Source organism: Lygodium microphyllum, chromosome 29, assembly GCF_053477565.2.
Source record: "Lygodium microphyllum isolate KBCC chromosome 29, Lygodium_microphyllum_v1.1.10, whole genome shotgun sequence".
Classification (NCBI taxonomy): domain Eukaryota; kingdom Viridiplantae; phylum Streptophyta; class Polypodiopsida; order Schizaeales; family Lygodiaceae; genus Lygodium; species Lygodium microphyllum.
In genome coordinates this window covers 29373241-29445329 of record NC_141163.1, presented here as the reverse complement: position 1 = coordinate 29445329, position 72089 = coordinate 29373241, and the positions used below count along the sequence as shown (strand labels likewise).

At 39.4% G+C, this 72089-nt stretch overlaps 1 protein-coding gene and 1 pseudogene across 1 annotated transcript; one reads left to right on the top strand and one right to left on the bottom strand.

The window, feature by feature from the left end:
- Window positions 1-51395: 51395 nt before the first annotated feature.
- On the top strand, window positions 51396-53967 carry LOC148010486 (heavy metal-associated isoprenylated plant protein 8-like). Its single transcript, XM_087672108.1, has 5 exons — window positions 51396-51728; window positions 52039-52156; window positions 52478-52644; window positions 52748-52835; window positions 53236-53967. The coding sequence occupies exons 1-5, from the start codon at window positions 51720-51722 to the stop codon at window positions 53514-53516; spliced, it is 663 nt and encodes a 220-aa protein (XP_087528234.1). The 5' UTR covers window positions 51396-51719; the 3' UTR covers window positions 53517-53967.
- Window positions 53968-63306: 9339 nt separating this feature from the next.
- Window positions 63307-65083, bottom strand: LOC148010485 (uncharacterized; annotated as a pseudogene).
- Between the last annotated feature and the right edge of the window lie 7006 nt (window positions 65084-72089).

Genomic DNA, 72089 nt, shown 5'->3' with positions numbered 1-72089 from the left:
ATATCTCAACACTCCCCCTCGAGCTCAATCCCAATTCCTACACACCAAGTAGGTCTCTGAACTTGCCAGCTTCTCTGCGCCCAATGCCTTCATAAATATGTCAGCTACCTGATCCTCTGTGCTGACATAAACTAGATCAATAAGACCTAGTAAAACCCTCTCCCGCACGTAGCGATAATGCACCTCAATGTGCTTTGTTCTAGCATGATAGACTGGGTTATTTTCCAAGTGTATACTACTCATGTTGTCACAATAAATGGCAACTGGCCCATCTGTAGACTGATGCATATCATAAAGTAGCTTATGCAACCAAGCTACCTCACATGCAGCCATTGCTGCACCCCTGTACTCAGCCTTTGTGCTTGACAAGGCAACTGTAGGCTGTTTCTTACTGCTCCAAGTGACTGCAGCACTTCCAAAAGAGAACACATATCCACTGGTAGATCGTCTATCAGAAATACTACCAGCTCAATCAGCATCAGTGTATCCATGCAACTGTATCTGAACCCCAGTCTCATAAAATAGTCCATACTGCAATGTGGACTTCACATACCTGAGTATGCATTTAGCCGCATCCAAATGCGGTTTCCTTGGAGCCTGCATAAACTGACTTACCAATCCAACAACATAGCTCAAATCTAGCCTGGTAATAGTCATATAAATCAAACTTCCTACTATGCGTCTGTACATAGTAGGATCTTCAAGAAGCTCACCTGCATCTGCGCTTAGCTTCACATTCTGCTCCAAAGGAACTGAAATAGGCTTACAGCCTGTCATCCCATATTTGGACAGCATGTCCAATCCATACTGCCTCTGCAAGAGCCGTATCCCACTTGGTGATCTAATCACCTCAATGCCCAAGAAATAACACAGCTCTCCCAAATCCTTCATCTCAAACTTCTGCTTCTTCACATGAAGGATATTTTCATCACTATCACCTGTCATAATCAAATCATCAACATAAATGACAAGTAGCATAATATATTTCTCTGTTTTTCTCACATAAAGTGAGAAATCTGCCTTGGAAATCTGAAAGCCAATAGTGACAAGATAATGTCCTATCTTGTCAGACCATATTGTAGGTGCTTGCTTCAAACCATACAAGGCTTTCTTCAACCTGCAAACAAACTCAGGATGAACAGCATGCACATAACCTGGTGGCTACTCCTTATATACCTCTTCTTGCAAATCACCATGCAAGAAGGCATTCTTTACATCCATCTGATGTAAAGACCATCCCTTTGATGCAGCCATAGCAATGACTGCTCTTGCGGTTGCCATCCTTGCAACCAGACTGAATGTTTCTTCATAATCAATGCCATATGCTTGTGCATATCCCTTGACTACTAATCTTTCCTTGTATCTGTTCACAGAACCATCTGCATTGTGCTTCACCTTATAAACCCACTTACAACCAATTGCATTCTTATCTTTAGGCAAAGGTACCAATTCCCATGTAGCATTTGCTTCCAAGGCATCCATTTCTTCATCCATGGCTTTCTCCCATTTTTCTTTTCCCATGGCTTGCTCAAAAGAAGTGGGTTCTGGTTCCTATATCACTTTGACCATATAGGCATAGTGAATGGCTGTAAATCCATCATATTTCAGCCTATCCACAGGATACCTAGCTCTGGTAGACCTGTGCAAACTAGGTTCACTCCCAAGTGCTCTCAAAACATCCATGGTCTTCCTTACTCCAGGTGTAACAATAGAAGGAATACCCAACTCATCATCAATGCTCTGTTTTGAGCCACTGGATTCACCATCCACATAAGAGTGACCTACATTCACATCAAACATGGGCTGATCTACCTTCTCTTTTCCTTTTCGTGAAACTTGCATACCACTGTCTGCATCGTTTTGAGGAGATTCTCCTGATCTCAATCTGCCTGTCCATGGCAAAGAATGTGAACCACTGCTAGAGGACACTCCAGGTCCACTAATATTTTGTGACTGCTACTGTGAATTCTGTGCAGCATTACCATTTTGTGCATCTACATTATCAATCACATTTACTGGTTTATACCAGCTACTCATCTCATCAAAAACAATATCTCTGCTCACTGTAAACTTATGAGTAGAAGGATTATAGCATCTATACCCTTTTTGCTGCAGAGAGTAACCAATAAAGATGCACTTCTCAGCTTTTGGATCCAACTTGGATCTCGACTCATCTGGCACATGAACATAGGCAATGCAACCAAAAATCTTCAAATGAGAAATATCTAGTTTCCTACCAGTATACCTCTCCTCTGGAGTCATCCCATGTATTGCTGCAGTGGGAGTCCTATTCATTATATAGACTGCTGTAGCAACTGCTTCAGCCCAATAAAAATCTGGCAAGTCTTTTTCATTGAGCATGGCACGAGATACCTCTCCAATATGCCTGTTTTTTCTTTCTGCAATTCCATTTTGCTGTGGGGTATGACTGCATGAATATTGCTGCTTTATGCCATGCTCCTGCAAGAACCTTGCAAACTCATTTGAGAGGTACTCTCCCCCTCCATTTGACCTTAGGCATTTTATTTGCAGGCCTGTTTCTTTTTTAACCATAGCTTTAAGAGTTTTGAAATGCCCAAAAATTTCACTTTTCTTTTTCATAAAATACACCCAAACTTTTCTGCTATAGTCATCAATAAAAGTGATAAAATAATGATAGCCTCCAAGAGATGCAACTTTAGTAGTCCACACATCAGAGTGGATTAATTCCAATGGCTTCTTACTCTCTTCAACATGTCTAGGAAATGGTTTCCTTGCCTATTTTCCAAACTGACAGGCTTCACATACCTTATACATTTCTGCAACCTTGAATTTAGGCAACCTTGCAACAATATTTTGGGCTTGCATTGATTTAAGTCGCTGTACATTAACATGGCCAATGCGTTTATGCCAGATATCAATATCTGCAACTACACCGGTCCCATGTGCAAACATTGTTGCACTCAATTCAGGCATGTCTGCATCCAACGTAAACATTATGCCATTCTTTTTTCCTTTTGCTATCAAGCGACCTTTATTTTTCATATCCTCAACAAAGCATCCATGAGAATTAAATCTGACCTGCAAGCCTTGCTCAACCATTTGACCGACAAAAACCAGGTTCTTGGTGATATTCAGGACATGAAATACATCTGACAGGTATTTCTTTTTCCCATCCTGCATAAACAAATGAATTTTTCCAATCTGCACAATAGGATGTGTAATATCATCACCAGTCTCCACAAATCCTGGTTTTTCCATTTTCCTTGCATCCTGCATCCATTCTGCATGACCTGTCATGTGGTTTGATGCACCTGAGTCAACATACCACACATCATTGCTTTCTTCTGCACTTGTCACAGAATTGGTCATGTGCTGCACCATAAACAAATGCTCATTTCTGTCATCACCCTGTCTACTAGAAGATGCATAATTCCCTTGTTGCAATTTTCCATTCATGATGTCATTTTTCTTTTTGTAGCAGTCTTTAGCCATATGACCCATTTTACCACAGTAGTAGCATTCAACATTGTTGTTTGCATTTTGTCCTCTTTGCCATCTACCACGACCTCTTTGGCTCCCCCTGCCTCTAGAGTTACCACGTCCTCCTCCATAGGACTGGTTTTCTTCAGTTTGCTGCATATTCTGATTTCTACCACGGCCTCCAGATCGGCCTCCTCTACCTCTGCCTCTACCTCTTCCAGCATTTGAGTAGAAGACAGTTTCTTTTGAAGTTCCTCCTGAAGAAGATGCACCACCATTTCTCTGCTCCTCAGAAATTAGAAGAGCAATCAACTCCTCAAAATCAGGAAATCTTTCACGGACGGAAATGGATGTTCAGAACTGTGCATAATCCTTTCCTAGACCATTCAAGGTCACAGAAACTAAATCATCATCTTCCACTGGCGACCCAATGGAAGCAAGTGCATCTGCAATCTTCTTCACCTTCATGTGGTAGTCATTGATGCTCATACTTTCTCTTTGCACATTGTGCAACTCTTGCTTGAGTTGCATTTTCCTGGCTTGCGTATTTGTGCTGTACATTTTTCACAAAGTATCCCATGCCTCCTTTGGCGTACTTGCATCCTGAATATGCACAATCATCGAGTCTGAAATACTAATAGATAGCCAGTACATAACTTTTCTGGCTCTCTCATGCCATCCTTTAAATGCCTGCATTTGCTATTGATTGAGAACATCAGGAAGAACTGGTTCTTCTTCATTTCCTACAACAAATTTCCAATATCCTTTTCCCATAAGGAAATTCGTCATTCTAAATTTCCATGCTTGGAAGTTATTCTTGTCAAGCTTTTCAATGACAATCTGTGAAAGAGAATCAGACGCCATTACAGAACACTGCAAAAAATTCTGTCACTGTAAAAAACATAACTTTAGCTTCAGAAGGGCAAATCTACAAAACTGACGAAAGTGGTATTTGACCACACAGTCACTTCCTAGTGACGATTTTGCATCAACAGGCAACAGGGATGATTCTGCAACTCCCAATGTCTCTGCACACAGGCATACGATGCAATTTCTACGGTAACTTTTCACCGACATGTAGAATGGTGGTCGCACAGCATAAAATAGGGCCTTTTCCTGAGTGCGTGCATAAAACTTTCGCCTCCAAAATAGGCCCCGAAATGGCCTCAAATAAAAAAAACAGAGCAATCAAGGGCTAAAGCCTTTTCCCGCAGCATATACTGCCCTCTTGCTACACCGCGAGGGGCGTCTCAATCTGAGACAATGCACTCTTGCACTTTCCGGCTGTGCTACCTGTAGAGACTTGCTCCCAAAACAGAAAAATGAAAGCAACACTGGTCCTCTTACCAGAACACCGTGAACTTGGCTTGCTTTCTTGAGCTCCTTACCACGAACAAGGCTCTGATACCATGTCAAGATTGTGGGAGAGAAGGAAGGAGTCTCACTTGTAGCTTTCTTGCTTGCACAATGGGGGAATACACACACAGGTGGAGGCTGAAAAACAGCTTTCCTCTTCTTAGTTGTGTAAGCCAAAAGAACTCTAGTACAAAGAAATAGAAGAACCCTATATATGGGGTCTCAAACCAAACTCAACTAACTAAGGTGGCATACTAACTGAGCCATGAACTAGAGTAGATAAGGATAGCTGTCATCTAGCTATTATTCATGGGCGGTGTACCAACCGCATCTACAACTAACAAGTCGGTGACATAAATGCACAACGATCACCCTGGCATATCACGAGTGGAGCTCGATATCTCAACAGGTCATGCCTATGATAAGCTACTCTCGAGGAAATTTGCTTCCACAAGTAGAGAGTGTTAGTTATGGTTGGTGTGCCCAACTAGATTTTATCCAAGCTACTAAGTGCCCATCAGAGTACCTAGGAAATATTACTCAACCATGTGAGCAGCACGTACCATTGTCCTAGAGTGGCATGATTGTGTGGTGACTCGAGATGTTATCTCTTGGTGCAATGGCATCGGTGACTATGTTTGATTTTGCCTAAGGTGGGCTACTTGGAATGATAGATGTACCCTTGACTTGGTGTGAATAGCCACTTGGGCTTGTGAAACTTACACTCGAGGAAAGTGTGTCAACACACGCAAAGCAATGTGAATTTTGTGATGCTCAAGGTGGTGTGCTTGAAATTCTTGAGGTGGCATACGATGAGAATTACTCAAGGTGAGTGTTACTTGTTTAGATCGGTTGCTAATTGGTGATAGGATGTACTTGCCATGGGTTGATGGTAAAAGCATGTGGTGATGGATAGGATTCAATGAGATGACAATCCCTTGAAGAAAAAATCAAGCTATTTGGTTGGACAAATAATATCGGCCTTTTGGCCTTATCCTAAGGCTTGTCAATTGTAGACAGTGTTGGCGTACTCAGTTGTGGGCTAGTTGAGAGGCCTATCATGGCTATCTTGGATAGAGAGGTGGTCGCCCATTAATCAAACTGTCGGCCCATTCAAATAGTTATTCCACTAATCTAATGATCTGCCTTAATCACCCAAATTCGGCCCACCTCTCTCACCAACAAATCAGCCTCACAAAATCAATCAGCCCCATCATCTGTCAATTTGACACTTGAAATAGTTAGTCCAACATTAGATGATGGCCTTGGTAAATAGCTCACACATGGTGACTACTATAGCTACAAGCTTCAAAGAGACCGATTTGATGTTAATAAGGTCTATGCCTTTCAAAATCCCCTTTTGACCGTGTTCTAGTGATGAAGGCTAAAGGTCTTAAAGGCTAAAATCTTTTATTAAGGCCTTGTTGATCATGCTTCATGTATGGTCTTTAGGCCTTTAAGCCTTATGGCCTTTTCTCACATCCTTATATCAAGGCCTAAACCCTTTAATAGGCCAAATGAAGAGAGTAGCTCATTTTGTAGGACATAATCCTTGAAGTTGGCCTTCTCCTTTGGGTTCTTCTTTTCTAGATTGATAATCTTCTTTACTTCTAGGTACTATGGATCTTTAGGACCTTTGATATTAGCCACTGCCTCCAAAATGGGATTATTAGGCATTGAGATGAGGCTTGCAAGACTTTCTTGACTTGTAGAGTCTTCCATTAGTAGGGTATACTTCTATCTACCTTTTTTGCCTCATATTGAGATCTAGTTGGGTGAAGATCTATTTTAGGCTTTTGTGAATGGTGTTGAGGGTGAATTTGTGACAAAGTAGATAATGGTACCACAACTTAAGAGCATGAATGACTACCAAAAGCTCTAGTTGAGATGCATATCATGAGATTATATTAACCCCCAGGAATGAAGATGTAGTAAAGAGGCCCTACAAAAGTGTCAAGATTGTGGGAGAGAAGGAAGGAGTCTCACTTGTAGCTTTCTTGCTTGCACAATGGGGGAATACACACAGAGGTGGAGGCTGAAAATAGTTTTCCTCTTCTTAGTTGTGTAAGCCAAAAAGAACTCTAGTACAAAGAAATAGAAGAACCCTATATATGGGTCTCAAACCAAACTCAACTAACTAAGGTGGCATACTAACTGAGTCATGAACTAGAGTAGATAAGGATAGCTGTCATGTAGCTATTATTCATAGGCGGTGTACCAACCGCGTCTGCAACTGACAAGTCGGTGACATAAATACACAACGGTCACCCTGGCGTATCACGAGTGGAGCTCGATATCTCAACACTCCCCCTCGAGCTCAATCCCAATTCCTGCACACCAAGCAGGTCTTTGAACTTGCGCAGCTTCTCTGCGCCCAATGCCTTCGTGAATATGTCAGCTACCTTATCCTCTGTGCTGACATAAACTAGATCAATAAGACCTAGTAAAACCCTCTCTCGCACATAGTGATAATGCACCTCAATGTGCTTTGTTCTAGCATGATAGACTGGGTTATTTGCCAAGTGTATACTACTCATGTTGTCACAATAAATGACAACTGGCCCATCTGTAGACTGATGCATATCATAAAGTAGCTTATGCAACCAAGCTACCTCACATGCAGCCATTGCTGCACCCCTGTACTCAGTCTCTGTGCTCGACAAGGCAACTGTAGGCTGTTTCTTGCTGCTCCAAGTGACTGCAGCACTCCCAAAAGAGAACACATATCCACTGGTAGATCGTCTATCAGAAATACTACCAGCCCAATCAGCATCAGTGTATCCATGCAACTGTATCTGAACCCCAGTCTCATAAAATAGTCCATACTGCAATGTGGACTTCACATACCTGAGTATGCGTCTAGCCGCATCCAAATGTGGTTTCCTTGGAGCCTGCATAAACTGACTTACCAATCCAATAATATAGCTCAAATCTGGCCTGGTAATAGTCATATAAATCAAACTTCCTACTATGCGTCTATACATAGTAGGGTCTTCTAGAACCTCACCTGCATTTGTGCTCAGCTTCACATTCTGCTCCAAAGGAACTGAAATAGGCTTACAGCCTGTCATCCCATATTTGGACAGCATGTCCAATCCATACTGCCTCTGCAAGAGCTGTATCCCACTTGGTGATCTAATCACCTCAATGCCCAAGAAATAACAGTGCAGTTTCCACTGATGGGTTTCCCCAAGCTTGCAAGACTGTGTGACTAAGTACACTAACCCCCTGCTTATGTATCTACTATCCCCTTTTCCATAGTATCTCCTAGGGGAATGACACGGAAGACTGTGTGTATCTCAGTGCCTTCCCAAAAGGCATTCATTTGTGGGGACTTAGACATTAGATTCAGTGTTAGGCTCGGTATGTGTGTCATGGCATCATGATCTTGCAAGTCCTGCAATTCATGTTCATTATTGTGTTCTACCCATCACTTCAATTCTTGCCACCTCTACCTCTCCCTCCACCTAAGGCCATGACCAGCACATGTCTATATTCCATCAATATGGGATTACCCTCTTCGTCATAAGAAACATAAGGCTTCATGTATGAGTCTTCCTCTAGTGGTTCCTCCACAAAGTGCATTGAAGTATCACTTGGTGCATGAGTCATGATAGATCCTAGCAATCTAGGGATTCCCATTGGGTTGATGTCTATCCTCGGAGCAATCGGTTTTGAATCATTAGGTGCGGGTAGAGCCAAAGAGGCTCCTCTTTCAAAGTATGGTTACCCAACTCCTTGATAGTATGGATGAGTGTAACGTTACTGGTAAGGTAATCATCTTGGCAATTGGCAGTGCATGGTGTCATGCTCGAATCCTCCACAATTGGCACAAGGCCACGATGTGGGATTGGGACATTCAGATGGCAAGTGGTTTCCTCCACAGTGCACACACTACACATGAGGGCGTACTGGTAGATCTGATTTTAGAGCAGTTATAGCTTGGGTCTAGTCAGCACTCTTTCCTTTTTCTTGCTTGCTAGGGGCTGCTCATTTGCTAGTTACTGCAATTCTCTCAGCATTTCTAAATGTATTGCTTTCTTTTTGCATAGCCCGAGAGCTTCTCTCCCTGAGCAAGTCATCCACCCATATGGCCTCCTCAAAGACTATTGCAAGCACATCCCTTTGCATGTTTGAGTTGCTCGCTAGGACCTTATAGAGTTATTCGTTTGTAGATCCCGTTAATGAATATGGTAGAGATTGCTCCCTCATTAGGTCGTCAGCTCTACACAGGTTTCCTCTTGTAGGGACTCCTCACATATGTGACATAGTCTTGTATATCCTCTTTGTCTTTTTGGCTAAAATTCATAAGCTTAACAATGGGTTATCAAAGTATCCTCCCTCCTAGAATCTCTTGATAAAGAGATCCTTCAACTGAGTGAAGTTATTGCATTTGGCATTGTCTAGACTGGTAAACCAAGTCCATCCCTTGTCTCCCAAGCAAAGACCAAATGATTGTGCTTGTTGAGTGGGATCCATGAGATTTTTAGCCTTGCACACCTGCTCAAATTGCTCGATGAAGCTGTAGGGGTCATTGCATGCATGGTATTTATCAAGGTGCTTTGCAACTATGGGTATTTTCATTTGGCCCCTAGTATTTGGGGTAACTCCCAGACCGGGCCAGCTAGCAATGATGCCGCCAAGGCTGCCCCACTTTGCTCAGATGAGTATTGTCTAGCAATATTTTTGTGAGTATCTCGCTCACTATAAGGTCAGGCGCTAAGGCTCTCTCCCTACTGGCATTGCCTCCTATTCTATTCGTACCTGAGATGGCTAGGATCCTATGAACCTCATTGAGCTCTCTCTCATGGCGCAACCTCTAAGCCCTTTGCTCCTAGCTATAACTCACAATGTGATGCAATGCTATCCTTCCCAGTCTCCTCTCTTCCTCAAGGTTGGCTATGATATCGGTTGCTGGTCTTTCATGATGCACTATCCTTGTGTGTTGGTCAGTCATACTGTGTGACAAGTCATCGGATGTACTCTGCCATGTTAAGGTTAAGGTCAAGGTCATTCTCATTAGAGCTCATACCTACCATGATGGTTGTCTCCTCCTGACCCACTAGTGCCTCTATGAGGTCAATTAGGTTGGCTAAAGATGTATCCCTAATCTTGGATAGTCTTTCCTTCCCTCAACAGTCTGATAGTTCTATCTTCTCTAGGTCTTTGTTTCTGGTGTCTTGGGTCACTTGTTTGATTCTCGAGGTTGCACTCCTACTGGTGGGTTCACTTTTAGCTTAATCTGAGTGTGTTCCTTGTTAATCCAATTAGTCTACAAATGTACACACACTTATACACTTAAGCAGTGTGACTCAATGTGAATTTTGCAAAATCAAGCTTTCCAGGTTTCATGTGTGCTTAAATGTCTACAATGCAAAGTGTAACCTTTGATAAAGTCAATTGCATCTAATTAGTTGCATGCCATTGCTACTTTTCAGAGTGGGTTTTGATTACTCCTAACAGTTGAAATTGGTTCCTTCACGTGATGTGACATGCAGTAACCCAAGTGGATCAACTTAGGTCTCTATCCAAGGTAACAGCCCCAATGGTCAATTCTTTCAGTCACTCGGACTACTAGGTCAAGGTTTTTGAGCACCAACAGCTCTATGGTCTCACCTGTTGGTCTGGATTTCCAACCTAGTTGTTGGACCGTTGCTAGCAAAAGGCCCTAACATGTCTCAAAGTGGCAAAAAACAATAAAAAATAGGGTTCTAGACAACTTATCCAAGTCCCAAACTCAGTCGATCGAGTCCTAGATTCGGACGTCCTAGTGGGCTCTTAAAGGTAAATGGCTACCCAAGTGGTTAGACTTGGACTCTCAGACGAGGGGTGCCCATCCCAGCATTCGAGTGGCTGTCCGAGGCCCAAATTTGGTTTGAGTCCAAGTACTCAGCCGAGTCCGGATGTCTGATTGGGTCAACTTAACTGGCTCAAATGTTCTAGCCCGCCGACCAGAAACTCGACCGTCCATCGAGGCCTAGCATTGCCATCCGAGCGACACATGAAAACACACTAAATGGCATAAACATCCATTTTAATGTCTTGATAATCAACACCCAATGCACCCATGTTTTTAAAGGAATGCAATAATTAGCAATAAGGACTTACAGCATACTTGGACATGTCACTCCATGTCTCTCTCTCAATAGCTCTCTCTCAATTGCATAGAGTGCAAATGAGCTCTTTCTTTCCCTTTTTCACCTTTTGTATTCTCTCTTTCCCCCCTTACACTCTGTTTTCCTTCCTAGACATAAAAATCTCTTTCCTTTCTTCCCATGTTCCCTTGCTTCCTAGTTATACAGAGAGTTAACTTTTTCTTTTTTTTTCCTTATTTCCCAAACCTTAATGTCTCAAATCTGATCGAAATGCATTCTCATGCTCTAACCAATGCACAAAAAGCTTCCTAAACCTAAAGTAATCCACAAGAGAGATCAAATAGCCTTCAAATCCCTCAGTTCCTACCTAAAACCAAGTGTCATTTCAAAGACAGACTCTTACTTCGTCACTCGATTTGGAGCACCCAAGCACCCATATTTGTCTCAACAACAACTGAACCAAAATGTCACCGCTCTCGCAATCAAACCACTAAGATCCATGGACCGCTTATTGCTCCAAGCATTTCAAGCCAAGAGCTATGGCTACGTCTCACATAGCTATGCACACTCTTCCACACACAAATGTAGTGAGCTTATCTTTGAATCTAATCAAGTTGCCTCCTTCCATAAATCTATCGATAGATCCACGATCCAAGATGCACTTCAAGCAAGCTCCATCTCCAAGCTCCAAGATTCAACCTCCATAGCCATGCACGCAAGAAAGGGGAAGAGAAGAAGATGATGATGAAGAGAGTAGGAGAGAGCTTCTCCACAGTCCCTCACTCACACACACACTCTCTCTCCCTCTCTTACACTCCCTCTCTCCCTCTCTCATACACAAGAAGGAAGCAAGAGGAAGAAGCAAGAAGAGAATAAGTTTAGCCACACACAAGAATGAGCTTCTTCATTCATTTCTTGACTTTTATACATGCCCTTATCCCCTCCTTGGGTGGCCATTCCCTTTTTGGTCTGTCCTTCGTCCATTCATCTACTCTCTTTTCTTCCTATTAGCATAGGCCTCAGCCCACGCCTCTCACTCTTTACAATTTGCATAGGAGAGAGCTTGGCACTCTTTTATAAAATGAATTGCAATGCATCCGGCACTTTTATTACTAGCATATCAAGGTGCTCTGATTATTGTGTGCTTCCATTTACGTTTGAGACTTTTTCCTACACTTTGGGTCTTCAAATTTTTATGAGTGCACATTTCTCCTCCATCTTCCTCTTGCCTTGGGACTGTCTTCTATTTCTAAATTTTTGGCTTTTTTGTCTTGATCTTCTGAGGGTGTAACACATGTGTACATTTCCTAAAGAATATGAGTAATATCTAGGATATCCAGTAACTTGGGAGGAGCAAGAACATCTTGGTGATGAGCACTATGATGGGGTTCTAGACAATCTTCTATAGCACATCTCTAATGAGAAAGTCAAAGAGTACAATTTGATAATTATGTTCAATGAATTGATATCCCTTTCTTGACAAAATTCTAACAAAAGAGGAATTTCATGTTGTATACAAGGCACAATACTACTCAACACTACACAATATTTATCTTTCCAAATAAAGTTCACGCGACTCCTTGATGCTTGCATTGCACTAGAGTATAATCTTGAGTTCTACAATTGGCTTCTAACATTTTGGAGTGACACGGATTTATAAACATTTACATAAATTAAACATGGTTTTAATAATTGTGTACATATCAAATGTTTTTTAAAAAGTACACACCTTGCAAGCAATGATTGTCAAGCATAGGTAACTAGAATCAAAGTGAACATAACTAGACTCAAGTAAGTGGTACTTCTTCTAACAATGCCCCATTAATGAAGTTTGGAGTGTGTCAACTACATCTACTCTCATATTTCTATCAAGTGAATGTAGGAGAATACAAGTGCTTAGGTGGATTACTAGATCAAATATTTGAAACCACTAAGGACTACCATCCCCTAGAAGAATTACCAAAAGCATTGTCAAGCAATGAAGGCCTACCCATAATATATTACAAGAAGAGACTGCAAGACCCATCTACAAGGATCATGCTCCATATACAGGTGTGCCTCCATAGGCATCCTCTTAGCTATGCTCTCTGCCAAAAAATAAGACACAATGTTGATGAGAAGATGAGCTTCTATAATTGGCAAAAGCCCCTTCATCAATGAACCCATAATGTCAACAACACCGTGCCTGGAGTCCCATGAATAACTTCATCTTTACTTCTTTGACATATGGGCTAGGTTATCTGTTATAAGATCTGAGATACATGCTCGACCTTCTTATATACTTAAAAGATACACGGTGAATATTATGCTGGAGCAGAGAGAGAATAGATGTGAGAAAAGAAAGATATAGAGAGAAAGAGAGAGATAGAGAGATTGACAACACACTAGGGACTGGAAGATGGGCCACTCCCCCCTTTATGGAGTTATATGATTGACAAGGAGCAAGCTCCTCCATTACATATAAACTAGCTCTTAACTTGTAGATATTGGGAACAAGATCACGGTTCCTTGCACGGTATACAACCCGTTGATACTTGCACAACTTGGAAGTTGGCACCTTTTGATCCTTCTTGAGTCTCTCCTTCTCTCCTACACAATATGTGTAGGGCTCTCTTCTTGGTGCTTGATTTCAGCAGAGCTTCCGCAGCACTTCCACAACTCAAGGGTTGACGAGCTTGAGCTTACACAAATCCTTGCATGGTATACAATTGGCAAGCACTTGCACAACTCGAAAGTTGGCTCCTTTGATTTTCTTGATTTCTCTTCTTCTCTCTTACACAATATGTGTAGGGCTCTCTTCTTGGTGCTTGATTTCAGCAGAGCTTCCGCAGCACTTTGTGAGACTTGAACCGCCTTCTCTCCTCCTCTTGCATGCATGCAAAGTGATGCTTCCTTCACCTCTTCCACACCCAAGGAGAGCCTCCCTTTTGTAGGCTACAAGAGCTTCTCTTCTTGGAGAGAGACTTGAGTGCCAAGATTGGAAAGGTTGATCTTCATGCAAGATGTGGTTGTTTCAGTACCTACTCTGCATCACCAATTTTGGAATATCTCTTTGTTGCTCAGATGGAAAAACGCCCAACACAAAAGTTGTAGATCTCATTGTTTCTAATAACCTTTGGCCATTTTTAGAGATCGGATTTCTATCACGAGATATTTTAAAAATGGATTCACCATGTCTATTTTAAGAAAACTAGCTTTTTAAACTCTGTTCTTAACTTATAGTCCATGCAACCACCTTGAGCCATAGATAAGGAGAGTCTGTTAAATTGCCTTAGGCCTCAACCTTAAGATTGATTTGACCTTAGAAAGAGAAAATCACTTCTCTCCTCACTTCCACAGGATCGTGTCTTTCATCTTTCTTAGTGAGAGAATTACCTCTCTCATCTTTCTTAGTGAAAGAATTACTTCTCTCCTTAATTCATTAAGAGAGAAAAGACCTTAAACCTTGACTTGTAAGGGAGAGGATGATCCTGAATGAATGTAATGCTTATTATACACAAGTAAAAATTCCCAGGCATCTCTGAATGCACACATAAATACATATACACAATGCTAATGCACTTCCTCTTCTTAGAACTCAATCCATCTTCATTTATGTATAACTCCTTGGTCCTTGTGTACACTCTTACACTTGGCAAACACTTCCTTCCCCCTTCATAACTTATACTACCTGTACCAGATATCCCTGTCACAATGCTCTGATCATCCCATTAAGTGATGCACTAGGAATAATGGTCTCATGTCCATGCTAGATCATCATCAACACTTAAAGAAAAGTGAGTCATTAATTTATTGTCATAAATTTACTAAATAGAGAATGTGTATCAAGCAATCAATTTAGTAATATTATCCTTCCTTAAGGGTATCCTTAAGTCTCTTGATCTTTTTGTATTCTTGTCACCAAGGCTAGAAAGCCCTTTTGTATTGCATTATATTTCAAAATAAAGAAAATAAAATAAAATTCATACATACACAAACGTGATACTGCACCTAGGAGTCCATAAGTTAGGTATGCCCACTAGTGGCCTTGGTTGATTGGCTTTGTCAAGCCCCACTTCCTATTCCCCCATGTAAACTCAGAGCATATCAAGGATAGGTCACTTGCACAAGTTCTACTAATCTTTCCCAATCTCTCATGTCTATGGCAAAAATATAGGATTTTCAACTCTCTATTGATATCATGGCTTGCACAAATTCTATAAAGGAATGTGAGGTTGTGATAGCTTTCACAAGCTGAACCTCTGGACTTAACAGAATGCTTATTGTTTCAAGTGCTTCATCCGATTTAGCAATGGCTACCTCTCACATAGCCTATACATCATTTGCACTCATCAATCTATCCATTCTTCTCTCAAACCACATGAAAGAAATAGCAAATAAATTGTCATGGGTGTAGTAAACTCACCACCTTACCTTCTCCTCAACACTGCAAAAAAGTGAAGGCTTGATGGTGGCTCCATGATCCATGCAATGGTACTCAATCCACTATCTCTACTCCATGGATCCCAATCTAATCTACAAGTAGTCGATCTATGAGAGGAAATGCAAATAAGAAAAAGACATGCCAATCTCTCCTACAAAATTTCCTCTCACCCAAGAACAGGAAGAAGAGAAGAGCATGAACAAGGAAAGAGCTTCATCTCTCAAGTCCCTCACTATCTCACTTTCACTCTCCCTCACTCTCAAGTAGATAGAATAGAAGCAAGAAGAAGAAGCGTGTTCTCAAGTTTGCACACCATAAGAATGAGCTTATCCATTCACTTTCTAGTTATTATACATGGGGTTTTGAGTTTGGGCTTTCACTTCAGTTGGGTAACCATCTCTATTATTTGGCTCTTGGCCAGACTTTCCTGATTTATGTATACATATTAGAATATAATGATTGTCACAAAAATGAATGAAAGCTAGTATCCATGTAGCCTTATCGAGCTATAGGTTTTTCTTCCCACTAGAAAATATTACAACTTGTAGGGGTGCTATGACCAGGTTTTAAAATAATATAATAATTAACTATATGACCTTGGACTTTGGTTGAAAATTCCTATATGCCTTGCACCCTTCACTTAATTTACACTCCTTTTTACTTTTGTTGTTTTTGTTTATCTTTGCCAATTTACTCCACTATTCTGCTATCTTCCCTCTTACGGTTAACATTACCCCCCTCCTAGGCAAGTGCTAGCCCCATTGCACTCTTTATCAGAGCTAGCATACTTTAACTTGCACGGAAGACAAATAATGTCAGGGACAATTATGGGATCATTGCAAGGAGAGTGGTGGTTGTTGCTAGAGCTTGATTTCGATAATTAAAGTGTTTGGAATATTATTGTGGATATTAGAGTTTTTTAGTGCTGTGGATACCAAGTAAAAATTGATAATGTGGATTAGATACAACTCATGGAATTAGAGTCTCTTGGTAGGAGGCCATTTGGAATTAATTAGACTAGATGAAGCTGGGCACCACAATGGATGCTAGCTCAAGGTAGGAGTTCTAAGCTGCTACATTCACTTGTACCTAAAAGAGCAACCCTCTCGAGCTCTCTCCATAGGGGAATGCTAGTTTGATTATGTGCACAAGACATATGTATGGATTGGGAGATGGTCAAAGTAGCACTTCCTAGGGTAGTGCTAGTTTGATTGTGTACACATGACGTATGTATGGATTAGGAGATGGGTCAAAAAGCTAGAGTGTTATCCAGCACTTGAGGACCCAATCTATGTATAGGTTATGGTGCAATTACTATGTGAGTGCATGTGTTTACATAGGCTATTACATAGTTAGAAGACAACATGATGGCTTTTGTTTGTTGGATCATCAATGAAGTAGGGCACTAGTTGATGGTAGGTGATGGAAAGCATTATCGTTGTTGTTGACGTATGTATGGATTGGGAGATGGGTCAAAAAGCTAGAGTGTTACCCAACACTTAAGGACCCAATTTGTGTATAGGTTATGGTGCAATTACTATGTGAGTGCATGTGTTTACATAGGCTATTACATACTTAGAAGACAACATGATGGCTTTTGTTTGTTGGATCATCAATGAAGTAGGGCACTAGTCAATGGTAAGTGATGGAAAGAATTATCGTTGTTGTTGAGGGATAGAGGAGTCAATGGAACATCACGAGAAAAACCTCAAAGTATTGTGGGTCTTGCATTCATAGATATGATGATGGAGGTTTGTTTTAATGAATAGAGACTACAATGCTAAGTAGAATTGCATCATTGACTTATATCCAATTGACTTGCTAAAGTCATGTCATCTATGAATGAGCCTATCTCTACCCTAGAGTACCATTGAGAGATGTAGGAAAATGTACCTAACATGGTCCCCTACAGCATGTTAAATCGTACCCTATGTCAATAACATGAGATTCATCATTCTAATGAGAGGCATAATGACATGATCTCTAGAACAAATAAAATGATTGAGAAAATGGCCTTCTCCAACTCTCAGACTCAACAGACACTTGAGCAACTTAAGACTCTTGTCACTCAGCAGTTAGACACCACAAGGTGCAAGAGAAATCAGATGAGTCCAAGTATACGGCTAAGGTAATATTTACTCCACAGTTGATGGAATTTTCCCTATGAATCAAACAAGGGGAGGGAAAATATGAAAGATTAGCATGGACATCTAGAATCTCACAAAAATGGAGTAAACCTACCACCAATCAGGATGGACTCTTCTTTAGTGCCATTGCAGAGGAGAACTTGCATGTTTACATGTGAAAGCCCAAGAATTCCACCACATGTTCACATATAACAAGGCAACCTCTTCCACAACTAGGACTCTTAAGAGCCTTATGGAGGATGTTTTGATGGAGAAGATAGTTAATAAGAGCCTAAATGAATTGTGGTTAGAGGGACTCCATGAATCCATGATCAAAGCCTATAAAATTCTTATACAAGACCCTAAAATGAGCACCATTGAAATGAAAAAAAATGTAATCAACTTTGGGAGTGCCCTCATCAAGGTAATTAATGTAGCACTAGGGCTTCCTATAGAAGCTAACCTACACCCTCCTATAGCCATTCCCTAAAGAATGATAATTTCAAAAGAAGAAGAAGAAAATAAAACAAAACAAAAAAGAGAGCAAAAACTCCGCTCTAAATAGACATGCCACACATTCACTACACCTAGGGATCCTCAAGTTAGATGCACCTAGTGATTTTGATTGGCCAGCTCCATTTCTAGCCCCTTAAGCCACTTTTCCACCCACAACACAATCTCAAGCACACCAAGGATGCAACATCTCGAGCTTTCTTAGGCAACTTGTCGCCCTAGGAAATGCACTGCACAATAAAAATTACACCAAATAGGTCCTCAATTTGGGAGAACATTCTAGGCCTGCTTGGAATTCAATACATCTCCAAGTTGCACTTACATGAGTATCTCACACTACGTAGTAGGAAGTCACACACCCAATGAGTGCAAAATGATTTGTAGATAGACTAAAGACAGTGAAGATCATCCAATGATATGGATAGCCACACATTCTCCATTTCTCACACCCTTTACCTTTTCTTTAATGATCACATACTTAAGGAAATTTTCATATGCCTCTTTGAGCTAGCACCTAATAGATCCATAAAGATAGCCCCTACCTAGTTATCAAATACAACTATGACTCCTCCAATAGGAGAAGCACTATACCATGACCATCCCCAGCATGAAGCATTTACCCTCACTGCTAAGTTTTAAGGGATTGACACTTGTTTAGGATGGGGGTAATGTTAATTGCATTTTTCAAAGGACAAACAAAAGGAAGACAAAGTGTAAGTGCCAAAAGCCTACTCAAAGGACACATTAATTTTGATCTTCATCGAACTGAAATTTTGAGACACTTCTATTCTTCAAGAGGATATCATGTTGAAACTGTATTGCTTTGAGAGATGAGCTCACTCTTATGTAGATTGTAACACCTTTTTAAATTTAACATAAGACGTATGCATATATTAAAAAGAACTGGTAAAGAGCTCGAGAAAGGTAGGATGCCCCCAACCTTTGGAGGGAACCCTAAATTTTGAGTCCATGTATAAGATATAAAAATAAATAAAAGAGATCATTCTTGTGTGTGCATGTTGAGAGTGTTAGGACATAAAACAAGCTCAATATTGGGCTCACACAGCTCTAGATGGGCTCATAAACATGCCAAACACCCCCACAAATATGTATCTATTATTCAATTCCCCTCAAAACTCTATTTTTTGTACTTTTACTTAATTTTATGCATATGAATGCCTTTTAAAAACCAATTATTATTTGAAAAACTATGTTGATAAATCATTTAAAAAGATTTTTTAAATATTTCCTCAACAAGAATGCTTTATACGCACATGTACCATTCATATTTTTCCATTTTCAAATAAAACGAGACTTTTCGTAAGATATTCCATAAAACTGCTTTATTTTTTATGATTTCAAGATCGCTTAAGTAGCTCGATGATACTCTACACATATGCTAATAGCCACCTTCATGCTCCTTCACTCCATTGCTTACATCTGTATCACGTTCTGGCACCCCTTTCCCCTCTCCCTCTTAGTTTATATAACCAACTATTATAGTGAGAAAGAAAGAGAAGAGAGAAATACTAAAAACTAATCGTTTCATAGAATGCATTATTTTGCATGATTTCTCTAGTGATGGAGAGCAAAGAAATTCAAGAACTAATGGCAGAGAGCATTCATGTTGATTCCAACATTTGGAAAATGACAAATTCATGGGGATTCAAGAGGCTCCCAAATAAATGCACCCCCTCTCCCCAAATAGTGAAGAAATTTTGTATTTTAGCCCCCTTTAATCTTCTTAATCACTTAGTTATCAAATAACTGGTTCACTTTTATTGGAGGGGTAAGAGGTTCCGTTAAAATCGAAGGGGCAAACAAGCTCGAATTCGAGATTTGCAAATAGAGCCATGTTCATGGAATCCTTTTCTATTGACTTGACCTCTTGGATAATATATTAACCTATGTAATAGGAAGATGATTTGTAATATTAAAGTTACACCTCTTTAAATGGGCGGTCTAACGAACTATGATTGATGAAAAAATGCTTCCAATGCATTCTAAGTCACCCACTTTTTCTTAGTTAATTCTATCGCCTCTTTATTTTTACCACAAATGCTTCATTTTCTACTTTAGTTTTGGCACCTAGTTGCACCTCTCATTAGCGAGACCAGGGGATAGGGTGACTTAGGCCATTGAACCCACGAATGGATTTGCACACAAATAAAACATAGTGAGCATCAAGCTGCTTCAAATAAAATACACAAGATAACATAGAACATACCTCTCACCCTACCCCCTGTGACAAAGATCAAGGCATGAATTCTACAAGGGGGGATAGGCCAAGTATAATCTAACAAAGAGATCAAGTGCTAGGTGCTAACCAATGGCTCCAAGACAAACCAACTAAAAGATCTACCAAAGCAGTCATCCTACGTAGTGGTTTGACCCACCTATGTGACCTAGGATAATTGTACCAAGAACTTCTTCTAGGCAAGTACTCCTATAGCCTGGTCCACTTGAATTCATATAGATTTCCATTTTTCTCATTTTCTATTCTTCATTATATGATACTACTCAAATGTGTAAAAATGAGGGAGCTGAGAGTATTGTGACCCAAGGAGAATAGGGCATCGGTAGTCTCGGTGCTCAAGAACCTATCAAGCTCTCGCAAGGCGACACTAAATCCTTTTTTTCCATTCACTTTTATTTTCACTCCAACTATCCTTATTTTCTTTTGACTAGATGCTACCCCCAGGAGGGCCTAGTCTCAGTACCCAAGAACCTACCAAGCTCTTGCAAGGAGACACTAAATCCTTTTTTTCTACTCACTTTTATTTTCACTCCAACCATCCTTATTTTCTTTTACCTAGATACTACCCCCAGGAAGGCAAGGCATTGGCCTCAGGTCTATATGTATTGTATGCTCTTTTTTCAAGGGTAAGAATCCCTTTTTACACATCTCCATATTGTATGTATTTTAGACACATTTATCATTTTCTTCTTTTATTCATCTAACTGCCTCACAACTAACATGAATTTCTAGAACCAGCTTCCTAGCAGGCTAGGAGAACAAGATCACTAGGGCCACCTCTAAGACAAATCTTTGTATGCTCGATAATGTCTTCGCAGGAGGCAGACAACTACTCAAACCTTCCCAGACATACCTAACCTAATCCTTGGACTTTGTGCCTTGACTGTCGGTCCCCAACAAAGAAAGAAACATCCCCAAATACACATACACATTCTACTTAAGGGGAAAGAACTTGAAAAGCAAAGACACCACCTAGACTAGCCATAAGAAGCTTCCATGCATCAATGGGCTCCCTCTAGGTGCTTTTTCAAACGTGTCTAGTGCAACACTAAAACAAAGAACCATCAAACGCACTTGCACCAACCAGACACATGGCCCTCTTGGCCTAACAAAGTAAATCATTTCACTACAAAAGAAGTGGCTCTCTTGGCCTAACAAAATGCGACATTTATATCCAAAACAATCGGCCCTCTTAGCATAAAGAAATAAATCAATACAACTTATACCACATCCCCCCTTGCAGTGATATTGGACATGCAACAAAATGCTCCATTCCAAGGAGAAAATAGGGATCCTAACCCTAAACTAGGAGCATCAAATTATGACCCATACCTCCTGTATGTACATCAATTTCTTCGTGGAAAAGACCATCTCGAGGCACAATTTTTCCATATATGTGTAATTAATTTTGGACACACCTACAAAAATGCAATCAAGTGATACAATTTCTCATCCCATATCTGAGCTAAGTAGTAGTTGATAGTATATACATCATGGCTACCAAAAATACATAGAACATATCACCTCTTTTAGGTGCTTTCATGATTGGCACTTTAGACAAAATTTTTGGTTCACATCCTCAAAGGATATTTTGCACATATCATTCCAAACAAAAAAACAATTCAAGGACAATAAATTTGTCAATGGCATCATCCTTTCAACCAATGCATTAATGAATCATCAGCAATATCTAAGGGACAATAGAAAACTATGCACTTCCTTGGGGTTTTGTGGCAAACTCATAGCGACAATGACTTTAAATATTTTTTGGATTAGTAGCAATTCCGGCTAAACTAACTACATGGCCCAATAGTGATCGTAAGGCACTCCAAAGGCACATTTCCTTGGATTTAGAGCAATGCAAAATTTCCTGCAATGCTTAAAATATTTCCTCAAAATCATTAATTGTGTATCCCTAGTGGTAGTTGCCCCCAGACCATCAATGAAAACTTGTAGCTCTTCTAGGGAAATGTTGCCAAAGGTTTTGTTGGTTGTGCATTGCTAAGAACCTGATGCATTACATAATTTGAAGGCCATGACATGATGCACAAAGGTTCCAAACACAGTTATGAATGTCGTCTTTAACTTAGTCTTTCTTTGTGATGGCCATTTGATTGTAGCAACTGTCAAAACAGTCCATAAAGGAGTATGTATCCCTACCTACTAGTTGATCTAAGATTTGATCAATGAATGGCAATGGAAGATAATCCTTAATTATTTGTTTATTGAGCTCTCTAAAATCGATATAAAGTTGGATTTGATTATTCTTCTTCTTTCTTATAACCACCAAGTGAACACCACTCTGTGTGTTGCACAGGAAATATTAGCCAACCTTATGTAATTTTTGTAACTCTTCAAATAACCCATCCCTTAACTCTAAAGGCACACACCTCACACTTTTTACTCGATAGGATGACTTCCCTCTTTCAAGGGAATAGTATGCAGAACTAACTAACGGGAATACCCCTCAATTCATCATAACTCCAAGAAAATATATCACAAAATTCTTGGATTAAGGACACTAGTCCTTCCTTTCTTCCATGTTGAGCATAGACCCTAATTTGATCGATCGTGAATCATTCAATGAACCAAGGTCTATCTCTATCACACCTGCATCTCTAATTTTATATTGAGCTTCTATAGGCTTGTTTAAAGTTATTTGGTAAACGTCTTCTGTAGTAGATTCCTTTCTTGATTCCTCACTCGATGAAATCTCACTACTAGAAGGCCCCTCTAGCGCATCCAATTCTATTTAGAGCATGGGTGCTCTCTTGCTTTGAGGTGATTCTAAGTAAGCATCAATTATCACTCACCTTGCAACTCTATGAAGGATCAAACGACCATGTGATATGTCAACTTGATAGTCAGATTGCAAGATCCACTGCCTTTTTAATAGCACTTGGTAGTTTGGCTGCCCTGCAAACCTAATGATCCTAAATTCTAGGGTACGTTTGACATTAGCAATAATTACATGGACTTTAGTAATACAACCTTCCGATTATCTCAAACTATCATAAAAAATCCTTAGAATTGTGAAGGCATTGTTTTGGATCTCTAATCTCAACCCCTTCATCAATTCCAAGCTCATAATGTTAATGGAGGATCATGTATCCACAATGGCATGGCCCACCAATATATCGTCAACATAAGCTAGCACCCCTGGGCAATGTTTTTTAGCATGCTCAAACCAATCATCACTAACATATGCTATACCCAAGGGTTCAACCATATATCCACCCAATGTGAAGGATATTCATAAAATCCTTACACACTCGCAAGGATATTTTAATTAGCTATAGGAGGTTAACACCTCACAAAGAGAACTTGCTAAATCAAATTCCTAAAAGTTAGCAATAGCTCTCTTCTCTCGCCAAACCATCCGCTCTCTTGGTCACCTTACGTGCCTCTTTCTTGGCCTTCACTTTCTTCTTTGTCAACTCCTTATTTAGGTATGCTTTGCCATCAGTAGCCTTCAAAGGACCACCTTGTATATCAGGGCTAATAAGGATTTGTTTGCCCTTGTCATCATGTCTAAGGGTTGCCTCAATAGGTTGTGCATTATCTTTATCTCCTTCTTTGGCCTTCTTACCTCTTATAATTTCTCATAAATTAAAAGCATCAGCGGCATTAACACGCATTTCTTCAATCAAACTTATGCCACTGCCACTAGGAAATTCTTCCACAATAGCCTTTCCTCTCTTCAAAATTAGCTTTGGTCCCTCATCTTGTTGACGATTGTTTCCTTGCCCTCGATGATTAATAGGACATGGCTATCTACTTCCTTGTTGAAGGGAACTAGTCTTGCTCCAACAAGTGTTGGCTAAATGGTGGGACTTCCCACATATGTCACATTTAACATTGGGATAGTTTTGAGGGAAGTGTTGACCACCACACCACTTACAGCTAATCTTGATGGACCCACATCATTAGACTTCCTAGTGTCCATCAAATTTTGTTGATGCTTTAGAAAATTGGCATCCACAACAATCTACCAATATTGTTCAGTAATCATGTTGATGTAATGTTTCATCATGTCCTTAATCTCCTCAACAATATTTGATGTAGAGGATTTGTAACCAGTGGCATCAAGAGCCACCCCCACACTAGATTTTACAATCTATAAAGGGGTTGGTGGTTGCACAGATTTTAGCTTATGGTTGGACCTTTCTCATTTCTCATAGACACCATGGGTCTTGATTGTTCAGCCCTATAGGTGCAGGTAGTTGAAGTAACCCTTAATTCAAAGTCCCTTGACTTTGATCCATTATATTATTGGGCGGTGGTGATATTGAGTTATATCCTATTAAAACTACATTTGGCACCATCCCAGTCATTAAGAGGGCTTGCTCTCTTGTTGCGCATAGGCAGCCTACATTCTTGACTTCTCCCTCTTCTACTATTATAGCTACATCTAGATCATTTAGTGCAATGTTAATTAAGTGCAATTGGATCATAAAATCCAACCCTCTGAAGAAGAATTGCAATTGAGTGGCACGGGGTAATTGGATAGTATTACCCAAACATCGAAAGACTTCGCATAGCTTTTGAGCATACATTTTTACACTCTTATTGAATTCTTACTGAGTCTCATTTAGGACACGTGGCCAATATTGGCTCCCCTTTTTAGGATATAATTCTCGATAAAATGTAGTGTAGAACACTTGCATAGTGACAATCCAATGTGCCACAAGTCAATAGGACCACTCGGTTGTTGCATTTCCCTTCAAAGTCGTGTTGAAATACATCAAATGATGTGCTTCCTCATCAACTTGACAATTAAACATAAGTTTTTAGAAGTCTTTGATATGTAATTTAGCATCTTTGTTTGTACTTCCATTAAAGATAGGCAAACGGATACCCTAAAGTGCATAGAGCCGGTGTGGCCACTGGGACTCATATTGCTTAAGGGGATATTAAGGGTGGTTGTGCCATCCCTATGGATATAGAAATAGGCTTAAGAGAGACAACTATGGTGCTACTAATGGCACTAGATGGTGGTGTTGATCCACCACTTCAGTTGGTCCTAGAAGGAGTTGACCACCCAACTTTAGGTGTTAAGGGTAAACTACCACTTTTGTGTGTATTGGGACTACTCCTACTACGAGGAGTTGTAAGCCCCTAATTTTAAGGGATACTGGACTGGTATGGTCCAAGGAGTATTTACAAAAAAAACTTGTGTGTTTCCTTAGTTATTCTTCACGTTGCTCTCATTGAATTCAAGAGATCTCTAGCATGTGCTCATGTTCTTACCTTAATAGCTCTTTCTCCGCTTTTGAGGAAAGATTCATACACTCAAGACCCGAGTCTTAGGCCCTTACAGGAATCCTAAAGACTCTCGATAAATGCACACCTATCGGGACCTAAAATAGACCCGACACTGGCTCTAATAACTCTAGTTGGGCTCCTAAACATGCCAAATGACCCCACACAACCTCGCAACCAGGAGCATTTGGATATTAAAAATAACTCTTCTAGCTACTACATTTGTAGATATAATTTTAGATTGTAGTCCAACTAATTATCCTTCCCAACTCCAAGCAAAGGAGTTTTCCACACATAGGTGACTATCTCACCTTGAATCACATACATAAAGGCATTCCCCAACCGACTGCTGTTGCGGCCCCTATGGCTCTCCTATACCCCAAGGATTAGATGCACCATTTGAAACATATAAAACATTGTAATAGACTCCCCTCTTGATATTTATCATTCCAGGAGACTTTTCATAACCTCACATAATCTTTTCCCCAAGAATAAACGCATTAGCCTATGGTTAGGGATCCTCTTCCATGTGGGTCAATGGAAATTTTCAAAAGTTGCCTTGCATCCAAGAGGTTTATTCCAATACCATGCTCTTATGATCTTTCCATGCAATGTGAAATGCTCTAAAGAGCACAAACAAAAGAAAAACAACATCATGTTCCATGTTCACAATCATGTATTTTCATACTTTTCACCATACGTACTATGACAATGTAGAAGATAGCACCGAGAAAACCCGTGCTACTATCTTCCTTATACTAAAAAATTGACCTATATGCATATTTAATATCACTTTTCCTTCTCACCACCCCCTATCGACAAATTTTGCAAGCATTGTCATATTTTTTTGTATATAGTGAAATGAGAAAAATCGCATAGGAATGTATCTTAACACGTAATATGAGGCCACATTAAAGCAATCTCCATGGCATGGAGCCCATACAAACATTACACAAACATACATTTATTATTCCACAACATTAAGATCCATCTAATCATTCAATTCCCCTCAAAACCCCGTTTTTCATAATTTTACTCAATTTTACGCACATGAATACCTTTTAAAAACCAATTATTATTTTAAAAACCATTTTGATCAAGTATTTAGAAAATAATTTTTTGCTTTTTCCTTAGCAAGAATGCTTTATATGCACATATACCATTCTCTTTTTTTTTTCCAAATAAAACGAGACTTACCATAAGATATTTCATAAAACCACTTTATTTTTTATGATTTCAGGATCACTTAAGCAGCTCGATGATGCTCAACATAGTTGTTAATAGCCTCCTTTACACTCCTTTGCTCCATTGTTTGCATTGTATCATGTTTCGGCACCCCTTTTCCCTCTCCATCTCAGCTTGTGAATAGCCACTATGGTGGGAGAGAAAGAGGAGAGAGAAAGAATACAAATTAATCTTTTGATAAAATGCATGTGTTTTGGTCACCTTTAAGCTTCTTAATCACTTAGTTATCAAATAACCGGTTCACTTCCTTCGCGTTTGCACTGCCAATAAGTGGTTCCACTAAAATCGGAGGGGCAAATAAACTTGGATTCAAGATTTGAAAGGAGAGCCACATTCTTGGTATCGTTTTCTACTGACTTGGCCTCCTAGACACTATTTTCGGCCTCTAGATCAGGTAATTGCTTTGTAATGCTAAAGTTATGCCTTCTTAAATGGGTTGTCTAATGAACTCTGATTGATGGATGGATAAGTCCAACGTGTTCTAAGCCACCCGCTTTTGCTTAGGAAACTCTGGCACCTCTTTATTTTACTGCAAATGCTTCATTTTCTGCTTCAGTTTTGGTGCCTCGTAGCACCTCTCAGAGAGCTCCCTTCTCTTGCTTCTACCTTATCTACTATTGTATCTTGTTGTGTGTGTGTATGTGTGTGTGAGAGAGTGGGAGAGAGACCATCAAGAGAATCTCTTATCCACCTCTTGTGTTTTCTTCTCCTTCCTTTGTTCATCTACTACCTCATGGAGCATTCGTGGATCAAATGGGAATGATGGAGTAGTAGATTGAATTAGGAAGCACCACTTGGATTGTGGAGCCATTTGCAAACCCATCAAGCATCAACTACAATATGATAAGTAAGTAGTTGAGCTCACAATAGCTTGAGTTTAGTCTTGAATTTTTTTTTCTTGGATAGAGAGGAGAGACACAATTTAATTGAGGAGTGTAAGGAAGCTAGATGAGAGATACTATAGTGGACATGGTTGAACCTCTTGAAATAATGAGCGTTTAGTCCAAAGTCCCATTGTTGAGCATAAAGACCAAAAAAACCCAACACATATGAGCCCTCTCCTATTTTTTGGATAAGGAAATATAAATCTAGACTAACATGAATAAGACATCACTACTAAGCTCAACAAAGATTGTCTCAGAAGTAAGCTAAGACTTATCAATATATGAGGCACCTTTACTCTCATTTTATAATGCACTTCAATGTATTTCATTTAACTCACTTAGGCTCCATTACGTTGTTTCCATTTTACTCTCCCAATTCTACTTATTTGCACATCATTTATACCATGACTATATTTGCATTCATTCCTCCTTAACTTGATATCATGCATATGTCAGTGGTCACATGAAAATTCCAATTATTAAAAATAATATTGTTGCAAGAAGCCACGCTAGATAATTTATGTTGCAATTAGGTTGGCAGTTTGAAATGATGTTTTTCTTGCTATCATCTTGTTGCAAAAAGGTTTTTTTCCATCCTAAAGGACTATTTTCATGGTTAGAGAAAAAAAATGCATTGGATGGTAAACAGAATGTTAATCAAACTATTAATTGAGTGAATATTGTGGGTGTGAGCTACATGATATCTTACTCCACCCTAATGTGTGAAACCCCTAGGAGGTGTGGAAAGGTTGACTATTACGTGTAGGGCAAACAACCATCTTAATGTCTTATTGGTTGCCAAGACAAGACATGTGATCCCTTAAGGCATACCCAACTAGTGGAACTAGAAGGACAAATCCTAGTTATTAATAAAGTAATGGCAATGGACTTGGTGGATTAAATATTTGTATTGATTTTCTAATACAATATTATTTGCACATTGTTTTGTTTCCTTAATACATTGTCTTAACAAGATTGTGATAAGAGAGAGATCAAGGAACATTTGTATTAAATACAATGTGGTAATATTTAAACAATGAAGATGATGGGTGGATCGAGTGGAAAGCAAGTTGATGGAGGCATTGATGGCCCCATTTTATAGGAGCATATACCTAATTAGTTGGGTGGCCTTTCCAGAACTAGAAATCGTAGGTTACAAATAGGTTAGGATTTGAGAAACTAGAATCAATCTTATTTTAGGGGCAGAAAGTGATGGTTGTGCCTTTCTAGCCAAGGACTACAAGCTTGATTAATTGAGAAGACACACCAAATGGCCTCAAAGGTACCAAGTGGAGCAAACTAGAGAGCCTATAAGAACAATAATCATGCTTTCCCTATAAGTTAGAGCTAGACCCTTTATTTATTTGAAGCCTTTGATCCATAATGGTTTAGGAAAAGCATTGATTTGGACCCCTAACAAGTCACCTACAAGAGATTACCCAATGTGTCACGGGTCAAAGTTATGAATAGATCCTTGCAAAAATATCTATAAAGAGGATCCACATTTTCAAATGTGAAATATTTGAATCTTAACCAACAAATGATTTGCAAATAAACATTAAGAGTCTTGTTCTTTAACATTTCACTTGATTAGAAGTACGTGGGGGACTATATCTTTCTTTTTGCATCCAAACCTAGCATAGATAAAACTAAAGATTACATTGTATATGAAAGTATTAAGTATATACACCTAAAAATCAACATCAAATAGAATTTTAAGAATCAAGCATAAGATCAAACCTTGTCATTATGGAATCAAAACATTCAAAGTAATTTACATTAAGTGTAGATATATATTTCATTATGTTTGAAATAAAAACTTATTATATCCAAAGAAAGGAAAAAATATAAATCATGGCTTACTAGTCCACTTTAAGTATTGCTTGCAAAAACAAGCCAAACATATATGTAATAAAAGGATAAACCATGCTTACCATAAACCAATTAAAGTGCTCATTTCAAGGACATTTTACAACCACACACATATTCTCTCTCTCTCTCTCTCTCTCTCTCTCTCTCTCTCTCTCTCTCTCTCTCTCTCTCTCTCTCTCTCTCTCTCTCTCTCTCTCTCTCTCTCTCTCTCTCTCTCTCTCTCTCTCTCTCTCTCTCTCTCTCTCTCTCTCTCTCTCTCTCTCTCTCTCTCTCCGTGTGTGTGTGCACGCTCGCCCAATAATGTGCTTTTTGTGTGCACAAAAGGTATAGATTATATGTGATTGTAATGAGCATCTGAGTTTTTCTTTACTAAATGTGTGCTTAAACTTTATCACACGTGTGCACATGTGCATGTGTGTAAGGTCAAGAAGATTGTGCCTCATTACTCAAATCATTTGAAGCTTGGAATTTGACATGAAGAGTATTGTAATTCATGATTTATGGGGCATGCTACTAATTTGGGATACTCCCATCAATGTGTGAAAAACATACATGCACATCTACACATGCCTAGACACATAGAATTATGAACATATTACACTTGAATAGGAGATAAATAGATGGATGGATGAGAGATTGATGTAAAGTGGTTCACCCAATATGGGCTACACCCATAGAGAAACTTGCCATAGTAACTATCTTTCAGCTTCAAACTCACAACCACAAGTCCCAAAATGATAATACAAAGGTGTACACTCCATCGACCATGCAATGTACATCCATCAATTTTGGGTGGAAAAAATATATTAAACCAAAATACAATGGCCTCGTGGACCTGCTCTTTAGCAACAATATTATATCATGGAGACTAAAGAAGCATAGGGTAGAAATGAGGTTAGGCGTCATAGCCTAACATTATGAAGAGAGATATCCATTGTCACAAGAATGGATGACATGAGAATATCATTGAGGGATGGTTTATGAGGACCTAAATCAATGAACATTGTTGCAAGACTAGCCACCCTATAGTGGATGATCATAAATCTGAAAGGGAAGTGGAACCCAGGAGGAAGAAGCTTGGCAATGAGAGCTATGGCGGATGGAGAGCAAGAGCCAAGAGAGAGAGAGACTCAAAGTAACTCCAACAAGAACCACAATGTGTGGTTGGGTCTTCCTTTATTCAAATTGTCACTAAAAGAATAAAGAATAAGTGACTATGATGGGCGCCCGCCACCTGCAGTGTACAGTGGCGGATACTGTCAGTGTAGTAATACATGGGTGGCTAGGGGGAGGTGCCTTTACCCCCAACAACCTCCCACTTAAAGGAGAATCTGCACCAGTGAGAGAGAAAAAAGAAAAGATAGTACAACATGTACACATGTACAACAGGATGAGGAAAAAGGCGTCATCTCACCCAATGTCCATGAATCTCCTGAGGAAGGCAAAGCGCTCGATAGTGAGGCTCTTCGTGAGCAAGTCTGTAGGATTCTGCTCAGTCGAAATCTTGACAAGGTCAACAGACCTGTCCTCAATGACCTCACGAATGAAGTGATACCTCACTTCAATATGCTTTGTCTTCGCATGGAAGGCCAGATTCTTGGCCAACTGAATGGTACTCATAGAATCCGAATGCAGTGTAGGCATAGCATCTGTCATACCAAGGTCTACAATCAAATGGCCTAACCAGATAGCCTCTTTGCAAGCCTCTGTGGCTACAATATACTCGGTCTCTGTAGTAGAAAGGGCCGTACACTTCTGCGCTCTGGACATCCAAGAGATAGCCCCTCCAACATAAGTGAACACATAGCCAAAAGTGGACTTCCTACAATCTGCATGTCCTACATAATCAGAGTCAATGTACCCCACACTTCTTGTATCCTGGCTGCCATAACAAAGACACATATCTACTGTGCCCTTCAAGTATCTCATGATACCCTTCACGGCATTCCAATGTTTCTTGCCAGGTGTAGCCATATAACGTGCCACAACCCCAACTGCAAATGCAATATCTGGACGGGTGGCTATAATGGCATACATAAGACTGCCCACGGCTGATGCATAGGGAATCTTGGCCATCTCGGTCCTCTGCTCATCTATCTGTGGACAATCGGCCTGTGAAACCTTCACATGAGAAGGTAATGGATAGCCAATAGGCTTAACATTCTGCATGCAGAAGCGCTCAAGGACTTTATGAATGTACTCCCTTTCTAACAGATAGAGTAGTCCCTGAGATCGATCGCGCGTAATGCGCATCATGCACATACCAAGTATATGAGAGGCCTATCCTAGATCTTTCATCTCAAAGATCTTCTTGAGCTGAGCCTTAAGAGCATCTAACTCCTCATGAGCTGTCCCTGCTAAAAGCATGTCATCCACATAGAGTACCCAAATCAATAAAGAACCAATGCGGTCTTTTTTTGTGTACAAGCACGGATCCATAGCATTGCGGCTGTAGCCCTATGACTACATGAATGCATCAAACTTATGGTACCATTCCCTAGGTGCTTGCTTCAAGTCATATAGACTCTTCTTTATCTTGCACACTAGGTGTTCCTTGCCAGGGTCTGCAAGGCCCTTAGGCTGCTCCATGTAAATCTCATCATGCAAGTCCCCATGTAAAAAAGTCATCTTGACATCCATCTGGTATAGGTCCAGGTCAAGCTGTGCAACCAAGGCCAAGACTAAGCGTAGGATGGTCATCTTGACAACAGGAGAAAAGACTTACAAGAATCAAAAGGTGGAAGATATTGCAAAGCACTGAGCATTTTCATTCCTTTAAGAGACATATGTCCCAAACGAGCATGCCAAAGGGATACATGGGGAATAGAACCCACAGACAAAATATGATCCAATGTAGCTCCAGATACAAGTAAGGGATAGAGGCTACCAGACTTGGCACCTCTTGCAAGCACAAGCTAGCCATGAGTGATCTTCCATGCATAGTCTCCAAAAGACACAAAAAACCCTGCATCATCAAGCTGTCCAGCTGACATAAGGCTGCAAGTCAATGCAGGTATATGGCGTACATCATGCAAAACAAAAGAACTACTAGAAGGAAACTACAGCCTAACATCTCCAATGCCCACAATGTCAAGAGACCTGTCATCACCAAGACGCACAGAACCAGACATGGTACGATAGGTATGAAACCAATCTCTACAAGGTGTCACATGAAAGGATGCACCTGAATCCAAGAGCCAGCATTGCGCATACAGAGAGTGTATTTCAGAAGCTTGTAAGGCATTACAGGAAGAAGCTTGTAAGGCATTGCAAGAAGAAGCTCCTGAATCTTCTCCCATAAATCCCATGCACTCTGATTTTCATCTTTAACAACATTATGATGGACCTCTTCTGAGAGTGAAAAAATAATGGTAGACTTGCATAGCTCATCAACTTCCATCCAAATATCATCATCCATATCCTCAAGTTTAACACCCTTGAAATGCAAGGGTTTAATCTGCAACTTCTGCACCAAAACCTGCCATATTTGGAACTTCCAATACCCATAGTTGGTACGATACAACTTGGCAATGTTAAAGAGAGTGTTAAAGAGAGTTGTGTCTTTCAGATGACCAGCCATACTGTCATAAATCAAAGCAAAAAGGCAAAATTGCATATTGTTATAATTAGCAAAAAATGCACTAAAACAATTGTTAAAACTGGCTGAAAGAGTGGATATCACCAAGAGAAGCACATGTCCACCAAATATGACCAAGATAACATCAAATAGTAAGCATTACCCTCATAGAAGTGCTCAAAATCTGCAGATTTCAGCTTGTTGTACTAAATGACAACAGTATGTAAAACTGTCTCAAAATGAAGTAATCACTGATACATATGTCACTGCAACTGCCAGGTAGCAAGATGCATCCAATAGTGAGTGTCCAGGGGTAACAAGGTACCAAGAATTGTCAAACTAATCAGTTGTCAGGCAAGAGACATCTCATAGGTCTAGAAGTTATGCATGTTGTGAGGTGCCCGCCCATCGACTTTCCAGGCACCCTTTTAGCGGTCTATCGAGAAACGAATCTAAGCGTCGCTGCCCGGCACTCCCAGGAAATGTTTCGAGTTTTTGTCGCCTAGGGTTTCCCGAATCCACCTCGCAACGGAACGTTCATGATCGAACCCACTAGGATCGACCTGAAATTCGGGTTCCTAGGTGTCAAGGTCTCCTGTTAGCATTCTAGCGTCGGATCTTGGACATCCTACTTTACGCAGAGATACCCAATCCGAAGCAGACCCATGCCGCACTTGGTTCAAAGAGAATGGAAAACGAGAGGGATACGCTGCTCAACCTCTCTGCCCATAGGGCATAGTCCCATTCCGGTCCCCTAAAACGGCATGAATCGGGTTCTAACCTATCAATACCTAAAGGTCGAATGACGATAAAAACTTATGAGAAGCCTCCCAGTTCTCTGGGACCACCCTGCCATAGGACGAACCCATCGGGGGTTTCGCCCACCCGCTTCCCTTAGTAGCTTTAGTTTTCTAATTAGGTCCTACCACATTTATGTGTGACACTTAAAGTCAGCTTCATTAATTAAGCCTTTTAGGGAACAGGGTTCGTTCGCATAACTATAGCACAGACACGAAAACAGAGCAAAGCAATCTATTGACAAACAAGTTCAAACAAGTTCCTTAACTTATCTTCAAGTTAATCTTTGTCTCCCGCCCATACAGGAGAAATTATGTTTCGCTTCTGTCCAACAGAAGTATCCCTTCTGCCCTGCAGAAGTAACTGGTCCAATTCACATGGCACCACAAACTCAATCCTTTATCTAGAATAGGATCTCCCAACATGCCCTGATGTTGGGGGCCACGGAGGTCTTCAACTCCATTCTAGACCTAGCAAGGGGTGTCCAGAGCTCCAACTGACCCGCAAGTTGTCTAGGAGCGAAACATCATTCCCGTGGTTGGCCTTTTCACCACTCGACCTTCGGCCCATGAATCGAGCAGTGCCCTCTCGGGTTAATACGCGGTGGGACCATGGAGGTGATCCACCCGTATAATATATCCTTCCTTAATTAAATCCTTTAAGAATCAAGCACAAACAAGGCATTCAGCCTAATATCATTTTCCAAGAAAACATTCCTTTATTCCCATGGCGACTTGTCATCACAGACCCTTGCCATGCATTTACCATAAATCACAAACACTTGGAATAATCATCCAAACAACAACTAACAACCAGTTGAATGTAAAAACATTTAGGATGCTATTCGATCAATCAACAAAACCAATCGCATTCTTTCCACAACAATGCAAGAGTAGATGAAATAATATTTTCCATTGCATAATTGCTCTCCCCCTTGGGATCTAAGAGCAATAATATGCAAAAATGTTCTTAGGACTTCCTTCCTTCGGCTAGGGCATATGTTAAGGGTTCAAACACTATTCATTATGTAAGTTCTATAGGTCACTTACCTTGATTGGTAACCCAACCCTGGATTTGGATTGGCAAAAGTCATCGTTATCGAACGGATCTCAAGATATATTAGTTTTAACCCTTATGATTGATTTCTTGTACTAGGTCCTAGTCAAGTCATGAGGCAACTAGAAAATTGTCCTCATATATCAACAAGTTATAGGCATAACGTGTGAATACTTAATAAGATAAGTGCGAGATGATCTCAAGTAATTAGACTCCAATAGGCATTGCATTGAGCTAGAATCTAGTTTTCTTAATATTTAGGCTCTTAGGCTAAGTACTTTTGAAGTATCTAAACTTTAAACTAGTACTTTCTATTAATGATTCTCAATATCAAATTCTTTAAGTAATTGTGCTATTTGTAACCCTTGACCATACTTTAATCTAGCACTTGTGTGTACAATCTTTTAATGTCGTTCTTTTGACGACTATGGCATTCATAACGCTTGACTAATTCTTCATTGTAATTCTTCCTTGTAATTGCTCTACTAGCAAATAAGTCATATGTAACTAGGTGCGATTATCTTCCCTTGATATATGCACTTCACAAACTCCATCTTTCGATTAGGTGAGATGAAATTTATCCATTCCCCTGACCTATACTCGTGCAATAGTATGGGTCCTAATGTATCTCATACAAAAATCAAAGCAAGCATCTATCAATTTGAAAATACATTACTTACGACTGGAACCGCAGTTGGATAGAGAGTGATGCCTTTGCTCGAAGCCTTATTGCTGGTTGCAGGATTGTCATCCGCACATGACATTCTTCTCTTGAGGCCATCGTCCACAAATAGACTCAAGAGATTAAGAAGGTGGAATAGATTCAAGATGGGGGAGCGTAAGAGAAGATGGTTAAGTCGAGGATCAAGATAGAGGGAATTGAGCTAATTCTCTTCCTTGCAGCCTCTCGGGGTGACTCTTCTCTCTCTCTCTCTCTCTCTCTCTCTCTCTCTCTCTCTCTCTCTCTCTCTCTCTCTCTCTCTCTCTCTCTCTCTCTCTCTCTCTCTCTCTCTCTCTCTCTCTCTCTTTCAAGCTCTTCCTCACAATCTCTTGGAGGGGTATCCTTCTCTCTACCTCTCTCTCGCAGCCTCTCGGGGTCTCCTTATGCCGCTTATGCCTCTCCCATGCCTCATATTTATAGTGGATTAGAGAAGAAGGCTTGTGGTTGAGAAGTGGAGCTCCTTGTGGAGTGGGATCTTGGAAAAATCAGTGATCAGATGCTCAGATCATAAATCTGATGGTTCCATTGGCTCCGAAAGGGGGGTAAAAGCTCTTAGTTCACTCCTTCTTCTTTTCTGTGTTCAAAGTGCTGTCCACTGCATGTGTACTGCGATCGCAACGCGCGCGATTTCGCAAATCCTCTCTTTATTTTTTTCTTTTTATAAAATCTCCAAACTAACTAAAATATCACTTGTCTTTTCTTTTAAATGACATCCAGTTCTAAAAATCTCCATATCTTTTTTTCGGATAATATCTAAAATATCTAAAATATACTAGCTTTGCCCAAAATCTAATATTTTTAGACCATCCAAACTATACACATTATCCTAATGATTAATATAACTCTTAAGTTTCGTTCACGTTGTAATTTACGTGAAGGGTGGCTACGATCCTTGCCAATTCGAGAAAGAAATCAAATTTACGACTCTTGATTTTTCTAAATAAAATATTTTAAATTAAATAAATATTATTATTAATTAATATTAGTTAGTTTTTACCTTAGTTAGTCTTTAGTTAGTAATCTTACTAACTTATTAATTGACTAACTAACTTTTAAACTAACCAACTAACTTTTATTGTGTGGAAATATTACATCCTCCTCCCCTTAGAGAAATCGAGATGTCCTCATCTCGAGAGAAACGGGGGGTATCATCTTGGAACCTGTGGGGTATGGACCACCATGCTTTCGCTGTGCTACACTGATCTCTCACAGACATACGGTCTTTTGAAACAACAACCTATGGTATTTGATATATCCGAGTCTTTTGGTTATAATAGAAAATTTATTGTAGTTACATCTCATGGATATCTTCTAGGTTTTTCCTAAGCACTTGGTATATTCTAGATCACTGGAGCTTGTACGGCTTATGTCTTGTAAGCTCAAGTTCTCTTCGAGTTCCATTGGGACAATTGATATAGTTATTCCCAATGTTGTGGCACTCAGAGCATCGCTGTTTAGGGTGCTTTGGACATTCCCTTTTGAAATGACCTAACTCCTTGCAATAGAAACATCGCGGAGATTTATCACTTGCGGTCACAAGGTTTTTGGTTGTCTTTGGTAGGATTTTCTTCTTTAGGCCAAAGTGTCCTAGGATTCTTTTAGCAGATTGAAGTGGTCCTTTATCTTGGAAACTACATTTCCTGATTGTCCTGTCCTTTGTTCGGGACTGAGCTCCATGGAAAATTGGCTTTGCTTGTAATACTAAAGAATACTTCCAAGCTTCGACATTCTGGTAAGACCCAATCTATATTAGTTGAGAAGAAATGACTTAAGAGAAATTCATTGCACATTATAACTATCATTCCTTGCCAGAGTATCTCTAATCATTTGCAAGTTCTAGGCTCAAAATAGATGCAACTCATGTTACGCAAGTTAACTGTAGTTACAAGAATAAAGTTTATTCCAATACAAGTTGTATTTCATGTCGATAAAATTTCTAGGGTTTCTAATAATCCTGAAGTGGTGTAGTAGGTTCTAAGTCTTCGCCTTCATCTGATTCCTCTATATATCCGAAGACTGTACTTGTGTAGCTTCGTTTTCTTGGAGGCTCCGTATCTTTTGGACTTAAGTCAGGGTAGTCTGCTTGGACATGTCCTAGTTCATTGCAATGGAAACATTGACGGTAGGGACATCTCCTACGAATGTGCCCTATCTCTCCACATGTATGGCATCTTTTACCTAGATCTCGAGAGTCATCTTTACTACAATTTTCCGATTTAAATTCTTGGACGATTGGATTCGCTCGGAGTAACATGTCTTGCAAGTCTGTTGGACGCATTGCTTCAAGACGGTGGTTCAGAGGAGAGTTTAGGCCATGGCAAAACTTGGATACTTGCTGCGCAATATCCATAGGTGGTGCGTATTTTAGTAGGGTTACAAACTTTGAGTAGTAAGCTTCCAAAGTTAATTCTAGTTGCTTTAGCTTGAAGAATTCATTCATCTTCAAAGTCTGGTAGGTTGGCGGAAGGTATCGTCTGCGTATAGCATCTTTCAGCTGAACCCAAGTAACATCGGCTTCAGAAAAACCTTCATCTTTGCACCATTGCTTCCACCATAATCGAGCCTGGCCAACTAACTTAAGTTTGGCTATCATTGCTTGATTGGTAGAGGCAGTTCCGAAAGCAAAGAAATAGTCATCCAACGACTCAATCCATATCTCTGTCTCTGCTGCAATGTCTATCCCTTCTCCATCAAACTCGAGTGCCTTAATTTGCTTGAGAAGGAATTTCTTCTCTTACATGTCAACATTCGTGGGTGCAGAAGGTGCCTAACAATCAAGCCATACTGCTTAGATTATTTTGTTTAGGATATGTCTACAAACCATACATTAATCAATTCATGTATCATTACAAAATTTCTCTCTGATACCAACTGTGAGGTGCCTGCCCATCGACTTTCCAGGCACCCTTTTAGCGGTCTATCGAGAAACGAATCTAAGCGTCGCTGCCCGGCACTCCCAGGAAATGTTTCGAGTTTTTGTCGCCTAGGGTTTCCCGAATCCGCCTCGCAACGGAACGTTCACGACCGAACCCACTAGGATCGACCTGAAATTCGGGTTCCTAGTTGTCAAGGTCTCCTGTTAGCATTCTAGCGTCGGATCTTGGACATCCTACTTTACGCAGAGATACCCAATCCGAAGCAGACCCATGCCGCACTTGGTTCAAAGAGAATGGGAAACGAGAGGGATACGCTGCTCAACCTCTCTGCCCATAGGGCATAGTCCCATTCCGGTCCCCTAAAACGGCACGAATCGGGTTCTAACCTATCAATACCTAAAGGTCGAATGACGATAAAAACTTGTGAGAAGCCTCCCAGTTCTCTGGGACCACCCTGCCATAGGACGGACCCATCGGGGGTTTCGGCCACCCGCTTCCCTTAATAGCTTTAGTTTTCTAATTAGGTCCTACCACATTTATGTGTGACACTTAAAGTCAGCTTCATTAATTAAGCCTTTTAGGGAACAGGGTTCGTTCGCATAACTTATAGCACAAACACGAAAACAGAGCAAAGCAATCTATTGACAAACAAGTTCCTTAACTTATCTTCTTTGTCTCCCGCCCATACAGGAGAAATTATGTTTCGGTTCTGTCCAACAGAAGTATCCCTTCTGCCCTGCAGAAGTAACTGGTCCAATTCACATGGCACCACAAACTCAATCCTTTATCTAGAATAGGATCTCCCAACATGCCGTGATGTTGGGGGCCACGGAGGTCTTGAACTCCATTCTAGACCTAGCAAGGGGTGTCCAGAGCTCCAACTGACCCGCAAGCTGTCTAGGAGCGAAACATCATTCCTGTGTGGTTGGCCTTTTCACCACTCGACCTTTGGCCCATGAATCGAGCAGTGCCCTCTTGGGTTAATACGCGGTGCGACCATGGAGGTGATCCACCCGTATAAAACATTCCTTTATTCCCATGGCGACTTGTCATCACAGACCCTTGCCATGCATTTACCATAAATCACAAGCACTTGGAATAATCATCCAAACAACAACTAACAACCAGTTGAATGTAAAAACATTTAGGATGTTGTTCGATCAATCAACAAAACCAATCGCATTCTTTCCAAAACAATGCAAGAGTAGATGAAATAATATTTTCCATTGCATAATTGCTCTCCCCCTTGGGATCTAAGAGCAATACTATGCAAAAATGTTCTTAGCACTTCCTTCCTTCGGCTAGGGCATATGTTAAGGGTTCAAACACTATTCATTATGTAAGTTCTATGGGTCACTTACCTTGATTGGTAACCCAACCCTGGATTTGGATTGGCAAAAGTCATCATTATCGAACGGATCTCAAGATATCTTAGTTTTAACCCTTATGATTGATTTCTTGTACTAGGTCCTAGTCAAGTCATGAGGCAACTAGAAAATTGTCCTCATATATCAACAGGTTATAGGCATAACGTGTGAATACTTAATAAGATAAGTGCGAGATGATCTCAAGTAATTAGACTCCAATAGGCCTTGCATTGAGCTAGAATCTAGTTTTCTTAATATTTAGGCTCTTAGGCTAAGTACTTTTGAAGTATCTAAACTTTAAACTAGTACTTTCTATTCATGATTCTCAATATCAAATTCTTTAAGTAATTGTGCTATTTGTAACCCTTGACCATACTTTAATCTAGCACTTGTGTGTACAATCTTTTAATGTCATTCTTTTGACGACTATGGCATTCATAACGCTTGACTAATTCTTCCTTGTAATTGCTCTACTAGCAAATAAGTCATATGTAACTAGGTGCGATTATCTTCCCTTGATATATGCACTTCACAAACTCCATCTTCCGAGTAGGTGAGATGAAATTTATCCATTCCCCTGACCTATACTCGTACAATAGTATGGGTCCTAACGTATCTCATACGAAAATCAAAGCAAGCATCTATCAATTTGAAAATACATTACTTACGACTGGAACCGCAGTTGGATAGACAGTGATGCCTTTGCTCGAAGCCTTGTTGCTGGTTGCAGGATTGTCATCCGCACGTGACATTCTTCTCTTGGAGGCCATCGTCCACAAATAGACTCAAGAGATTAAGAAGGTGGAATAGATTCAAGATGGGGGAGCGTAAGAGAAGATGGTTAAGTCGAGGATCAAGATAGAGGGAATTGAGCTAATTCTCTTCCTTGCAGCCTCTCGGGGTGACTCTTCTCTCTCTCTCTCTCTCTCTCAAGCTCTCTTTCAAAGCTCTTCCTCACAATCTCTTGGAGGGGTATCCTTCTCTCTACCTCTCTCTCGCAGCCTCTCGGGGTCTCCTTATGCCGATAATGCCTCTCCCATGCCTCATATTTATAGTGAATTAGAGAAGAGGGCTTGTGGTTGAGAAGTGGAGCTCCTTGTGGAGGGGGATCTTGGAAAAATCAGTGATCAGATGCTCAGATCATAAATCTGATGGTTCCATTGGCTCCGAAAGGGGGGTAAAAGCTCTTAGTTCACTCCTTCTTTTCTGTGTTCAAAGTGCTGTCCACTGCCTGTGTACTGCGATCGCGGCGCGCGCGATTTTGCAAATCCTCTCTTTATTTTTTTCTTTTTATAAAATCTCCAAACTAACTAAAATATCACTTGTCTTTTCTTTTAAATGACATCCAGTTTTAAAAATCTCCATATCTTTTTTTCGGATAATATCTAAAATATCTAAAATATACTAGCTTTGCCCAAAATCTAATATTTTTAGACCATCCAAACTATACACATTATCCTAGTGATTAATATAACTCATAAGTTTCGTTCACGTTGTAATTTACGTGAAGGGTGGCTACGATCCTTGCCAATTCGAGAAAAAAATCAAATTTACGACTCTTGATTTTTCTAAATAAAATATTTTAAATTAAATAAATATTATTAATAATTAATATTAGTTAGTTTTTACCTTAGTTAGTCTTTAGTTAGTAATCTTACTAACTTATTAATTGACTAACTAACTTTTAAACTAACCAACTAACTTTTATTGTGTGGAAATATTACATCCTCCTCCCCTTAGAGAAATCGAGATGTCCTCATCTCAAGAGAAACGGGGGGTATCATCTTGGAACCTGTGGGGTATGGACCACCATGCTTTCGCTGTGCTACACTGATCTCTCACAGACATACGGTCTTTTGAAACAACAACCTATGGTATTTGATATATCCGAGTCTTTTGGTTATAATAGAAAATTTATTGTAGTTACATCTCATGGATATCTTCTAGGTTTTTCCTAAGCACTTGGTATATTCTAGATCACTGGAGCTTGTACGGCTTATTTCTTGTAAGCTCAAGTTCTCTTCGAGTTCCATTGGGACAATTGATATAGTTATGCCCAATGTTGTGGCACTCGGAGCATCGTTGTTTAGGGTGCTTTGGACATTCCCTTTTGAAATGACCTAACTCCTTGCAATAGAAACAGCGCGGATATTTATCACGTGCGGTCACAAGGTTTTTGGTTGTCCTTGGTAGGATTTTCTTCTTTAGGCCAAAGTGTCCTAGGATTCTTTTAGCAGATTGAAGTGGTCCTTTATCTTGGAAACTACATTTCCTGATTGTCCTGTCCTTTGTTCGGGACTGAGCTCCATGGAAAATTGGCTTTGCTTGTAATACTAAAGAATACTTCCAAGCTTCGACATTCTGGTAAGACCCAATCTATATTAGTTGAGAAGAAATGACTTAAGAGAAATTCATTGCACATTATAACTATCATTCCTTGCCAGAGTATCTCTAATCATTTGCAAGTTCTAGGCTCAAAATAGATGCAACTCATGTTACTCAAGTTAACTGTAGTTACAAGAGTAAAGTTTATTCCAATACAAGTTGTATTTCATGTCGATAAAATTTCTAAGGTTTCTAATAATCCTGAAGTGGTGTAATAGGTTCTAAGTCTTCGCCTTCATCTGATTCCTCTATATATCTGAAGACTGTACTTGTGTAGCTTCGTTTTCTTGGAGGCTCCGTATCTTTTGGACTTAAGTCAGGGTAGTTTGCTTGGACATGTCCTAGTTCATTGCAATGGAAACATTGACGGTAGGGACATCTCCTACGAATGTGCCCTATCTCTCCACATGTATGGCATCTTTTACCTAGATCTCGAGAGTCATCTTTACTACAATTTTTCGATTTAAATTCTTGGACGATTGGATTCGCTCGGAGTAACATGTCTTGCAAGTCCGTTGGACGCATTGCTTCAAGACGGTGGTTCAGAGGAGAGTTTAGGCCATGGCAAAACTTGGATACTTGCTGCGCAATATCCATAGGTGGTGCGTATTTTAGTAGGGTTACAAACTTTGAGTAGTAAGCTTCCAAAGTTAATTGTAGTTGATTTAGCTTGAAGAATTCATTCATCTTCAAAGTCTGGTAGGTTGGCGGAAGGTATCGTCCGCATATAGCATCTTTCAGCTGAACCCAAGTAACAGCGGCTTCAGAAACACCTTCATCTTTGCACCATTGCTTCCACCATAATCGAGCCTGGCCAACTAACTTAAGTTTGGTTATCATTGCTTGATTGGTAGAGGCAGTTCCGAAAGCAAAGAAATAGTCATCCAACGACTCAATCCATATCTCTGTCTCTGCTGCAATGTCTATCCCTTCTCCATCAAACTCGGGTGCCTTAATTTGCTTGAGAAGGAATTTCTTCTCTTGCATGTCAACATTCGTGGGTGCAGAAGGTGCCTAACAATCAAGCCATACTGCTTAGATTATTTTGTTTAGGATATGTCTACAAACCATACATTAATCAATTCACGTATCATTACAAAATTTCTCTCTGATACCAACTGTGAGGTGCCCGCCCATCGGCTTTCCAGGCACCCTTTTAGCGGTCTATCGAGAAACGAATCTAAGCGTTGCTGCCCGGCACTCCCAGGAAATGTTCCGAGTTTTTGTCGCCTAGGGTTTCCCGAATCCGCCTCGCAACGGAACGTTCACGACCGAACCCACTAGGATCGACCTGAAATTCGAGTTCCTAGTTGTCAAGGTCTCCTGTTAGCATTCTAGTGTCGGATCTTGGACATCCTACTTTACGCAGAGATACCCAATCCGAAGCAGACCCATGCCGCACTTGGTTCAAAGAGAATGGGAAACGAGAGGGATACGCTGCTCAACCTCTCTGCCCATAGGGCATAGTCCCATTCCGGTCCCCTAAAACGGCATGAATCAGGTTCTAACCTATCAATACCTAAAGGTCGAATGACGATAAAAACTTGTGAGAAGCCTCCCAGTTCTCTGGGACCACCCTGCCATAGGACGGACCCATCGGGGGTTTCGGCCACCCACTTCCCTTAATAGCTTTAGTTTTCTAATTAGGTCCTACCACATTTATGTGTGACACTTAAAGTCAGCTTCATTAATTAAGCCTTTTAGGGAACAGGGTTCGTTCGCATAACTTATAGCACAGACACGAAAACAGAGCAAAGCAATCTATTGACAAACAAGTTCCTTAACTTATCTTCTTTGTCTCCTGCCCATACAGGAGAAATTATGTTTCGGTTCTGTCCAACAGAAGTATCCCTTCTGCCCTGCAGAAGTAACTGGTCCAATTCACATGGCACCACAAACTGAATCCTTTATCTAGGATAGGATCTCCCAACATGCCCTGATGTTGGGGGCCACGGAGGTCTTGAACTCCATTCTAGACCTAGCAAGCGGTGTCCAGAGCTCCAACTGACCCGCAAGCTGTCTAGGAGCGAAACATCATTCCCGTGTGGTTGGCCTTTTCACCACTCGACCTTTGGCCCATGAATCGAGCAGTGCCCTCTCGGGTTAATACGCGGTGGGACCATGGAGGTGATCCACCCGTATAATATATCCTTCCTTAATTAAATCCTTTAAGAATCAAGCACAAACAAGGCATTCAGCCTAATATCATTTTCCAAGAAAACATTCCTTTATTCCCATGGTGACTTGTCATCACAGACCCTTGCCATGCATTTACCATAAATCACAAGCACTTGGAATAATCATCCAAACAACAACTAACAACCAGTTGAATGTAAAAACATTTAGGATGCTGTTCGATCAATCAACAAAACCAATCGCATTCTTTCCAAAACAATGCAAGAGTAGATGGAATAATATTTTCCATTGCATAATTGCTCTTCCCCTTGGGATCTAAGAGCAATACTATGCAAAAATGTTCTTAGCACTTCCTTCCTTCGGCTAGGGCATATGTTAAGGGTTCAAACACTATTCATTATGTAAGTTCTATAGGTTACTTACCTTGATTGGTAACCCAACCCTGGATTTGGATTGGCAAAAGTCATCGTTATCGAACGGATCTCAAGATATCTTAGTTTTAACCCTTATGATTGATTTCTTGTACTAGGTCCTAGTCAAGTCATGAGGCAACTAGAAAATTGTCCTCATATATCAACAGGTTATAGGCATAACGTGTGAATACTTAATAAGATAAGTGCGAGATGATCTCAAGTAATTAGACTCCAATAGGCCTTGCATTGAGCTAGAATCTAGTTTTCTTAATATTTAGGCTCTTAGGCTAAGTACTTTTGAAGTATCTAAACTTTAAACTAGTACTTTCTATTCATGATTCTCAATATCAAATTCTTTAAGTAATTGTGCTATTTGTAACCCTTGACCATACTTTAATCTAGCACTTGTGTGTACAATCTTTTAATGTCGTTCTTTTGACGACTATGGCATTCATAACGCTTGACTAATTCTTCCTTGTAATTGCTCTACTAGCAAATAAGTCATATGTAACTAGGTGCGATTATCTTCCCTTGATATATGCACTTCACAAACTCCATCTTTCGAGTAGGTGAGATGAAATTTATCCATTCCCCTGACCTATACTCGTGCAATAGTATGGGTCCTAACGTATCTCATACGAAAATCAAAGCAAGCATCTATCAATTTGAAAATACATTACTTACGACTGGAATCGCAGTTGGATAGACAGTGATGCCTTTGCTCGAAGCCTTATTGCTGGTTGCAGGATTGTCATCCGCACATGACATTCTTCTCTTGGAGGCCATCGTCCACAAATAGACTTAAGAGATTAAGAAGGTGGAATAGATTCAAGATGGGGGAGCATAAGAGAAGATGGTTAAGTCGAGGATCAAGATAGAGGGAATTGAGCTAATTCTCTTCCTTGCAGCCTCTTGGGGTGACTCTTCTCTCTCTCTCTCTCTCTCTCTCTCTCTCTCTCTCTCTCTCTCTCTTTCAAGCTCTTCCTCACAATCTCTTGGAGGGGTATCCTTCTCTCTACCTCTCTCTCGCAACCTCTCGGGGTCTCCTTATGCCGCTTATGCCTCTCCCATGCCTCATATTTATAGTGGATTAGAGAAGAAGGCTTGTGGTTGAGAAGTGGAGCTCCTTGTGGAGCGGGATCTTGGAAAAATCAGTGATCAGATGCTCAGATCATAAATCTGATGGTTCCATTCGCTCCGAAAGGGGGGTAAAAGCTCTTAGTTTACTCCTTCTTCTTTTCTGTGTTCAAAGTGTTGTCCACTGCCTGTGTACTGCGATCGCAACGCGCGCGATTTCGCAAATCCTCTCTTTATTTTTTTCTTTTTATAAAATCTCCAAACTAACTAAAATATCACTTGTCTTTTCTTTTAAATGACTTCCAGTTCTAAAAATCTCCATATCTTTTTTTAGGATAATATCTAAAATATCTAAAATATACTAGCTTTGCCCAAAATCTAATATTTTTAGACCATCCAAACTATACACATTATCCTAGTGATTAATATAACTCATAAGTTTCGTTCACGTTGTAATTTACGTGAAGGGTGGCTACACTCCTTGCCAATTCGAGAAAAAAATCAAATTTACGACTCTTGATTTTTCTAAATAAAATATTTTAAATTAAATAAATATTATTAATAATTAATATTAGTTAGTTTTTACCTTAGTTAGTCTTTAGTTAGTAATCTTACTAACTTATTAATTGACTAACTAACTTTTAAACTAATCAACTAACTTTTATTGTGTGGAAATATTACACATGTAATGGGTCTCGTGGTAAGAGAAGAGGCCAAGCACAAGCACAAATGATAGAGCAAGAAGCTCAATACATAACCATCTAAGATGCATACAAAACTGACAAACCTGTGACAGAGATAGGTGTCGGCCCCAATCGGCGTATCAAATCAGCCCAGTACAGACTAACTATAGACATAAAGCTCTCAAGAGAGCAAATGCATGTAATTGTCCCACAAGCTCAAGTTCAAGTGTAAATAAGACTCTATGTACATCTGCATATACCAAGAGGCTCCCACTGGAAATAAAGTCAGAGGCAAAGAGAGCAAGCGATGCTCTAATACATCGAATACATAGCATCAGGCATGCCAAATCCCAGTAGGATACATCCAGAGCATAAATCCCAAGCTATCTCAGACCCATAAAGCATAAGCCTGAAAGCATACAAAGAATATGTAACTAACAACCAAATGTAATGCCTAGTAGATCCAAAATGCTCAAATACATCTAAAGATGTAGCTCCAAGTAACTGTCAAGCACGGGCAAACCAAGTGGCATCCCTAAATGTCAAGCAGTGACAATAGGCATAAATTAGTCCAACGCATGCCAACTGAAGCCAAATGCCAGTGATGATGACCAATGCAGAGCCTATTCCAAGCTCAAAAGCATTCCGGAACCAAGAAGAAGCATTTGACAACCTCCAAATACATCGGTATGATCATTCAAACCTCCAACAAACACCACATATCCATGAACCAATGCATACACCAAGTAAATGAGCTTCAGCCCACTATATTACAGCAAGCAATTTACTATTAAATGAAGCTCAAACAGTGCTCAAATCTTCTCCAAATCAGTCCCAAAGCATAGACATAGCATCCCATAACATACGGGCATCACCGAGCATCAAGAGGCATCAAACGGGCAATGCCAAGAAGCATTAAATAGTAAATGTCAAGTGTTGCCCTGTTTTGACAATCCCAGGACTGTGTATACAGCAAGGGCTGAAGGGGGAAGCACTCGAATCAATCACCGGGAGCCAAGCACTAACCGGGGAGTCCAATAATGATCAAGAAGGTTGCTAAGAGTGTCGGGAAGCCGAGGAAGAGCAAGAAAATGCCAGGAGCAGGTCAGCCCAGCCCCCTAAAAATGTGCTAAAATTTGTGCCGCATGTTCCTAGGGGCTGGGGGGTCTTCAAGAGCCCTCAATGGTACTTGGTAATGTCAAGGGGGCTCTAATGCAGCCCGGGAAAAAGCCAATGAAGGTCCGGAAGCTCGAGGAGGAGGAGGGAGATCAAAACGTACCTACAAATGAAGGTACCATGGCTGCCATTGAAGCTCGGGTTGAAGCTCTTCAAATCCGGGCTGAAGAGAATGTCGGGAAAGCTCCAATTCCTTTGCTCTGAAACTAGTTGAAAGGGAAGTGGAACCCAAGAGGAAGAAGCTTGGCGCTGAGAGCTATGGCGGATGGAGAGCAAGAGCCAAGAGAGAGAGAGACTCAAAAGTGGGAACTCCAACAACCACAATGTGTGGCCAGGCCTTCCTTATTCAAATTGTCACTAAAAGAATAAAGAATAAGTGATTGTGACGGGCGCCCGCCACCTGCAATGTGTAGTGGCAGGTACTGTCAGTGTAGTAATACACAGGCGGTTAGGTGGAGGCGCCTTTACCCCCAACAAAACCATCTAAAACTAGCCCACATTAAGGGACAGTCATTGTTCTCCCTTTTGTATTAGCTTAGAAAAGACACAAATGATACGAATGTAACATACAAAAGTTCACACACACACACACACACACACACACACACACACACACATAGAGCATATAGTTTAGGTTAGAAAGAAGAAGAAAAGAATAAGAATAAGAAAATAATAAAAGAGGGAGAAGGAAAAAAAATGAGTGAAGAAGAAGAAGAAGAAGAAGAAGAAGAAGAAGAGGTAGGATAGAAAACAAGAAGGAAATAAAAAGGAGAGGAAGGAGAGAAAGAATAAGGAGAAGAAAAACTTAAGAGGATGAAGAAGAGGGAGAAGAAAAGGAAAAAGGAGAAGAAAAAGAAGAAGGAGAAGAAAAAGAAAAAGAAGAAGAAGAGAAGGAAGGAGAAGAAAAAGGGAGCCCCTTGTCATTTACCAACGTCCCTGAGAGAGAGAGAGAGAGAGAGAGAGAGAGAGAGAGAGAGAGAGAGAGAGAGAGAGAGAGAGAGAGAGAGAGAGAGAGAGAGTGCATCCACTTCCTTCCTATTGTAGGCATGCTAGAGTCCTAGTGCATGAATGTGAAAATGAGAACACATATACACAAATAGGTGAATTAATTGCCTTTCTTCTTTAGTGGGTTTTGGGGGGAATTAAAAAATAAAATTTTCTCATCACTTGATTTGATTAAGTAATAGAAGCATGGTGAATATAAAGAAAAAAACAAAATGTTAATGATTGACTAAATCCAAAGAAAACACATGTCGATTTCCCAAGTCCAAGTCATGCAAAAGGTGGGATGTAGGGACTCATTTAAAGAAGGCATGATTCACTTGGAACAATATAAAGTTTTAACATATAGAAAGCCATGCATCGAAGGTTTTAAGTTTGAAGGCAACTTGTAGTGGAATTCACTGAAGTTGTGACATAAATAATCTTCTATGTATACTAGAAGATTTTGTAACTCTTGACCTACTGTGACATGTTGACATCAGCCATGTGGTTAGAAAGGGCATGCCATTAGTAAAGAAAAGTTGAAATCTCTATTAAAAAAAGACACAAAGTTTCCCTATGAAAGATGATCTAATGTAACATGAACGAGGATTGATGATACGTTTGTTGTTTTGCGAAGTCAAATAGATCCTTGGGAAAAGATCAACATAAAGTTAAAAAGAAGTATTTGCAAATTGCTAGTGAGTGGTTTATCCAATAGTTTAGTTCACAAACAAGATATTGTTGAATAAATATTTCTTGCTTCAATCTTCATGGAAGCATGGTATTGTTCTAAGAGCCATGCAAAAATCAAATTTCAAGCTTGTACATGCATGCACACATGTGCAGAGACACATACACGTAAGCACACATGCATGTGTACACGCACGCCTACATGCACATGCACGTGCACACACACACGCACACGCACACGCGCGCACACACACGCACACACCTACTACAAGCTAACAATTGTGGTTGAGATATGCAAATTTGATAAGTAATCTTCCTTGTGTAGTAGTTCACAAGGTGATCGTTTAAGCTTTTAATAGAGCTACATTTCAATGGCAAGGTTAGGGGAGTTCCTTTAATGACAAAATACAATGTTAGGTACACCATCCTAAAATGTCAATGGTATAAATATGTGATCCAATTGAAATTCATTTCGAAGGTTACAAATTGATTACAACTTTATGTGTAAAATGTTTATACCTCCAACTTGCTTGTTAAAATCTCTATGAAGAGCAAAGTTTTGAGGAATACGTATTCACAAGAGGAGCATATCAAGAGAAAATGTTGCACTTGCCATACATTTTGTCATAAAAACCCAAGTTGTGTGGGCCATAGTAATGAGGGAGAGTGCCACAACACAATTGTTGAATGTCTTGAGAGATCACACTATATTAGTCCTTAGCAAAATTTGAAAGACCTTGTTGAGCGATATTGTATAGATTGCAACACAAGGTGACCAAGAGTGGACTCATGTAGTGCTTGCATATCACTAAATTTGCCTACTAGTGGATTGCATAAAAAGCATGATTCAATGATTGCACCACTTGGTATTGCAAAATGTAGAAGATTGCTTATGAGATGGAAGAACTATCCCATGGCCTTTAAGATGGATGCTTTAAACCCTATCATGTAGGTTGATAAAAGTGTCCATCCCACTTTGAACATAGAGCCTTGTCATCTTGGTTAGAGAATGGTAGTCAAAATAGTGATAGTCAAATATGTGATGCTATGGACCATGGTCAAATATGTGATGCTATGGACCATGGTATCCATGGATTGATTAACGAATGTAAATCTACACATGTATGCCATGTAAATTTTGTGTGTGTGTGGATGTGTGAGTTTGAGTGTGAGTGTCAGTATGAGTTTGACTGTGTGATTGTATATGTACATACGTGTGAATGGATATTTACCAATATGTGTGTGTTGGATTTGGGGGGGGATAATGGATGGATGTTTATATTATAAGTATGTGAATACATGGGATGTGTGTTTTGAGAGAGAGAGAGAGAGAGAGAGAGAGAGAGAGAGAGAGAGAGAGAGAGAGAGAGAGAGAGAGAGAGAGAGAGCATGTGTGTGTGTGTGTGTGTGCATGCGTGCGTGCGTGCGTGAGTGGGGGGGGACATGATGTCATATGCTATTAATAACCTAGGGATCACATCATGGGTTTGTTATCAAGGTGTGCCCCAGACCCTTGACAATCGACACAACATCGGTCCTATGAAAAGGATCCATGATGGCGAGGTGGTTTTGATTGCAACGCATGTCCTTACAGCTCACTATTGTTGCCTGAGAGCGACGGATCTATGACATTGGGTGCTTGAGAAATTTCTAGGTATGGGTATGTGTGTGTGTGTACACTTGTGTATGCATGTATGCGAGAGACCTATGTATAGAGATATGTATGCACATGTGGGGTATGTGTGTGTGTGTGTGTGACTTGAGTCTTTCGTGTAAGGGGACGTGCAGGCAGGCCATTTGGTGGGTCCTTTGTGTATCAAATACAAACACGCACATAACACAAAAGAGGGGGGAGCCTGGAGGAGGAGAAGAAGAAGAAGTCGTCGTCGAGTCTTTCCGTCTCTCTCAAGTTTTCTCTCTTCTCAATCCGGTCGTCAAAATGCCGCCTACCAGGAACCTTCTCTTGTCATCGTCGTACACAAGAAGAAGAAGAAGAAGACAGGAAAACAAAACCGCGTCTCCATCCCCCGCTTCTTCCCCTCCTCCTCCTCCTCCTTATATTAAAACCTCTTTCTTGTTCTTCTTCTTTTCCACCTCCTCATTCATCTCCATCTCCATCTCCATCTCCATCTCCATCTCGCAATTCAAGGCACACTTCGTCTTCTAATTCCGTCCCCCTTCCATCCGAATTTCCCTCTCTCCATCCCAGCTGATCTCCTCCATTTCTCCCAAATTCAATCCATTCTCCTTCTTGACCGCTTGCTGCTCCTCCGATCGACATCACCATGGCCGGGGTATAAACTTATATTCACCATTTCTTATCGCTTGTCCTTGCTTCATTCGGAATTTCTTGTTTTAGCTCTTAACCTTACGCATATTCAACAACCTTAGAATTGATACATAATAATTAGGTTAACGTTGGCCTTAGTTTTCACTGAGTTTTCACTGAGTTTTCACGGATATTAATAGATTTCTGACCTTAATTTTTATTGAAGATCGGATTCTGAGATTTCTTGTATTTTGTTTTTCTTCTCTGCTTGTTCTGATGGTTCGTCTTCCTCAAGATTTGAGGTCTAACTGGCTATGGGGATACTCCTGTTGCAGGACGAGAAGAAGAAAGAAGATGAGAAGAAGAAGGATGAGGACAAGATCATCTTGGAAGCTCACATGCATTGCGAAAATTGCAGATACAAGGTCTATAAGGCAATCATTGGCTACCCTGGTAAGCAGCTAATGTGCATCCTTGGTAGGATTTCAAATGGACAAATTCATGTGTTTGGTTTCAATTTTTGATAAAGGCTCTCTGCTAAGTTGCATGCTCAAGTTTGGAACAAATTGATAGACACAGTTTTGGATTGCGGTTAAATGTTTTTGCCGCAAGGTTTTCAATGATCAGACTTGACTTCCTTTTATGCAGATAAGAGTTTAAATAATTTTTGTGAATCGATGGACGAGACCGTTCTGAGTAATTAAGATGCATAATTTTGCACTTATTTGATTGCTTATGACTGAATCACTAGGAGATCATGGTGGATGTTGGCAGGTGTAGAAGAGATCAACATAGACATGAAGACACAGAAGGTGACCTTGAAAGGCAAGGTGGATGCCAAAAAGCTATTTGAAACTGCGAAGAAAAAGAGTGGGGGTAAAATTGTTAAGCTTGTGCAGTTTCCAGAGAAGAAAGAGGAGAAGAAAGAGGAGAAGAAAGAGGCAAGAATTTTACCTGTTATTATGAGCATCTGGACGGTTGGACCACAGGAGCCAATACGTGACATAATGTAACAATATTTTGTGTGTTTTATGTGCGATGCAGCCAAAGGATGTGACAGTAGTCCTCAAAATAAACATCGATTGCAGCGCTTGCCGAAAGAAAGTGGAGAAAGCAATCTGGAACATGTCTGGTAAACAAACACAACCATTTCTGGTTTTCTTGTGAACTCTTTTATTGAACCGGGCCAAATTTCTTTGGGTAACACAATCTATGCAACCATTTTTTGTGCTTTTCTGGAGTCTGACTCCCAGAAGCATGCAAAAAACCACTTGCATTTGAGTTAAACATTTCCCAATCCAGCTCCTTCCCCCCTTTTCAAAACAACAAAGAACAACAACACAAAATACAGATGAAGAGCTGGCAACGTTCTCTCTCCAGTGATGTTTATGTGTGTAGGTGTGGTGTCTGTATAATATGCATGCTTGCTTATCTATTTGTTCATTTGCATTTGTATGCATGACAAGGCTTTACTTGAGTCTAGAAGTATGGAACATTGAATGAAATGTGTTTTTCTGGTGTGATGCATGCAGCCGTGAGCAGTCTGAAATTGGATGGGGACAAGGCGACCATAGTGGGGAAGGATTTAGATCCGAAGAAGGTGTGTGAGGAGGTGATAAAGAAGTCAGGGAAGCATGCAGAGGTTGTTCCTCCGAAGGACGACAAGAAGGAAGGTGACAAGAAGAAAGAGGAAGGAGGGGGGGACAAGAAGGATCAGGCCCAGAAGGAGGGCTCCAAGGCCACCATTGAGTACCATGTCTACCCCCCTCAATACTTCAGTGATGAGAATCCCAATGCTTGTGTTGTCATGTGAAGCAGGCATCCCTCCCTTCCCTTTCTCCCTGCGTGTTGCCTGCCCGTGTGCCCCCCCGTCCGCCCCTTCCACATGTGTGTCATGGTATCAGGACTGGCACGGAGAATTTTGTATCGGCTGTGTACATTCCCATTCATCCTATAAGTTCCATAGCGCTTAATTATGGGCCTAGACTTTAGACTTCTGGTGAAGCTGTTGCTGCTGTGTATCTGATATACTGTACTACTACTATTAAACAATGTCTTTGCAAGGTTACTGATGAGGGATACAGCTCAAGTGAGAATCCGTGTCTCTGGTCACCAACCGAGAGGATTTTGTCCATATGCTAGAGACGTTTTGGGAATACTCTGCCTCTCTCCACCTTAGCCATGTCCTGTATATCACAGCGTCACACTTCTTATTGAAGTTATATGAAAACATTCTCTTCAAGCTCAAAAGGCGGTTTTGAACATCTCTCTCTCTCTCTCTCTCTCTCTTTCTCTCTCTCCATTCTTATTCTTTTCATATTCATATCCCCTTTGAAACAACTTTCTAGCTGAAAACCGATGATTATGACCTCATCTAATAAAGAGATTGCATCATCAAAGCGTGTGATTTGGGGAACAAAGATACTCGAGCCTCGAGGACAAATTTAAACCTAATATCGTTTCATTTTCTTAATAGCAAGTTGGGCGGCCATGGCCCATTCATTATTCATAGTGGAGATAAACTCAAGTTTAGGGGTGTTCCCTCCCCCCTTCATATATCGATAATTAATTCATAAAGTCTTTTTTTACAAAAAGGGTTGCGTGATATACATGCATTTATCACGTGGCTTCCGTTTTCCATGCAAAAAACTTTAAAAGCAAAAATTAGACACTTCAATTCTACTTGGACCTAACGTCCTACAATCAAAAGCCAATGTCTTTGTTTTTTTGGTTTTAACATACATTGTTACTGTGCCACATCATATGCAATAGTCTATGTGGATAAAGGATGAGTTGACTTTTGATCATGCTCAAACAAAGTTGTGTTTTGTGACTATGGCGATTTTCGCTGTGGCAAACGCTTTCATTCTTGTGAGATTTGAATTGATTGATTGGGATGGTCTCACTAATATAAGTCACACGAAAGTTTGAAATATTGTCAAGAAAATGTTGCCACCTAGCTTATTGTCTAAGGTCTTTTCCATGTCACATGCTTTCTTGTTTTTTTAAAAACCTACACTGACTTATAACAATTGATAAATATGGGTGGTTTATCTAATAACATTTGTTTCTTTTACCAGAATGACTTACAACTACAAATAAATGTATCTGGTCTTCTTTTGAATTTAAATGTGTGACAATATTTGAGAGATGAAGACTCTCATGTGATAGTATGGAACTCAACATCCCTAACTTCTCCATTTACAAAACCTCATTGTGTAACATACCTATTGAATCATCTCAAATAACCCATGCACACAATGTTTTTCTAAGGAGTTTAAAAAATGTGTTTGTTTGGGTACTAAGAAGCTTGTTTCCTTGTAGTGGCATCTAAATTGTAGGTTGGGCAGGGCTATAAGTAGAAGTCATCAGAACACATATTAGCATGTGAATAGATAGGATTGTGATGTTTTATTATAAATCAAAAAGTGCACTGAGAGTTGGATTCGGAATCCCTTTTCCTTGTAGCGATTGTTGAAACACATTCTTGATGAGTGCATTGTTTTATAATTGTTGCAACATATTGATGTGGTGCTTATTGTGTTTAGTTGACCTTGAGGCTTTGTATAATAACTTATATAATGAAATTTAGCTAAAAGACCATATTTCTCTTGAGATTGACAATGCATGGAGATATGGATTTACATTGAAACATATAAGATAGGAAATCAACTTCAAAATATGTATTTATAGCTTCTGGTGAGGGCTTCTTATAAGATGCTAGAGTTGCACCACACCATCGACAACAAAACATTAAGATCGAAGTTGTTTAATAAGTATTATTGTCGATAGTGAAAATAAGGGAAAAGGACCTACAAATTCAGCTTAGATTGGATCCCCTTAATTTTGGCAATCATCAATTTCAAATTTAGCCATGCCATCACTATCTCTTGTTCAATCCAAAGTTTAGTCAATTATAGCCAATTTGGCTCACATTTAAAAAAAAAGTCATTTTAAGTATACTAGGGAGAATTTTGATGTAAATGTTATATATATGTAATGTAATGTTTGTGTTATTGTAGTTGAACACATTATTACATAATATGATCACACTCTACAATGGGCTTCATGTATGTATAATAATGATCAAATGTAATCAGTTAATTGAGCATATAATATGATGATCAAATATTGGATGCTATTTATATGTATCCAAGCCTTGTTATTGTGTAATTGATCAAGTAATCTCCTTAATATTACACTAGGTACTCTTTGCCTAGATTCTATTGGCACTTCACGCTAGTATTCCTTCAATGCACCAAGGTTTGAAGGACTAGTGCCAATAATAGTCAAGGGACTTCACATCTTAATGTATGTTTTATGTGACAAGAAGGTTCATGGGTGGTCGAGTCACAAAGAAGCCAACCATGTATGTATGTGTGTGTGTAACTTATATGCATGTGTCCATTGTCATGTCTCATAAGCTCATCATTTTTCTATCTCCTCTCTTGTCTCTCCTTTCCTTTCGCTCTCCTATCCCTCCTCTCTTCTTCTTCTTCTCCTCCCCCCCCCCCCCCCCTTCTCTCTCCCTCACATACACAAACATGCACATGCGCATATATGTGTGTATATGTGCACGCATGTATGTCTATATGTGTGTGTGTGTGTGTGTGTTTAATGCGTGTGTTTTCACTTGTGTGGTCTCATTTATGTGTGTCCTCTTTCTCCCTCTCACCATTTTTCTCTCGTCTCCTTTCTTTTTTCTCACAGGTCCCTTGTCTCTTATCTTTTTTCACCTCATATGTGTGCATAATTTTAGCTTACTTGTATTAGAAAACAACATGTCGCTCCATTCCAAACCCCCCCCCCCCCCCCCCCCCCGCCGTGTGAATGGGGTTGTGAGTGAGAAGGTGCCTACAAATTATTACCCATGGTGTTGAAAAGTGCACTTTTGGACCAAAGATTCACAATAGGCATTTATCAAAGGATGCACCTTTTGGGATCTATTGATTCGGCAATGTGGCTATAACTATAGATGTAATTGTATTTATTTACAATTGTCATGCATGCATCACGTACAGAATGCCGATCAATGTGTACTCTAAGTCTTAATAGAGATGGAAATTTCTATTCTGTCCAATTTTTGTATTCAGATCTCTGCGCTTATGCTCATTCTATATTGTATTATGTCAATGGTTCATTATGAATACATATAATACTTCCTATGGAGAGTTTAGATATCTTGTTGCTTAATGGTTGCATCTATACCCGATGAGGCTTGGTGACCATGATGATGCTTCCCTTAGTGATGATGATGTGGATGAGAATGACACTCCGATGGTGAACTCCCAACTCCCTTAAGCTTTTCTTTCTGGTGCCGATCTCCTCCTGTAAAAGAGGTGGTGTCATTACTAGGTGGAGTGATCGAGTGCTCGAGTTTGAACTCATGTGCCACGCGCGCGTGCACACACGCACACGCACACGCACACGCACACGCACACGCACACGCACACGCACACGCACACGCACACGCACACGCACACGCACACGCACACGCACACGCACACGCACACGCACACGCACACGCACACGCACACGCACACGCACACGCACACGCACACGCACACGCACACGCACACGCACACGCACACGCACACACACACACACACACACACACACACACACACACGTGTCACACTGGACATCCTGCTTTCGATGTGCTTGTTTGCTAACTTTGTTGCATTGTCACCACTCTAGCTCTATTACGTCATTCTTGCTCTTAGAGCTCTAGATGCCATTGCATGGATGGTAGGACCCCAAGGAGCAAGGTTGCTACTAGCTGAGCCTCACCAAAACCCACATCAAAGAGAAAGAAGAGCATGTTGAAATCCCCCCAAAGCATCAACAAGGATTCAATACTGTCATCGAAAATTGAGGTATAGCAGAAAAGGACTCCCAGCAAAAGGGCAAGTGCTAAGCACTACAAGTTGGTTGAGCTTGCGAGCCTCTATCCTCTTTGACGGTGATAAGGAGAATAAGTCTATTAGCAAGCCAAGAGGTGAGTGGACAGGATGTTCAATCTGGCTTTTACTTTGCATGCAAATATGCATGAATCTCTAATCAATCTTATCAGTTAGTGAATGTGGGTTGTTTTCTGGTTAAATTATATGAACATGCTAAATCCTGCTAAAGGTTGGTGTTTGGTTTGATTGAAGATAATGCACATGCATTGATTGTTAACAGTTCTATCAACTTTGCATTCATGAACAATTTTCAAATTATATAAATTAAAATGTTTTAATATTAAGTATGTACTTTTGCATGTTATGAAATTCTAGATATACAGAACTAAATTAGGTATATTCCTAATTTGCATGCTATTTGAATACAACTAAGCATGTAAGATTGTATGCAATCTACTACATGTGCTCTTTTCTTATTTCATGAAACCATGCATGTTGTGAAATGGAAATAAACACATCACCAAATTTGGTACTTTGAAGTACCAATTTTGCTATTGTGAGTCATGACTTTGAAGATATGGCACCAAAAATACATTATGCCAAATTATTAACTTTTACTAAGTAATTGTTTTGCATGTATGAAATACAAATATGTACTTTCTTAGAAAGGACGGTGAGGGTATTTCTTTCTAGTTTTTGTGTTTTCGAATTTTAGGTCAAAACATAATGGAAGTTAATTCTCAACAAATAAACTTTTGCTTTACAATAGAGGACTTGCATGAGGAGTATGGGTTGAGTCTTGAAGGAAGGGTTCCAAACGATCGTAGTGATGATCTGCCTCCCAACCAATGGGTGACAGTGTTCAAGTACAAGTACCAAAAAATTTCAAAGATCTACCTGAATCATTTGCGCCTGCATTTGGTCGATGATTGTAGAATTTCGTATTGCAAAGTTTATTAAGGTCCCTTTCATGTGGTGAATTAACCAGCAAGTTTACATGGTACTATGCTTATGAAAGATGCCATGTAACCACAAAAGACCCTAAAGGCCATAAGGTGGAATAGGCCTGCTTTGGTGAAGGTGTGGTGAATATGTGTGGGACTAGGATGAGAGGGTTGGAGTGAAAAATTGAATCATGGAGGAGGCTTAACAATGCATCTCGAGAGGAGGTCTCCCCCATTCCAGCAAGAAGCCTCACATGACAAAGTGGCAACAACATATGCAAGAAATAGAGCATCTATATAGAGGGCCAGTTTTTAATTATGTTCCTAATTTGGAGGCATTACTTGAAAGGATGACATGGAACTTGGGAGAGTCAACAAGGTTGATAGAGCTGAAGGATGCTATCTAGCAAAAGGACACTTTGCTCGTGTATGAAGGTAAAGAGTGTGTGGCTAAGATCATAATGGAGGATATTGTTTCATTGGAAGCATGTGAAGAAGCATCAATAAATACCATAAGCCGAGAAGTACCAAAAGAACCTAGCAGAAGAAATTCCACAATAGTGCCAAAAGCACCAAAGAATATCAAAGAGCACCAAAAGCTCATAAAGAGTATTGGAGAGTATCAAGGAGTACAAAAAATATCAAAACAACACAAAGAGTTGCAAAATAGTACCAAAGAATATCAAGGAGTACCAAAACTTGCAAAGGGAATTAGAGAGTACCAAGAAGTACCAAAAATATCAAACAACACAAAGAGTTTCAAAACATTAGAAAGTGCCAAAGTGCAATAAAAATTTTGGTAAAACTACCAAAAAACAAAAAAAAACTCTAGCCAATACCACTAAAATTACCAAAACTATCAAAAGTAGTCTAAAAGTACCAAAACTACTAGAACTACCAAAACTACCACAACCATAAGGACTTTCTTTACTAATGGAACTACCACAACAACCAAAGCCGCCAATAGTTTGAGAATAAACAAGGCTGCAAAATTGTAAATACTATCAAAAAAATCAAAAGAACCCAAATTATGAAAGCTAGTAGCATTCAAAACTACCAAAACTACAATCAAAGCCAAAACCTTCCTTCATACCAAAACTATCTACACTACCAAACCCTCAGAAGGACCAAAATTTTCTATAAACTAGTCCTACAACCCATTAGTAGTACTAGATGGCATGTACCAAGAAGTACTTTAAATCTTAAAAACACTACTAGTACAATCTAATTTTCAAAACCACCATAACAAAGTCCTTAGATAGAATATCTCTTGCTACTGAAGCTTTCTTTGAAGCCTTCAAATGTCTTTACGAACTCCATGTCACTGTAGCAATTGTCGACTTGCTCCCAATTTAGCATGCACCTCCCTTATCTCTTCCTCACAATAGAGAACAATTTAGCCACTTTGTTAGAGTGTTTTTTTGTCAAAGCAAAGAAGTGCCCTGTAGATCATGGCCAAAAGATACATGCTTGCAAGATCTAGTTGTCATGAAAACACTTTGTGCTTCGCGCTATGCTTTATATGAATCAAGAGCACTTTCTTTTGGTTTTTTCATTGCCTTCTATTTTTAGTATGTTGTATCATAATTCATATTCTCCTACTTATAAGGTTCAACTAAGGCAATTAGCTACTAATTCTATACTTTCAATTTGGTAGTGCGTTGTATCATTTGGATATTGCTTAGTACCAACCTTGGTATTGTGGTGTTTCTATAGTTTAGCTAGGACTGTGTATTGCTATTTGAAATATTTCTTTTAAATTATGTGTCTTTCTTTTTTCATTTGGGATTTGGGTACTATAACAAGGCATCCTTGGTGGCTAAATGAGCGATCCTCAGACACACTACTCTTCAAGGATGTGTAGGCTAGTTCTGGCCAACTTGTAGTACTTGATATCAATATGTTGCTATATCAGAAAGATCCAAAAAATGTATGGGAGTTGCCATTCCCGGATGGGATCAGTAGACCCCATGGTGTGCAAGTATCTCAATGGGCTTAATTTGTTGTAAGACATGATGCAAAAGAGTTTATCCTACAGATAAGGAAGAAGGGATATGTGATGTTGTGGTCATGTTGCACAAAGAATACTCTGTGCAAGATCATGAATGCATGCTTTCCTTGATTCATGAAAATGAGAGGACTATCTCTAGGTATTGTTATACTTCACTTTTAATAATGGACTTTGTGCATGTATTCTACTGTAAACTAACCTCTTATTTTACATTTACAAACATGTTTTCCCTGAATGATTGTGAGGGCTAAGAGTCTCCATCATGTGCAAAACAGAAAGCAGAATATGGTAACAAGCCTATTTTTTTGAAGTTGTTGAAGAAAGTATGGGAAAAGCACCCCTAGTTCAATGCGCCAAGACAATTCTCATTGATCGTTCTAGATACAAATCATTGAAGAACTACTCCGAGTCATGCCTTTGTATAAGATCATATGAGCCCAATTATTATGACCAGGTTAAACCCTTCTACCTTATGGATGTTATATACCCATGGTAGTGTGGCTAGATAGAAGATTTGTTCCTAGCCGCTTACTCTTAAAGGAACCCCCTATTTGATATAGAGGATGAAATATTATCATTTGTGGTTGACCATTTCATATAGTTGGAGGGGTATGCTTACAGATTTGACCCCCTACCATCTATTGAGAAATGTAAACAGAGTTCTATATCCTTGTCAATATACAAATTAATATAATTCCACCTATGTTTTTTTTGTTATTGTACCCATGGTGTACACTAGTATCTATGCACTATTTACTTTTTTATTAATATCTCTATGGTGGTTATTACTTTGTCCAATTTTAGTAGTATGTGGTATTGATTTTGGTTTTGTGTTAATAACATCAGTAGTATATGAATCTCATACTATGTTGAATTTATGTACATATTCCTATGTTTTGGGTCCATCGACAACTATGGAGCATGTACAATACCAAAATTGGCTACTAATTTGCACAAAATTTAATGCTATTATGTACCAAATTTGGTACTATATAAAGTAGCCAATGTAAATGGTAACTAGTATGTTGGACATCTGTACCTCTATCCATTTTGGTACTATGATGTACCAAAGTTGCTATTATAGTGTAGAGAGTTTGGTAGTGTCATGCAACTTGTATATATGCTAAGGACAATGCTTAACATCTATACCTTTGTCCTAGGTTATAGTTTTACTAATAGTTTATGGACACTATATTGCACCAAATTTGGTATTGTTGCGTACCAATGTAGGTATTGTTTGTACCAAATTTGGTACTGTATAAAGTAGCATATGCAAATGGTAACTAGTATGTTGGACAGTTGTACTTCTATCCAATTTGGTACTATGATATATTGATTTTGGTTATGGTAATGTACGTAATATGTCCAATCTGATACTATGATGTACCAAATTCAACTTCAAATTTTGTATTGTGGTTCAGGACTTTGTACCAAATTTGGTATTGAACCTAAATTTAGTACTTTGGTTTAGGATCACGATTTTGTACCAAATTTAGTATAGGATCACTGTTTGTACCGAATTTGGTACTTTAGGAAACAATATTTAAAACATGTAGACTTGTGAAAGAGGAAGCCAAAAAAAGGCTAAAATATAGAAAGTCTGCAAAGTCAGCTTCTATTTGGGAGAAGTAAATATTTGGCCACTTGTAAGTATGGAAGATGAGGTCAAGGTTGTTATGCCTGCATCTTGTTCACTTCCATCATCATATGGCATGTTGTTGTACATATTCTCATATACATTAGTGGATAATATAAATTGGTTATGGATTCCAAGGGTATTCTCCATGGAGAAACGTATGGCTCTGACTAGATGGGAGTGGTTCATCATCAGAGGGGTCTAATCCAATAGGGTATATATATCAACTTTGCCTTCAACTTGGCCATAGCACCACAAGCCCTCAACTAATTTCCACCTCTAACAATTTTGTTATGCCAAAGGTCCTTCTATGCTCTTATTGTTTGATACATTATTTTTGTGCATTTTAAAATGTAAAAATCCCCATTGGGCTCAGCTACCTTGATTGCAAATGTGTCATCGTCGGTGGACAACATGGAGCACAATAGTTCAGGGTCTCCTTCATAAATTGCCGTGCTATGATCCCAGCTCATTGGCATGGCAAACATATCTCTATTGTCCTCCACATCCTCTTTGTCATTGCAATCACTATCTTCTTCTATTGTCTTTGTTAATGGCACAATGGAGACATATTTCCATTCTTCTATGTGTTGCCTATTCTTGCATCTACTCCACTACCCATTCACACATGGATCACAAATGCATGAGAGCATTCAAAAGTGCACAAAACATGGGTTTTTCATTAAGTATCCATCAACACAATGCAGTGGAGCGGGAGCCTATAATGCATTGACACTCCCACAATAGATTGCATTGGTGGGTATCATCCTTTGAAACCAACCAGAAAACTCTTTTGAGTACTGCACCTATGTACTTCTCTTATGGGTTGAAATGTTGCATTAAGAAAACTAACAACATTAGCTCAAAACTTCATAAGCCACCATCTAGCTTTAGCTCCTCGTGAGTGAGGATTCTCTTTATGATAGCACCTACACCATCATACTCTCCTTTTCCATGTCTTAAGGTGGAGAAGTTATGCATCATGTGCAAGCCTATCAGTTGATATTACCTTGCCATGAAATAGAAAGGTCTGCATGCCTTAAATTGAGAAGCAATGCCATCTAACCATACGAAATGGATTTGTAAAGACAATGCCCTTGTTGTATCATCTACTTGTCATGAAGTATAAAACAATGTTGAACAAACAACATGTTATGGATCTTTGTCATTTGATATGTAAAAATGTAGTGTCTTCTCAACAACACCTAACTACAGAGTTTCTCATATAAGAGATGTGCACTAATATGGTTACGTGGATTGACCACCAATGCATGGATTGGATCTTGTTTTGCATTTTCCATGAATAATTATCGTCAAAATCAACAACAGACACAACAACATCACTAGGAAACTTAAGTAAGCAATCTTTGAACTATTGGGCCTACCACCTATAGACAAAGTTATACTCGATGAAGCTTTTGAGATGATCTAAACAGATAAATAAAAGCAACACTTCGCATTCTTTCCACAACTAGATCCTTTCTTGTCTTCTCACTTCCATTATCACCAACATGTCAAGTTCCCACATCCTTAAAGACCTTCACAGTCACCTCCCTACTATTTGTTACAATCTCATCTATGCAAAATGACAACTTGCTTACACCACATTTGGGGCGATTTCCAAGTAAGAATTCCTTTGCATGATATTCAATGTCAATAGGATTTTAGCACAATATGGATTCCCACAAAATACTTATGTGTTGACATATTGACTGGTTTGCAGAACAGTGACTTGAGCCACTCATTACACAACAAATGGAGCATGCACATAGATGACCTTTTCCATGATACCCAAACTATATCCATGCATTTGATCGAAAGCCTCTTTGAAATATATCAACTGGATATGATATACAAATCATCACATATACCACTCTTTCAACTTTTGAACAAAGAATGGTTTTAGTGTCTCGAAGGATCTAAGTGGCAATACCACTTTAGAATAAGTGCTCTTGAATCTTTTATAGAGTTTAACCTATCATACTAAAACAATCAAAGTTAGAGCTCAAAGTTTCACCACAAAACAACCCAGAATATTTGTATGAAAACCCATGAATTTAGAACATTACCAAAATTTAGCACTCTTTTAAAGAGTGCCAGATTTTGCTAGTGCTCTTACCAAATTGGTATAGAGTACCAAATTGATACTCACCAAACTAATATAGACTACGAAATTGGGACAGAGTACCGGTTCACTATTATAGAATACCAACTCAATTCAAGGCAGGGAACCAAATCTATTGTAGTACCAATTTTAGTAAGATATAGAACCAGTGCAACACCAAAAAACACCAAATTTGGTATTGTTCATACAATTTGGTATCAGTAAAGCTACTTTTGGTACTGTATGTGCCAGCCCTACTATTCATTTTAGCAATACTATATGAAATGACTACTAAGCATGATAATACCTTGATTGGTACTCTAGAATGGCTTGGATAATATATACCTAGTTTTTTTGGTGACATATGGAACAAGTGGTCTACATATGATAAGCAACAAGTTTTGTTAATCTAGTGCTATATGGAGTATTAATCAACAGTAGTAGATTTGGTACTAGTCCAAAGGCTTTCCTACTATTCTAGAATATACTCATGAACATCAATCCAAATCAAAAATCAGGCAATCAAAGATCGTAAGAATAATGTGTAACATTAGATTCATTGAGAAGATGTATGGGATGTTTGATAACACATTTTGCCTCAATTCTTTACTTATATATGTTCTTTTTGTTAGGTGAAACTCTTGTCTCCGATGTTTGAAAGGCATAGGCCAAATCTCTAGCTTGACCTGTGATACTACTAATTCGAGCAATTGTGTCCGATAAGCACTAAATGGCAACACTTCATCCTTATCTTCCATATCTAACTGAGTACTTTCTACCATTATATTCCTTCGATGAACACCCAAGATAGTAGTAATTCTTGATTGATTGATTAATGTTGTTCTATCACCATTATTCAACATCATCATCAAAGAGGTTGTCTTGACATAAAGCTCACTTGATGAGTGGGGTACCTTGAGTTGAGTCAATGTGTTACAAATGTTGGAGAGAGCACTTGCTTTAACATTTGAGTTTTGTGAGCTTGGTAAATGTTTGGTGATGAATGATTAATCAAATAGACAAACACTAGCACCATATGCGCCTTGAAGTCCTTCCATCCATGAATACGCTAATTTTTGCACTTTACACAGTGTCACCAAGTATACAAAAAAGTCTCAAGATGAAGCATGAAAAAGTGTATCTCTTGCCCATCCATCTTGGGGTAGAGATCAAAGTAGGACTCCAACTTTGGCCATCCTCTCCTTTATATCTAATGGAAATGAAGATTGGTTGTTGTATTTTGTAAGGACTAGCTTGTCCCCAATCTCCCAAAATGAATCATAAGCATTTGGGTGCCCATTCAAATCATGTTGGACACTATAAGCATGATGCCCATTGTGGCCATGCTACCCATCAAATGCATGCTGCCCATTGTGGCCATGCTACCCATTAAATTCATGTTTCCCATTGTGATCATGTTGTCCATCATATGTATGCTACCCATTCTAGCCATGTTGCTCATAAGTATTAGGCTATCTACTTTGGCCATTGTGAGGCTAAAAATGGCTCAAAAGTGGGGGCTTACTTCTAGTACCCACGTGCATAGGAAAAGCACTCATAATCGGCTCTTCATTCATATTAGATGGCTCACCCACTTCAAAGCTATAGATGGGGAGGCCTCTACTTCCAATGGTGTTGAGATGCAAGTTTGCATTTGATGGTGGGTGGGCTACCTTGAATCGATAGGCTAAGAGTTACCATTTGTAGGTGAAGTGGGCTACCTCAATTCGATTCTATCTCTACTCTCTTTGTCTTTTGAATTATTGGTGGCCATTTCAGAGACAAGGGTGATCAGTTTATCCAAGGTTTGATGATTTTAAGCTTGAGAAAGTGTAACTTGTTTGTTGGAGAGGTCTATTTACTCAATCAACAAATCCATATTGGAGGGGCTATTCAAGTAGGTCATATGTTCAATGAGCTTATCCAAATTTGATGCCACTTCATTGTGCTTATAGACCATGTCATTGTGCCTTAATGCACATGGTGCATCTCATGTTTGCATAGAGTTTGATTGAGGGCACTGAAGGCTCCCCATTTGGATGATCTTTCCTGATATTTCCTCAAATTATTCCCCACATGGTTCTTCCACTATAGAACCCTAGCATTGATAATCTCTCTTTTTATATTTACCCTAGGCCTTGCCCTTGCCTTTATCTCCTACCATTCTGGGTGTAGTCCACTAGACCCATTGTTAGTAAATTGATCATAGCTTTTGATAGCTAGCTTTGATTGGGGTGCTTTTTGATTCAAATCAAAGATGGAAACACCATATTTGAGATGAGATATCAATATTTACAATATAAAATTATTTTAAAAATTCAGCAATGCAATCTATGTGACTATCCTAGAGTAGTCTGCACCCTGTTCACAATCACCTCTATGCACAAAAATAACAATATCTCCTAGATCGTAGATCCATTCAAGGATATTTTTAAAATTAAAACAAAATGAAAAAATTACCTCTTCAAGATGAGAAATAGGTTTCCTTTGCAAAATCAATACAAAATATTTTGTAACAAGATTTTTGTGACTATCTTGAAATTCCTACAACTACTACCTTTTTTGTCATGGCCCAAATTCTCACTATTTGAGCGGCTTATGCGATGATAATCCTATGCACCATGGTAGTAATCATAAATAACATACTAAGAATTATCCCACAACCATCCAAAGATCAATTTACTCTACAAGAACTTCATATGAATACCCCAGTACTATACATCCTACATTGACTACTACATACATGTCAAGTGTAATACATAAATGCCTTTGCCAATGTATGTGCCTTATATTTGGCTATCTTTCATCTGAAATGGAGTAATCATTGAGTATACTTACATTTGCATATAAGTATTAGGCTCTAGATCACTGGGAGGTGGGAAAATTTCCCCCCCTCGATCAGGTGGTACTACACCCCTTTAGGGTCTTAAGTGGTAAGGGAGGGTCACCTCTCTTTTAGCTTACCATCTCACCTGGCATAGGTCTTTTTCTCAATCAAAGTATACATAGTAGCCATTTATAAATAAACAACCATGATTAAATGCATTTTATGGGAACTAAACTTTTGGCTTTTCATGAGATACATGGAAAAAACAACTGAGTGGTTGGGGGAGAGATTACCTTGGCAATCTAGTGACTCACTAGATGCCAACTTACCCTTTTACACTTTTTTTGGATACTATTAGTAGATCAGCACAACAACAAGGTTAAGTAATCCATGGTTGGAGATTTACAATGAAAATTCAAGATGATGGGGATGACAGTGAATATATGGTTGTATGAATTGCTCATTGGCAAATTGAGTGCTTTAATGCATGAGTGTAAGTAGAGAGTGGGCCGATCTAATGTGCTAATCTAATCTTTCCATTTTAGTAAGAAAATAGATATTAGTCAAGTAAATTAATGATGCTTGGGTAAATTTTAATTATTTACCTCTTTAATGGAGTCTTGGTTGAACCATAGCTTCATGCATGATGATCGATCGCTCCTTGAAGCCCAATCCCTTGCAATGGAGAGTCACGAGCACTTGTAGGTCAATGGAGATTCAATAGAGAAGTTGAGTGCTTCATTTACCAAGATTGGATCTTTTGATGAAAATATCCCAAATTCAACCCCATGATGCTCAAGAAGCTTCAATCCCTTTGAATCTTGGACATTCTTAGTGAATGCTTATTGGAGATGGTCATGGGGCTAAGAATTCAAGGTTTCTTGAAGTGATTAAGAGATTGTATTGAGATTCAATGGTTATCTCCTACTGTCAACCCATTAGCATTTATTCCATGGGCAAGAAGCATAAAAAAGAGGATGAGGATGCTTCATTGGTTCCCATTTGATGTGCTCAAAGCTAGGGAAGCTTCATTGTGTAGCTAAAGGGAGCTGGATCGGCCAAAATAGCCAGTGTAAATTGTGCCACAATTTTCAAGGGTTGTCTAGAGGTTAGTACAAGATAGAGACTGCTTGATGCATTGCTTAATCATGTGCTAATGACCCTACGGAGCCACTACTTGATGCCTTTGATGTCCTAGAGGAGAAGGAAGAGATACTTGGCCAAGAATCCATGGCAACTTGGGGAGAAGATGAGAGAGAAATTCCTCTTGCAAAAAGTGACTGAGGTTTAGACTTCCTCTACTCCTGGGACCCCAAATTTGGCTTAGGACCTCTAAAATTTGCATAGATTTGAGTGACAACCTGCTCAATTGGTAATGTTACCTCCAAATTAACCTCTAACTCCTACCATAGCTCTTTTAAGAAGGGTTCCCAACTTGTCTAAAGTGCTCTCATGTACCTATTTAAACTAGGGTTTTACTATTCTAAAAGGAAACATAGATTTGAAAGAGAGAGAAAGAAAATAATCAAAGCATTATGCTCTAATACCAATTATAATGAAGGAGACCTAGGAGAGATAAGAGAGAAGAAAGAAGACTATAGAGGAGAGAGAGTGTGAGAGAGTTTGAGAGAGGACAAGAGCTCTAAAGATTAGTAGAAGAGAGAGAAAGATAGGAAGAGAGAGAAAAAGAGAAGGAAAGCCATGAAAGCTAGAAGGAAGGTAAAGATAGACTTGATTATGCAATAAGTAATGCCCTAATTGAGTCTCTCAAAACCCTAAATACCCCCTTAGTGTAACCAGGTATTCCAGTGAGTGTTAACACCATGTCCTACCCATCTATTCCACTCTTTTACGACAAGTAAATTCCAGTTTCTCGATCTCCTATCATTTTTCGTTTTACTTTAGACCATCCCACAATCTAATGATAAACTTCCTTTTGATCCACCTAGGATAATATCCCTATAGGTTTATATGGTGCTGGATTGACTTGCTTTCCCCCATAAGTCACCACATATCAGGCTTTGAGAACTCTTTTATTTCCATCGTACTGATCGAAGGCACTAGTGCACTATACATCTCTTCTTTTAAAAAAAATCATAAATTTGGGCCTCTATGCATTCCGCTTGCCAATGCCCTTCTTGCATACAAAAAAAACACTAATTTTGTGAGAATTGAGGGGCACGACCTTGGCCTCATTGTCCATGTCCACCTCTTCCTCCATTGATGCTAGGATAAAATAATTGTACTAAGTACAAGATATTGCCAATGCAGCCACAACAAATGGTCTCGAAGCACTCAAGTTGGCATGCACACTCAACCCAATGTCTTGCCATCCCCAAGTTCAAGCCATCAAATTGCATACATTATAGTGGCAAACCTCCATAGTGTGATTTTTTATTTTGCAAATCTTGCACCATCATCGATTGAGACCACAATCTACCACATTAGATTAAAAATGAACAAAAAAGGGTATTTTAGTCCCCCTTTCTCTACTCCTTAGAATAAGGAAAAGTGAAGAGAAGAATAGTAAGATAATCCTCTTTTCTCTCCACTTTTACAATCTCCTTGTGCCTTTTTTATATTATCCACAAAGTATTTGATTAGATTCCTTCTCTCTCCTCATTCAATAATCCTTTTTAAACTAAATTACATATTTTTTTAAAAATTAGGCATGGGAGTGTGGTGCTTAGTTTAATACAAAATGATAAGTAGATATAGAGTAATTATTTTTAAATCAAAAATTAGAAAAAATAACATTTTGGTGTTTTCTTAAATAAATTAATCTTTATATTCTAGTTTTTTGACAAAAAAAGTCTATCGGTCAATTTTTTTGTTATTTAGAAATGTTTTTGGAGGTAAATTTGAATTTTCTAAAAGTTAAAAACTATTAGATACCTCTTCGCTCTTAGCTATTTTGCTCCATTTCACTTCTCTCTCATAGCTCTATTGTGACCCGTTCTTTATGTCTATGCAATCTACCTTGTAGCAAACTAGCTTGACTCCTCTTGTTCACAATTAATTATTAGTATCCAATGTATGCAATCTATTTGTGTCTATGTACATTGCACGCATACTTAACTATTCTATCCTACATTCATACACTAAACTACTTGCTTTTGTTTGACATCTTCGTGTGTTTATCTATGACACTGTAGCCTATCTCGTCAAACATTTTACTCCAATAACATCTCTATGCCTATCTAGAGTACCTTGACACACTCAATATGCATTGAGCTATATCATGTAGTCAAATCATATATCTATAACTTGACCACAATCAATAAGCAGAATGAATAAAGGGAAAAAGGAGTTGCATGTTGAGATAGAGCTTAAACATGCTCCATTATTCTAAAGGATAGAGTATACTAGTGTTAATCCTTAAGTTCTACAAAGACACAGACAGATGGAATCGAAGCACATAGACTTGTGGATTGATGGGGGAATCTATCCGATTGATTTCCTAACCAATAAACCTCCAGTTTTCTCAAGAATCACAAACTTGTTGAAGTATGTGTGTGAGGTGAAGATGGATTGTTTTGGTTACACTAGGCAGCTCAATGGACATGCATTAAAAGTATTCACAACCTACCAAGCAACTATAAGAAATTGTGACGAGATCATCACTGTATATTAACTTCATATGTAACAGCTAATAGGACAAGTGAAGCAACTGAATGAAATTATAACTCAAAAAAGTAATCATATAATCACAATGTAGGACACTACTCATGATATTGGCATCTTGTACGAGGAGACAAAGCTACAATTGGACGACTTGAAGAAGATCAACGGCACATTGACCCAAAGGAGTGTAAATAGAAGAAAAGGGTAATTTATGAGTTGATTGTGAACAATAACCGGTGGAATAAATATATCAAGGCGTGCAAGGTTGCTCTAAATATTAAAAACTAGGTGAGTGTGAGCTTGGATTATCCATTTGAAGATTGCTAAAGGAAAGTACATTAGCAAATGCTTTGAACAATCTAAAGTTCAAGGCTATGAAGGAGAAGGTGATTGAGTCTATGCTAAAAGATGCCTCAAACAAGTTCTCATATGTGGATGTATAATCTATTTGTAACAAGGCTAGTATTAACACAGGGACTCAAAAATATCCAAGGGTATAAAATATGAGTTTTGTCATATGGCTGAAGAGAAACAGAATCATGTGTTTTCTTAGAACTTCAATGTTGATAGATCCTCAAAGGCTACTTAACACTAAGGTTTTGGAGCTAATAAAATATTCTATGCATATTATTGGTATGGAAACACTACAGATAGAGACAAAAAATGTATATGAGGTTAAGTTTACAAAGCTCAACATTACTACTTGGATCTATGCAAGGTGCAGTCAACAATGGTGATGTATTATCATATGATTGTTGAAGAATGTAGTTGTAAATTGCAAGTCATTATCAAATTGAATGAAATTGAGGTCATTAAGGAATCAAAGTTCAAAAGAGTTAGTATCACGTTGATGAATAGAGCCTTACAATTCAACAAAAAAAGCCCAAGAAACTTGAGTGTTCAATCAGAGCACCATGTATGGTGGCTTGCTACAGGTGACGTTCCTAAGTAAACATTTAATGTGCTACAACTCTTCTTCATGTCCACAAGCATTCCAAACATCATTGATCACCAAGAACATGGCAAGATGCTCTCAATCAAAGGTTATGGTGAATATCTAGTTGAATGACACCTTATAGGAGATTTGAAAACTTTGAAATGCATGTGTAAAATCTCCAATGGTGCAAATGCAAAACATCCATACCTTATTACTTGTTGACAAAGAGGGTGGAAGGAAAGGATGGGAAGAAGAGTTGGCAAAGAGTGATAAGTGCTACACCAATACGTGATAAAGAAGATCCCACATGGGAGCCCATTTTCAACATTCCACTCATATTCATATTTGTTATTTGCATGCTTTTGTTAGAATTATGGCCATTCCATAGTATTGAAATTTA

Bases quoted from the DNA above. Each gene is read 5' to 3' on its own strand.
- LOC148010486 (XM_087672108.1), top strand. The intron at 52,645-52,747 runs GCAAGAATTTTA...TGTGCGATGCAG, and splicing joins AGAAAGAGGAGAAGAAAGAG to CCAAAGGATGTGACAGTAGT. The intron at 52,836-53,235 runs GTAAACAAACAC...TGATGCATGCAG, and splicing joins AGCAATCTGGAACATGTCTG to CCGTGAGCAGTCTGAAATTG.